This window comes from Malurus melanocephalus, unplaced genomic scaffold (genome assembly GCF_030028575.1).
Source record: "Malurus melanocephalus ecotype Western Australia unplaced genomic scaffold, MMel_1.1 scaffold_435, whole genome shotgun sequence".
In the NCBI taxonomy this organism is placed as follows: Eukaryota; Metazoa; Chordata; class Aves; order Passeriformes; family Maluridae; genus Malurus; species Malurus melanocephalus.
In genome coordinates, this window is record NW_026623667.1 from 155,128 (window position 1) to 205,735 (window position 50,608).

At 43.5% G+C, this 50,608-nt stretch overlaps 1 protein-coding gene across 1 annotated transcript; it reads left to right on the top strand.

Moving 5' to 3' along the window:
* The first annotated feature begins 6,516 nt into the window (after positions 1-6,516).
* Positions 6,517-41,833, top strand: GPR107 (G protein-coupled receptor 107). Its single transcript, XM_057380064.1, has 18 exons — positions 6,517-6,660; positions 11,307-11,432; positions 12,202-12,252; positions 12,486-12,574; positions 13,230-13,378; positions 15,081-15,115; positions 15,320-15,376; positions 16,172-16,282; positions 17,620-17,753; positions 18,451-18,526; positions 19,506-19,579; positions 20,150-20,267; positions 21,178-21,308; positions 23,076-23,119; positions 29,290-29,339; positions 30,075-30,158; positions 30,960-31,084; positions 37,180-41,833. Exons 1-18 carry the CDS (start codon positions 6,562-6,564, stop codon positions 37,274-37,276), a joined length of 1,650 nt encoding a protein of 549 aa, XP_057236047.1. The 5' UTR covers positions 6,517-6,561; the 3' UTR covers positions 37,277-41,833.
* The last annotated feature ends 8,775 nt before the right edge of the window (positions 41,834-50,608 follow it).

The following is a 50,608-nucleotide window of genomic DNA, read 5'->3' on the forward strand; positions in this document are numbered from 1 at the left end:
GGGGGTCAGTGGGGTACGGGGATCAGTGGGGAGCAAGGATTAACAGGAGTGGCAGTCAGTGGGGAACGAGGACAGTGGCAGAGAGGGGTTCGCTGCGGAGTCACTGGAGAGCAGGGATCAGTGAGGAACAGGCGTCAATGGGAGCGGGGATCGATGAGGAACGCGGGTCACTGGGGAATGAGCATCAGTGGAGRAGCAGGGATCAATGGCAAGTGGGGGTCACTGAGGGAGCAGGCTTTCCCTGTCCACAGGGCAGCCCTGTCACAGAATCATCAGCACTGGCACAGGATGCTCCATTGCTGGAAASATTCAAGGCCMGGTTGGACAGGGCTCTGAGCTCTGGTCTGGTTAAAGATGTCCCTTCTCATTTCAGGCAGTTGGATTGGACAAGGTGGCCTTTAAAGGTCCTTTCCAACCCCAACTAGTCTATAATTCTGTCCTTTCTAAAACTCACACAAGCCTTGYTGCTCTTTGCTGGACAYAYTCCAGGTCTTCAATGTCCTTTTTGAAGTGAGGGGCCCAAAATGGAATGTAGTACTCAGGCTGCCTCACCTCTTCTGARTACAGGGGTGGTGATCCCAGCCCCACCCGCCCTCAGGTGCCCTTCCCAGCCTCTTACCACCCTGCCCCCGAGTAGGGTGAGGCTGTTTTTGAAGCAAATGTTCCTGGTTTGGTCATTTATAAACGAGGTGAGGGCCCTAGAGAAGAAGGGAATCCACACCCTTAGAACCCTTGAAGCTGTGTCATGTGTGGTTCAGGATGGACATCAGGAGGMATTTCTACACAGAAATGATGATTAARTATTGTCATGGGATGCCCAGGGAGATGGTGGAGTCACCGTMCCTGARGTRTTCAAGAAAAACTGGATGTGGCTCTCAATGCCACRGTGYGGCTGACAGGGTRGGGATTGGTCACAGGTTGSACTCGATAACCTCAGAGGTCTTTTCCAACTGAATTAATTCTGTGAACTCACTGCAAGGGCTGACTTGTAACTCAGCTAAGCAGTATATACACCCCCCACCCCYAAAATAACCCAAATCCAAGAATATTAAATCCACCATCTGTCACCAAAACGCTCAACAAGCAAGCAGGAAAATAACCAAATTATCTGCCTTTGCATAAATGTGGGTTGTTGTAGCAATTACACAGGCCTTGCAGAAAATGGCTTATTTCCTTGCCAGAAAAATATTTATTTTGTGATCTTCTTCCTCTATGTCATTTATTTGAGCTGTGTCACTTAATCYCATTTCACATTTCTGCTTTTCAGCTACTACAATGTAAAAAGAGCTTTAGGCTGATATATTTATTACTGGATCTATTCATGAGAGATTTACGTGGGGGGAATGAAAAAGGGAGGCATATTAATTTACCTGAGGTGAAAGGCTTCTGCTCATGAAGGGTGGGGATGCTTTTGATGTGAGAWGATAAAAATTGACCAGCTGCTACAACAAGCATTATCTCCTCTGGATTAATGCACTTCTTCCACTGATGCTTGGCTGTTACCCTACATGAGRAAGAAAAACACATTAGCAATTCCAACATTTYGAACAACAATGAAGACAAATGTTATGTTAATAACAGAATTGCATTTATTTTTATCCAAGTTCCATTGATTTGAACATGAGAGGAGAGTGCTGTTCCTCACACAGCTGTCTTTGAAGGGAGAACACAACAGGCAATGCTTTTGTTCATCATTAAAAGTTATTACTTTAAAGGCCTGACTTCATAACATCCAAGAGACACCCTGTTCAGCTCATTTTAGAATAGTTCTTCCTTCTACTGCCAACATATTTGAATATCCAAGCCTGCCCTGCTGCCTGGAGCACAACCACAATCTARCAAGAGTCTGTACTTCCACAGGCTCCCAGACCCACCATCCTTAGCCCTACATCCAGCCAGGACACATTGCAAAACCAGACATGGTTGCATCATGATTTTTTGAGAGCTTAAGCTATAAATACTCGTAGAAAAAGAATGTACAGAAACAGAAAGCAGCACTGGTATCATCTGAGCTAAGTTTGTGTGGAATTTCCTTTTGCACAAAGAGCTGGGAGGGGAACAGGGCAAACCTGTTACACCAGCATGGGCAGGGAAACCTGTCCACACCGAGAGATAGAAATGCTCCACCAGTTCCAGAAAGATAAAGGCCAGAAATACAAGTTTTATATTATGATGGTACATTAGAATAAACCATGTCAAGAACTATTTTCAATTATCAAAATTTKTGTGGACARAGGTTCAAGACAAAAACTAAATAAAATTAATTCTTAATGTTTCTAGACAAGGACTTTTCCCTATTTTTTTCTATATTGTGTAGCCTTAGACTCTCCAAGGCAGAGACTGCCACTTAGATTATTACTTTCAGCTGTGCACTGCCCAAAACAACAGGGCCTGCAGCTTGGCTGGTGCCTAATTACTAATGTAATTAACAACGACAGGAGCATTAGGAGCCCTTTATGCCGAAGTAGATGCTGGAATCTCAGTAGGTTCCAGTCACAAATAATAACTCAGAGTTACTCTTAGAAGTTATATTRTCTAGCACTTCTTCATTCAGTTTGCACAATAAATGTCTGAGCAACACAGAAGCTGGGTAGGAATTTTCCCTCAGCCATGCTGAGAACAAGACCATGCAGATCTGTTATCCAGATATGGGCCTATTCCTGTAAATTCTCTGTTTATCTCTCCTGTTGTTGTGATTCAGAACACTCCCAGATTCAGCTCCAAAASCCAAGTAGAAGCAATTCCATTTTTAGAAAGCCAGGACTTTGTTTAGGAAACCCCAATCCCCTTTGAAAACAACCAGATTCACTGCTAAATGATTGAGAAACCATATAAAGTAGATAAAATAAATCCCTAAACTAGAGTTCAATCTAAACCTTTTTTTCTCTGTTTGTTTACTTATGCAAAGCAAGAAAAATCACAACTTTTAGAGCATGGAAAAGCATTTCCAGCTTCCASGATATAGCAGGAAGAGGATGTACCTTTCCCCCCAGAGTTATCACMCTTACAGCTGCTTCCCTTTGATTTTATAATTCTACCCAAATTGTCACTGTCCGAGATAAGGAACATTGCTCTTGCTTGTAACCTCCCATACACTGGGACTGAAAGAGCACCAGGAAAGGAAGAGGACACACCTTTCCTAGAGGCCATCATCATCACAGCTGTTTCCTATCTGCTGTTACAACACTRCACACATCACTCACACACACAACAGGGGACCTTGGTGTTCTTTAATGTCCCATCAGCGCCCAGAGGGGCCAGATCAAGACCTGATAAACCCCAAAGGCCTTGGCCAACCTCACGTGGGGCATTCTGCTCACACCCTGTGCCCATGGACCCAGGAATTCAGTCTAAGATCTGGCCTAAAAGCCCCCTTGCTTTGCCCTGTGTTTTAAAGGGTCCTGGTTCCAGCTCAGGCTGTGCCTGGCTGTAGATCCTATTGATACAGATCCTAGATCACATCTGGCCTTTTCTTCGACCTGTCCAGCCATCATTAGACCATGGCTGACTCTGGTTGCTGTCAGCCAGACTGCAGATGGAYTTCTCAACTCAGCCTTGCCCATGTYAYTGCTGRGAACTTACCAGATCACCTCGATTTTGGCTGCTCTCAGCTCTGGGCCTGCTCTTCTCTCTTTCCCCAGGGACTGTGGGACTGGATCCTGAGTGGCTTGAGGTCTGTGTTATCTTGCTCATCCCCTCACTCCGTGCCTGTAGCCTGGCTCACAAAATACRTTAATAAAATGGCCACCTTGTTTACTTGTGCTGAGCTGTACCTGCAGGCTCTTCCTCCATCAGRATTTTCTGACACTGCTGATACCTTCCATCCAACTTCAATAGTTGTCCATAATACACTTAAAAAAACCCAACCAAACCAGTGAAGAGTTCTAATTACATGTTTTGTTACAAGAAGGAACAAAAAAAATAGATATCTAGGCTAAGAATAACTGGATRTATTGGGAACAGCAGACTTACAGCAAAGTGATCTTGTGTGGAACTCCAATGAAACAAATAAATTTCTCAATGAAAGTTATTATTACAGCTTATTAATGATGGGCAGAGACTGGTTGGTATCTTAATAGAGATAAAAATTTAGGTACAGACATCTTTTAACATACAAATTCTTAAGAAAATGCACAGACAAAGAAAGTAAACACGTCACAAATTCTGGTTTATGTTCATTTTGTATAGGTAATTGGGGAACTTACCATTACTACAATATCCTAATAGTTGGTGAGGAAACATTAAAAAATAAAAAGATCTTCAGAAAATTTCTATTCTGTGGCATAAAAAAAAAAAATCCCTGATTGCTAGGAAACATCCTCAGACAGACGATGATTCTTTTTCAGAACAGAGTTCCCCAAGGCAGCATCCTCAGACTAAAAAAGGCTCAGCAGCTGAACCAAATCCCAGAATTACTGGGGAATTCCTCGTGTTCTTTGACCACTCAAGCAGTCAAATTTTGCCTGATAATTTTTAGAGGAGCAAGGCACAACAGCCCATGCTGCAGCTGAGGTTGCAAGCAGCTGTTTCTCAAAAGTCAAAACTCCCCAGGTTTCCCAGGTGATACATGCACAGGGATTAAAATCATTATAATATTTTTAAAAACCCAAAACCAACAAATCCTAAGAAAATACCTAACCGGAGTTTTTTAGGATAAATCATGCGATGTTTGTGGTCCRTAGGTTTTTTTATAACCTGTCTTGTAGCTCCGTGTGGTGCAAGGGCTGATGTTGCCAGGACATCTAGTGGCACCCACACGTACTGCCCAGAGAAAAAACATTGCTAGAAAAACAGATTTTTTTTTTTTTTTCATGCTTCCAGATATTTCCTGGTATCTTTCCAGGTTTCTTTGGCTGTTGCTGAGATTTTTCTGTTTGTTTTATTACCTAAGAATATACAAGGGGGAAATGAAATTGTGAGAAAAAATGTACAGGAACATCTGAATCATCTCTCTAAATAAAGATGGGATATTGCTACATAATCTTGATAAAAAAGGTCAAGGCCATTGATTTTTCTYTGCCTTTTCACCCTCACTTGCCTGTTCCTGTCCAGTTGATCATCTCTCTTTAGAAAATTTGCTCAGAATTTACAGAATTTGCTCAGCTGTTTCTCCATACACTGAAAGGGAAAATCAGAATGTCTGAGTTTTGGGAGCTTAAAGCACAGGGCTCTTCACTGAAAAATTATATTTACATTGATGGCTTCYCATTGAATAATCTTTCAATATTTTTTTTTTTTTGTTTAGCAACGTATCAACCAAAAATCCATTTTAATTGCCCCTATTCACGTCCACTTTGTTTCTTTGTTTCTTACTCTCATTTTGAGCAACAAGTCATGGAAAACAGGCCCAATCTTCTTTTTGTTTTACTTGTAAAGGGGTCTACAGCTACAAGTTTTAATATTTCAATAGCTGCAAAACCATTCCTGTAAAAATGCAGAAATCCTTTTGTTTGTTACATGTTTTTCTGGTGGCATTTAAAATCAATACTTTAACCCTGGCTTTAAATAGAAAACAATTTTCCTGTTGTTTGGACTACCTGATGTTCAGACGTCTGCTGTTGCCATAGCTCCCAGGAAGAAGCTGGAACTTACTGGTAGATCCACGTCTGAGCTGGAAACAGCCACTTCAGCCCTCCTGGTAAACAACCATCCCACATCTCCCTGCGGACGGTGCTGCAGGGCTGAGGTAGGAAGAGATTCAGTCTTTTTTGGGGTTTTTTTTTGGTGTCACCCCACAGAGGCTGGTCTGGGGGAGGCTCAGGGGGTTCTTTTTGGCCAATTTTYCTTTTTGAGACCCACGGCTATGGGGGGACCCACTACCCAGGGGGGACCCCACAGCTGAGGGGGGTCCCAGGGATGAGGAGGGACCCAGCAAAGGGCCTGGTTATTGCCATGACCCTAAATRAGGGGCTGATCCAACCCGGGGGGCTTCGAGGGGAGCAGCCTGTGGGCAAGGCAGCCCAGCAGAGCCCAGAAAGGGCTCAGGGGGAGGGAGAAAAGCAGGGAAGCATCTTCTCTGTGGGGAAAGGCTGAAAGGGCTGAGGATGTTYAGCCTGGRGAAGGTTSTGTGGAGACGTCACAGCACCTTCCAGRWTCTGAAGGGGCTMCAGMAGCTGGAGAGGGAYTTTTCGGCGGGAAYTGTGGTGACAGAACAAAGAGGAGCGGGTTTAAATTGAAAAAGGGAAAATTGAGGCTGGATACGAGGAGAAAATTGGGCGGTTGGTGAGGCTGTGTCAGAGGTTGATCAGAGAAGCTGCGGCTGCTCCCCGGGAAGCCTTCAAAGCCGGGTTGGACGGGGTTGGACGGGGTTGGGGCAGCCCGGTGCAGCGGGAGGCGTCCCTGCCCGGGCAGGGGGTGGCACTGGCGGCGCTCGGAGGTGGCACWGGMGGCGCTCGGAGGTGGCACTGGCGGCGCTCAGAGCTCCCCCCATCCCCAACCCCTCCATGACTCCCTGACAGGAGCCGGCCCCGCCCACCGCGGTCACGTGACGCAGCCCCCGCCCGACACGTGACTCGCCTGACCCGGAAGTGGCGCGCGGGGGACGCTGACGCTGGAACAAAGATGGCGGCCCGCGGCGCTGRGGCCGTGCTGGGGCTGCTGCTGCTGTTGCTGCTCCGCGCGGGCCCGGCCCGCGCCCGCGTCCATCACCTCACCCTCAAAGTAAGGTCTGCGCCGCCCCCGGCCCCGCTGGCTCGGCCCCCGGGTGCCCTGAGGGGGGCGGTGAGGCCGGCCCGGCCCTGCGCACCTCCCGCGGGCCGGGATTGGTCTCCCCACGTYTCTATCTTCGTTCTGCTGTCTGCTCCGACCCTTCTTTCTCTCCGCTTCTTTCTGAGCTCTCCCCCCTGCGCCCCAGCCCGCCCGGGCCCCGCCGTGTTCTGCTTTTGCCGTTATTCTCCCGCTGTCTCTGACGGCATCCTCATAGCCCCCGCTTTTTGTGGCCGCCTGTTTCTTAGCCGCGGGTAAAGCGTGTGAAGGGGCCTTATAATTGCGGTGGTTTGAAGGTGCAACTGCTTCACATTCCGTTAAAAGCGATGTGATGAGAGAGRGCTGAACGTGAGCTAGGGGAGAGGTCTTTGAAAGAGGTTTGCAGTTGAGTTTCCTTTTAGCTGTGTTCTGCAGTGGCGATCTTGTCCTGGTCACTGAAGGATGTTTGGCTGCCTTTCTGCCCTTTCAGCTGCTTTCCACTAACCATTTAGTAGAGGCTGAGGAAACTGATGCTGACAGCTTTCTGTTTTGGTTTGATAGACTGCTGGGTGCACTTTGAAGGAGTGATGTGTCATCCTGTGACTATATTTGAGAAAAACGAGTTYTTCAGTGTTGTTGGCAGGATGCTGTGGTGGTCAGGGTGTAGATGTGCTGCTGCTTGTTGTGTTCTGGATGAGCTTGTTGTGTTCTGCACAGTTGCTGTAGTACAGAGGAACTGTAAAGGCTTCTGTGTAGTTCATGGAAAGCTCTGTGAATCTTTAAAATTGAAATTTTCTGGTTGCCAACAATATGCATTWTTCTGCCATTAAAAACATTGGAAGAGATAATAAAGTTGTCAGTAACTGGGCACAGTGTAGCAGTTCCAGGAATGCCCAGAACTTTATCCTTTAAGACTTTGGGATACTGTGAGTGCTGGGGGATGTTTTTGTCTTATATATAGGAAATTTTCCAGACTGTGTAGCTGTTTAAAGTGCAACCACATAAATGTTATTGTACTTCAGAGAAAGTAAATGTTTCCCTGAAGCAACAAATTAGGAGGCTTGTACTGGTTACGTTATTGTTTTGAGGAATCTGTGACAGTAGTTGAAGGTTGAAAGATTTCTCTGGGGTTGGTACTTTACCCGTATGTAGAAAATTTTTGAACTTGCCCCAAGCAAATGTTCTCAGCAGCAAACATTATGGATTTTAGTCTCTATTAGGGATCCATTACTGAATCCTGTTTGCTGTTTTTTCCCATCAGAGCAGGGTTTGGGTTTGGTTTGGCAGGTGTTTTGTGCGAGTTGCAGCACTGACCTCCCAAGGGCTGTGAGAAGTAGCAGGGAGTTAATTCCTTTGCCCACCTCCTTTGTAAACATGAGCKTTATTGTTGGAGCAATTTCTCCTTTCCTCCTTCATGCCCTGCTTTACAGCCTTTGTGTAAACATCAGGCTCCAACAACTGAGCCCTTTCACAATGAAATCTCCTTTCTGGGGTTCTTGCCATTGGTTCCTGCTTTGCTTGTAAGTGTGCCTTGACACTGAGCCAGGCTAAGGGCCACAGTTCTGTAGGAGCGTTTGAAATGCAATTTCCTCAAACAAGGTGTTATTGCTTAATTCAGAATAGCTTCATTCTTCTTGTAATTACCGTGCTAAGGTGAAGCCTTTCTTTGTTGTCAGAAAAACAAGCCACAGTCTGAGCACTTTCCTGTTCTCAAAAGAGCGTTTCATCTTTATAAAAGTGTAAAAAATAGTTGGGGCATTTTTAAGTTAGAGAGATGATTTGCTTTAATCTTGCTGTAAGATTGACCCTGTCAGAGATTCTTGTCATTTAGTAGCAATCATTATCAGCTTCATTAGTTTAATGAGATATGTAAAAAAACGCACCCCCTACAAAAAAACCCTGCAAAAATTGAAAGCTATACAAGAGGAACAGAAACAATTTTCAGAGGATTCCAGAAATAGCTGTAGTTGAAATGTTTCTCTTGACCAACAATAAGGCMTTTGTTAGATACGGAGTTATGCAGAAGATGCKGGTTTTCCRTGGTTGTTTGTAAATACTTGTGGTRGGTTTCAGGCTTCMATAGCTTAGGTTGAAAACACCTTTCACAATAATTCACTTAGTCTCACACAAATTATAAGCTTTGCTGTTCGGCTCACAAATAATAAGATTCTTTTCAGACAAGGATAAGCACTCTCGAGTGGAACTTCTATTGCACTGACAATAGAATCCAATTAGATTTAGGGTAAAATGTTAGGGAATTTTTTTTGCCCCTTCTGAGCCACAGGGTCATGGATTCCACTTCCCTGTAACCTTATTCGAATATTGCAGGATCATTTTTTATCCTAAAGGAGTGGAAAAACTGGGGAAGATTTTTATGGAAACAAACTTGAGAATTTTGGATATTGGTTTGACTGTAATCTGTTAGTGATGAGTCCCCAGACCATCTCCTCTCAGCAGGGCAGGCTTAATTTTRAATGCATCCTATGTAAATTAAATTAACATGTATGTTAACAACTTGGATGCTGAAGTATTTACTTGTATGGGTTCACACCTTCGTTGTAAATTTAAATATTTRTGAATATAGAATATGAAGATGAATAAGTAGCTGAGTGATTATAAATAAAAGCTGGGTTCTTTCAACCCCTTAAACCTCAGACAACTATTAGKAAGCCAATGCCTTTAAGCTGTCAATATGTGGAGCAGTAGATGCTCTTGCTGTTGCTTGGTGGCAACTGGTGACAATGTGTGTGGGATCATGTGAAGCTGAAGGATTTGTGAACTAAATCTGTAAACTCTTAAGCACTCAAAGCTGAGATAAMACCAGGGAGGAAAGTGGTGTGTGTTGTATATTAATTATCTGCTGGTGGTGGGGAGCATATCAGTAAATTAGCAGAGTAAATCACTTAAATTGACCTGAAAGCTCTTGCAAGTGCTTTGGATTAAGCAGCTGCCTCTGGTCACRTTTGCAAGGTACAAAACCCCCTGTGGCTGGATGATGCTGTGTCCTCCTCAGATTCACCCAAATTCTTCTCTGTCCAGTGGGGTTAAATACGCCTGCTGTACCCGTAAAGAGCCAGGATTAATTTTCTGTTTTGAGTGGGAAATTACATGGAATGCAGTGTTAGAGGAACCAGATGGGCTCTTGTTYCAAGCATGTTCCATGACCTAGAACCCTAAAACAGTGGAGCTATAMTGCTCTGTTGAACAAAATATCTGCTGGGAGCCCTGTGTAACTCAACTTTTTTTCCTCTTCTGAGCATTAAGGGAACCATCTGGTTATTTGCCAGGTTAACTTAATTCTATTAGGGTGATCTTATTACAGCTAGATTACAGGTTAGCTGTGTCAGGATTAGTGTCCTGCTATTACAGTGARTGATATTTATGAGTCAGGAACATTTTGTGCGGAGATGTCAAAATCAATACTGGGGTAGAGGTAGAGAAAGAACTTTTTGTACTTATACAATTCTTAGCTCAGTCTTCCAGCACTGTCCCCAGAACAGTTTGCTTTTAGCATCTGACTTCTCTTTTTAGAGAATTCTGCAATCTGATTATCGTTTCCTAGAAGAAACAGGAGGAAGAAACATTCTTTTTTAAATTGTTTTTTAGTGGCAACTTGTTAAATGTTTTAAATCCCATTTCAAAATTGATTTTTCATTTCTGTTGTCTTGTTTCTGGTTTTCTTCYAATTAATGACCCAGTAGGTTTGAGGGACCAACTGCAGATGTTGGATACGACCTTTTGTCATCTGATGTGGCAGCTGTGTGTGACGTCAGCTACTTTTCATGTGAGGTTCTTCATGGCCTCCTTATTTAACAAAGAAATTAAATCTCAGTGCACTTCAACCTTTATCAGCTGAGCAAGGCATGGGAAGAAATCAATTGCTACATTTTCCTTGCCAGACTGAGAGGAAGGAAATTATTGTGCGGCTAAACTGCGAGTAGTGGAGGGGATTAGAATTTTCCTGCTAGAGAAGCTAATCCAAGTAATTCTGTTTTCAGCGTTTATTCTATTCTTATTTTTTATTTATTTTATGCTAAAAGTAATTTGGAGGTATGGGACTAGACACAAASCTTTATTTTCACACATAGTTTTCCAGGCTATTAGTGTTTGCCTGTCCAAACATTGACCCTGCCTAGCACAGATGATCTGAGGGGATGACAATGCATTTGCTAAGCACTTGGCCAAATCCCAGCTCTTGGTTAGGTAAGATCTCCAAAGTCACCCRGTTCTCTTCATTCTGTGGCAATGACAGTAGCCAGCAGTCAAAAAATAGCTATCTTGATGTGTCTGCAGYCACTTTGTGGGGTTTTACTAATGTTGTTAAATTAATGATGCTAGATGTTTAAATTCTTGSAGAATTTTGCATGTGTATTTCCCATAGCACAACCAGACAGTTAGCACTGACATGTCTGTTTAAAGTTCTTGCTGTTCCCGTTATTGGAAAAGTTGGTCCATTCCACTGAAATACTTGGTTACATCTGAAGATATCCTAAAGAAATTTGCTGCTTKTATAATTAGATATTTTGCATGAATATTCAAGTGTCACTCACTCACCCTGCTTCCCCTTTGCTGCAGCAGATGACTCTGCATGTGATTTGTAAACTTGCTTTCCTTTCTAACAGGATGATGTGAGGCAGAAAGTGCACCTGAATACCTTTGGCTTCTTYAAGGATGGTTTCATGAGAGTCAATGTCAGCAACCTTTCCCTGAAGCCAACAGTGGACCCTGATGTCATGGACAGTTTATCAGTGAGTTCTTCCTGTAAAGCCTCCTGTGAAATTGCCCTTGCACTGGTGGTCTCCACTTGTCTGAGGTGTCAGATCTGAACTCCTGGTGCTGTGGGCTTTGCTCCCCACCATGACTCAATTATGAGGATCTGTGTATTGAGATTTATTCCTGAGCACTCTGCATTCTGCTTTAAGGATGAACCTTTAACTCACTGGATTCTCTGCTCATCTCAATGCACACATCTATAACTACGTTGAATATCAATTTCCTAAGCAGTCCTTTGATGTGAGGTTTTTTCACATTGTATCCTGTTGCATTGCAATTGAGCTTGTAATCATTATGTCAGTAGATTTCCAGACCAGTGACAATCTTATTTTTAAGAGAACTCTAACATTACATGTCATATTGGAGTTTTAATACAGTGACTGAAATACCGGATTAACAAACAGACCCGAGTTCTTACTCTGCTCCACAGTTTGACCTCTTTATTGCTATGAAAGTATTAAATGTTTTTGTCAAGCAAAAACATCTGGAATAATACTGAAATATACTAAAAGGTTCAGGGACAGAAGGTATTCCAGATTTATTTTCGGTTTGAGTCAAGATTTCTTGGAGGATGAGGCAGCAAGTTTGTTATATTTGAATATATTTTTTTGTCTAATTAGATGATGAGAAAAATACCTGGATTCTGCCTTAAATGTAKGTTAATTTATTTAGAAAGCAGCATCTTTGTGTCTTTCAGTAGTGGTTTGGCTTCAATTTGACAGATTCTTCTCTGTTGTCTCATAGGTGGGATTCAGCTTGGATCGAACAAGGAACGATGGTTTCTCCACCTACCTGGTAAGAGAAGTGAACTTGCTTTTCTAAGCTGGAATGTCTCACAGTTTACCTGACTCTGGGAATGCTTGGGGGGAAAAAACGGTGGGGAGGACTTTAAATATGGGGAGGATGTGAAGGATGATTTGGATTTCCAACTTGCTGGATTAAGAATGGTAACCTCTACCTGAAGGGGAGCAGGTCCCATTTCTTATAAACCAGAGGGCACATCAGAGGTGTTTTGCTCATGTTGCCAGGATGAAGAAGTGGATTACTGTATCTTGAGAAAGACACCAGAGCCAGATGTYTCTGTTGTAATCTTACTTCTGGACATCCGAGCTGAAGTGTGAGTAAAGAGTGCACATGGCATTTTGAAATTGCTTCTTTAGTTGAAAATAATTTTAACAGTTGGGTTTTTTTAAGTGTTTGGAAAGCTGCTGTGTATGTAGGTTTTTTTGGGGGTTATTTTTTTAAGGGGAGTTGAACGTAAAAGGAAAACATCTGCAGTATAAAATTGTCCAGGAATTCTTCCTGCCTATTGGAGGGGTAAAGAGACAGCAGGCAAAAGCAACCTGCCTTGATTGTGCTCAAGGCACAAGCTTGAAGTCTTGGGTCCCTTGCAACTCTTGCACTCAAGAGGCCATTTTATTGTTTGTCTTGAATTATCTATTCTGTGGATGTACCTCTGAGGCTGCATCGCTTTCTTTTGCAAGAGTACATGTGTGGTAACTTAATTTCTAGTGAGACTSTGCTTACCAAAGCTGAAGAAACTTGATTTTCTTCATCTGCTCTTGTTTTTGACGTAGAGGTAGGATGTGACTTTTCCCACAGTGATCAGTTCTGCTGTGAGTCATGATCTGGTTCTTGCCTGTTCTTTGTGGTACAAAAAAACAAGTCAAGACAAGYTAATTTTCCACTATTGGGTATATGGCTGTGACAAATAGCCTCTTTAAAAATACTGTTTTACTTTCATTTTGTAATAAAACGTCTTTGTTTTTTAGTGTGAAAGTACGGTTCTCTTCAGAAGCTGCTTCGTTGTTACCTAAAATTTTATTTGTATCTGAGGAAAATGGTACTGCCTTAAATACCAAGCTGCTMAAACCTGAACAGAGCAATGAGTCTGGTACAAATCCTGAAAAAGRTGGCAAAGGTAAGCCAGCTAAACTTGACCAGTGTGTGCTCTCCGTGATGATTCATCATTGTTGTGCATCCAGCACTGAGTTGTGGTCATGTTCTGGGGTCCTGTTGGRCTAGAACTCAGTGCACATCTTGTGGAAACCTGTGCACAGAGCTGCTTTTGGGGCTGGAGTCTCCTGCTAAGTGATTCGTATTCACCAGTCCTATTGATCCACCAGAGAGACAACAGAGASTGTTGGAGACTTTCAGTGCTTCCGAAGAGGAGTTAACAACTTGGTTGTCTTTTGTCTGGCAAAAAGAAGGCTAAAGGGGGAATTTTATGGCCACCAACAGCTAGTTGTAGGAGAGTTAGGAGAACAATGATTTCAAGCCATTTTTAGTAACACTGAATGCTTTTTTTCCCTTTATTAAGTTGTGGGTGTCTCAGATGGGATGTTAGGATGGAAAATAAGTAAAGGTATCTTTCCTAAGTARGTATTCCCACATTGTAGCAGATCTTTTGTGCAATCCAGCTTCATCTTTTGGGATTTTTTATGCTTGGCTCAATAAAACCAGGACCAATATGATATCGTTGACACCAGTTGGTATTTGAGTCAGAAGTTGGGTTAAATATCTCCACAAGTCTTTTCCAGCCAATGTTTATGAGTCTGTGTATCTAAAGAGTTGAACTCAAGTCTATCACTTAGAAACTATGGAAAGGGAGCAGAAACAATAGCAGTAATCTTTCTAGGAGGCACAAACCTTTGTCTGGCTTCCAGACCAGCAGACGAAACAGTTTTATAATCTCAKCTCTAATGGGATTAGCTCATGTTATCCCTTCCTGGCAGAGTTTAGACTTCAGATCAGACTGCTGAGCAGTCTGATCTGGAGTAGTCTGAGTCTGTCTTGGCCTGTCATGTTCACAARCTTTGATACCATTCAAAATCTTGCACAGCTGTTCTAACAAGTCAAGAACCAAGGATGGGTGGCACTGGAGATAATGGATCTGATAGCTGTAGTTTTGCTTTCTTCATGTAAAAAGTGTAGCATGAGCATGGACAGTGCATTGAGTGTGGGAGCCAAGAGCAAAGCTCAATTTTTGAGCTTTTGCTGCCTRGTAGAATGGGATGGCCTTACATTTGAAAAGCTTCTTAGAGGAGTAGGGTCAAACTGTGAACCTGACATGCTGCTCTACTGAAGGCTCCTGTCACCTCAAGTGCATAGGAGATCCTGACTTGTCAGGTCRCCTATGCTTTTGTGTTTTGTTTGTTTGTATTTTTACTGGGAACTTAGTGGAATGGTGTGAAGTTATTCCTTCCCCACATTTTTCAGGCCATGTATTAATGTTCAGATTAAGATTTGTCAGTGAGATTAACAGTACTCAGTCATAACATAAAAGATCAGAGCTATAGCTTGCATCTGGTTTAGGTCACCTATCTCCTGCACCACTCTCATCAGAGGGGTTGGAAAGATTTCTGGGGTAAGGCTTTTGCAGGAGATGTAAGAGTAGAGAATCATATCTTGGCATTTGAGGATGCATTCAGAATGAATGCTGGCTGTGGGAAGAGTCCTGTGAGAGTAAGAAGAGGCTGGGAAAGAATCTCTGTTAATGATTAGCTGGGAAACTGCCACGCAGACAAGTGTAGGAAGATGTGASTAAGGTATTGACAACGTGGTGGTTTTTGAGGATGTCTAAGTGCAAACACTAAATGTGCCATTCATGCTTTTATCTCTAGATAAGAAGTCCAAACGAAGTACAACRTCCTCCCAGGTAAGAAACTATCTGGAGTTCTCTTTCAGAAAGAACCTGGGGGGATATTCCAGTCCAATCATAGTCAAAAAGTGGAGAGTATTTGCTGTTGCTCTCAGCCTCCACTGTAAATATACAGAATGCTATTTGATTGTCTGGTTTATGTAGCCAAATGTTTTAGTTACCTGCTTAAGAAAATCTAAAGGTCTCTTTTCCTTTTCCCAGAGCATGATAGAGCAAGAACATCCTGTTCGCAATGACAGAGGAACCTTTTCATTTCAGGTAGGGTGCCTGTCAGTGTCTAAACACAGTTCCTTCACTGTCCTACTTTGGAAAAGTGCAAGTCTGATATAGATGTCTCTCTGATGATAAAAGTTTGCCTGAAAATTTACTGAGCTAAGCATCAGTGGTGGAAATCTTTCTTTATAAGTTGTGGGAGCTGCTTTTAAATTGGCTTTGGTRTGATGCTGTTCTAAATATCATAATCTATTAGCCTCAGCATATTGAAGTTTACTGTGATGCCAGTAGTGCAGATTTCTGATAACAAATAGCTGTGACCTGACTGATGACTCAAGGGGAAGATCCTCTGTATGAAACAGATTAATGCTTTGTTTGAGCACCCTCKTTCATTTGTGATGGTTGATTACTATAAAACAAACACATTTTAAATTCTGTTATCTGACACAAATCTCACTTCCAGAGCTATCACAATTTGCATAGTTGGGAGAGGAACAGAACAGCTGCAGGGCAAATATCATAAAACTTTTGTGCTTCACCATGTTCAATATGTGATACTTCTGGTTATCTTTTCTCTGTGGTGAACCAAGTTAAGCACTGATACTTAACAGGCTTGGATTACCAGAGTGCATAATCCTAGATAGGTGCAATGATTCTGCATCTGGAATTCTGTTGAAACTTCCAGATGTGCTGGGTGTCCTCAGAACAGTCTGTTTGCTGAAGGGARCCAACTGACCTCAAATGACTGACTTCCTTCATGCTTCAGTGGAGATGACTTCCTACCAGGGCAACCCTCTTGTGAATGAGAAGAATGCTGACTTTTCTATTCCTTATTTTCAGTTCTATTTTAACATCAGCTCAGATAAACAAGAAGGTCTCTACAGCCTGTATTTCCATAAGTGTGTTGGCAAGAAAGGGCCGGCCAACGATCAGCTGCTGTTTAGCCTTGATGTGAGTATGGCTTCTAAAGGATAATTAACTCATTCACTTAGATTGGAACATCCAGCTTCCAGCTCGTAACCAAGCACACACTGCACACGAGTGCACATATGGGGTGGGAAGTGATTCAGAGTTGTGTGYCAGTCTCTGCAGTGGCATTTCTGAAAGAAGCGACTACTGCAAAAATAATTAAAATACTGCTTTTGCAGAAATGCCTGAAAAGCTGAAGGCTGAGTGTGGGCTGGGTTCAGTCCATACAGTTGTGACCTGATGCTGTAATGAGATGGGAGCTACAACAGCTACTTGTGTTTTGYTGCAATCAAAAGTCACTTTTCTCTTTACATGATTGCAGATATTATGGTTGCTGCTGCAATCTAAATTGTTAGTATTTGTGAATTCAGTGTTTTTGCTTTTTCTCAACTAATTAAAGATGTGTTTTTATGGTGTTAGATACACATCCTAAAGGCAATATGTTCTAGCAAATGTTTAATCTCTTTTGATGTATAGGGGTTTGGTTTTATATTTTTTGGTCATTATTTCCCTTTTCTTGCTTTCCTGTGCTCATGCTGGTGTATAATGAGCTGGTCTGGTATGAATCCTCTCACTGACTGAGGTACCCCAGCCAGATCAGCCCCTGAASTACTTTTTACACATTTGTCTTAATCCTGCTGCAAGGAAACATGGAGGTGATAAAATTTAGCAGCCCCAACTTGACTCAGACAAAGCTACTTTAAATCTGCTTCTGAAGTTGTGTGTTGAGAAGGCCTGCTTTCCCAAATTGCTATTTGTCCCACTTKGACCCACTGAAGAAATTGGAAAGAAGAAAAAAACTGGGTGATTGATCTGCTGRAATGTATTTAGAGATGCAGGACTGCTTCAGTACTGCAAACCAGACCTGATGCATTCTTTTAATGAAGTCTTAGCACTTCTGACTAAGCCACTTAAGGGTATAAATAGGATGCTAAATAATGCTTCTGTTTTCTCAGTCACAGGATAATAGGCTGGCAGCCTGTTGTAGATATTTTTATGAATAAAAGGTGGGCAAACTGTGAATTTTGTAGAGGGAACAACTATTCTTTGGGAAAATTGCTTTGCCTTTCTGAATTGCGTTGCATAACTGAAGCATTGTTTTTCAAGGGGATTATTGTTGTGAGAGTAATTTTGCAAAATGTTTTTAGATTCTTGAGGATCAAGAGTTGGGTTTGGTTTTTTGCCTTRAGTCTCACAAGTCATCACTTCAGAAAAGCTCATTTTAAATGAGTGAATGATTGTGAAATGTAGTTGTTAACTCAGTGCTTTAACAAAATGATTTTTTTCAACTGTACACATAACACACCTTTAATATTCAGATAGATATTACGGAAAAGAATCCTGAAAGCTACCTCTCAGCAGGTGAGATCCCACTGCCAAAACTTTACATTTCCATGGCTCTCTTCTTTTTCCTGTCTGGGACTGTATGGATCCACATACTTCGTAAACGCAGGTAAGTTCAGTGTCTGTCACAAGTAGGGGCCTACCTTGTTTGATTTTTATTTTTCATTCCAGTTCACAGTTAGATTTAATCACTTAAAACTCCAAATCTGCCTCAATATTGTGTGCTTAATATATACAGTTTATATTTGAAAACTGAGTCAGTATTGTTGTTACAGACTTTTTAAAGTTATCAAATCTTATGTTGAAAGTTCTTCAGGTAATTTACATATAAGGCTAGATTGTGGCAAAAAATAGACAAGAAATTCCTGAATTTGGTGTCAAAAGGAGATGACTCAAAATAAATAACAGGAAAAAATTGATCCTTTTTCATATGGAAATGGCAACTTAAGTCAGTAGAGAGCCATAAATATMTTTATTGTGGTTTGAATTATGTTTAGTTAATTTTCTAACAGTTATATATATAAATATGTGTATACGTATATATATGCAGGATATTCTTATTAATCAGTAATTTTAATTACCCCAAGCAGTAAAAATCAGGGGTTTAGAGCATGAAGTTGAAATACTGCTCAGGATATTGCAGAAACTTGGACTGCAGCATTAAGGGGAAACTTTTTGCACTAATGGTCAGCTCAGCCCAGGAGCGACTGCCTGGCACTTAAAGGTTTTAAAGGAAGACCTTTGGAAAATGAAATTTTTACTGCTGGCTTTTAATTAATGCTCTTCCTTCTTTTCTTTCTTTCCAGAAATGAYGTCTTTAAGATCCACTGGCTCATGGCAGCCCTTCCTTTCACCAAATCATTGTCTTTGGTCTTCCATGCGGTGCGTACAGCATCTCTGCCTGAAATTGTTCAGCTAGGAAGTAAAAACATGGAATCCAGGGCACGCTTTTAGGAAAATCTGCTTTGGAGAGGGGAGAATGGGAGGGAGAAYTGTTCTTAATACTGAAGCCTTAGAACTGAAGTGCAGCTCTTTGGTGAAAGTGTTTGTTTTCATCTGCAAATTCTGACTTTAAATACGGTTGAGATTGTGGCTTGAAGTGTTGAAGCAGGAAGGGTTGGGGGTTGAATGAGTTCCATAGATTTTAATGTTTTGGCTATCTGAGGCTGGCCTGAAAGCTTGAGCTGTGCTACTGCTTCAGCTCCATGGCTTGCAGTAAATATTAATAAATGAGAATCTTGATGAATGTTTGTAAAATTCAAGGGCAAGGAAGTATTATGGTATATGGCAACAGACCTCACTTATCAACTCTGAGACTTTCCATAGATAATGTCTCTGTTGAATTGTATTGACTTTGCCTTTCTGCTGGAAATACCTCATGAACAAAGGTAATGGCAAGCATTTAATCCTTCAGTGTTTGTGCCAGCCATGATCACCTTCATGTTCATGGTATTACACCTGCTACAAATATWTTTGGAGTCTAATTAAGTGAATCTGGCTTCCAGTGAAAATAAAACTGGCAAGCCTCTAGTCACCTATTGCAACTGAACTTGAAAAATGAATGATTAAATAGCTTCCAAATGCAGGTTCACTATAGTTAAGCAGGGGAGTTGTGTGGGAAGGATGTAGATTGTGCAAGATACATCCACTAGCACTTGGGAAATGGAGCAAATGGAAATGTTCTCATTGTTGCTAAACAAAAGTAGAACGTGCTGGGAGGAAGTGATCTCTAAMTGTGACAGAGCTGGGTTTGTATACACTGACTGGAAAATGAAGCTGGAAGTGGATGTGGAACAGACACTGTTTTAGAGGGTGGGGTGTCAAAGAGCAGCTTGTAAAGTGCTGTATTTTCTGCTTCCAGATCGACTATCACTACATCTCTTCTCAGGGATTCCCCATTGAGGGCTGGGCTGTTGTTTATTACATCACTCACCTGTAAGTRTGTCAGAAGATAGATGTGATAGATTCAAATTACCACTGGGGCTGCCTCCCTCCTGAGCAAAGTGGGAAATTGTTGTGTTTGCATTCAGACCACAGTGCCAAAGACTCAGCAATCAGCCGTGTGTGAAGGGGAAAGCTCCACTTGCAGAGGGCAGCTGCAGAGAATTGGCACTTCTGTGGGTGGAGGAGTAAAAGGATAACAAATGCTTTGCTTTTCTTTGTTCACACTAATGTTCAAGTATCTAATTTGCTCTTGGTGTGAATGGTAAGTGGGTACAGCTGCCAGTATTTGCTGCTGTTCACAATGGTGAATGGGTAACTCCCCCAGGAAAAGATTGCATATATTGTGAAGGAAGCCTGATACTGCTCTGTGGTACACAGTTGTAGCAAGTACATCTGCCTCACTATTGTGGGATGGATAAGTGCTTGCCAAATTATGGATAGCAAAGGCATTTGTTTGGATTTGTGGCCTTACTGGCTGTGGGAGAAACCTGAGCAGAAGAGGAAGYGTGATAAAATAAAATAAAATAAAGTCTCTGACTGTGATGTCTGTTTCTCTTGCAGACTGAAGGGTGCACTTCTGTTCATCACTATCGCCCTCATTGGCACAGGCTGGGCTTTCATTAAACACATCCTGTCAGATAAAGACAAAAAAATTTTCATGATTGTCATCCCACTTCAGGTGAGGACTGAGCTGTGCTGATACTTCCTGTCTTGTGGGAGAGCTGTTTGGGCAAGCTGGAAAAGGCTGTGAAAACTTCCCATGTAGTGAAATTGTTCTTGCTTGTAGGAGCTTACTGGTTGTTTCCTAGTCCAGAAGTTTCTGTAATTCTCTCAATTTTTCTCCATATTGAGCTTGAGATAACAGTGGTCATGTAATTTTAGCAAATGAAAACTGGCTATAAGGAGTGGGGCAAAACTTGGGCTGGAAAACCRTGCTAAACTAGTAAACAGAGGAATTTGATTAAAGTTGTCATTTCTGAAATGCCTGCAGAATGGCTTAATGAAATTTAAAAAAGAAAACCAAAGCTTTTAGGCTTGTTGGGTCTGAGGAAAATATTCCCAGTGGTTCAAAGTGATCAGTGCTGATCTCCTGCTCCAGGAACTGAAGTGCACAGGAGAATAGCACTTTAGTTTGTTGTTGTATGTAGAATAGATCTTCTGTCTTTGCAGATGAAATCCCTTACCAGAACTGTAAATAATGAGTRTTTGACACTCTTACAGATCTGAGTTACAAAAGGTGGTCCATGACTACCTGAATTACTGGCTTTATTTAGAATTACATATTCAAACTATTGGCTGTATGTGCCACATAATCCTGTTCCTGTGTTTCAATAAGTAGATTTTGCTCCTTTTATCTCTACTGATACCGTAGGTTCAGCACAGTGTATAACAAAATAACTACTTTCTGAATGTCAGCAGGAATAAGTTCCCATCAGTTTTATTTTTGTGRATTTTGTGAAGATGCTGCTGAACGTGTGACTTATGGATGTAGAGCTKCAGAAAAAATTATTGATGTTGCTGAATTGGCAGCCCATCTGTAGTGTCTTCTTGGGCAGTTTCTAAACCATGAACCATGTCTTGGTGTGTAGGTACTGGCAAACGTGGCCTACATTATCATAGAGTCAACAGAGGAGGGGACAACTGAGTATGGACTGTGGAAAGAAATCCTTTTCCTGGTGGATTTGCTGTGTTGTGGAGCCATCCTGTTCCCAGTGGTATGGTGAGTTGCTGGATGTGAAAAATGTGTGAACTAACAGGCACTGGCAGCTCAGCAGAGCTGCAGATCTGCCAGAACAAGAGAAGTCAGTGGTCCTGTGGAGTCAAGCATTCTGTTAACTTTTATAAACCTCATCAGCCTTAACACTTCAGTCTASTGCTGTGGAAGACACTTGTTTTGGGCGTGTTGGAGTGGGGATAAGGTAAGATGGGTGGCAGTTTATGTGGCCAACACTGTGCAGACTGTAGGTGCTCTTGAAACTTGAAATGTTGCAGAAGTGTTGACTCTCTAAATTGAAAAATGGCATTTGGCCTCACTGACTGAGATTAGATACTTGACTGCTAAATTTCAAAACTGTGTTGTCTAAGATCTGCTGCCTTCAAGCAGAGTAGCTGTATGTTTATTTGACTGTTTATAAGAAATAATCCCACAGGGAGCATTTCCCCGCCCTTCCTTCCACTCTACTTGGCAAGGAATAATGTTGGTTATATAAAACTCGACCAAAACACGGATAATTCAGATAAACACCATTGTTGCTGCTTGCCAGTTAGCCAGAACATTTATCTTCTAAATACATTTTGTCTTAATTGGATAAACAGCTGGGTTTAAAGGAGGATGTCAAGGAGCTTCTGGCTCCTTGGTTAGTAAACACAGAATATTCTTCTTTTTCTCCAGTATCTCCATTATTTTTTTCTGAAGTGCAGATTATATAAGTGTCTGGTAACATGTCATCACTCTGGAGTGTAACTCTTGAGTGTTTCAGAGAAAGGTGTCGCTCAGTAGATGGAAATAAGCTTCAGCTTGACTTGTGAAGGTGGGTTTCAACTGTCCTTTCCTTCCCTACACAGTCCTGGTGGCCTTCTGCCAAGGCTGGGAAATGTCTTCCAAGAAATTTGTGCTACCCACTTGTCCTTCCCCTTGCTCCAGTCAAAATGCTGCAGCTCTAAGGTTKAGTGCATTTGGGAATGGGAAATAAAACCTTAAGGATATTAACTTCAATTGCAGAGAAACTCAATTTCCTATTAAGGTGACTTCTGCAGTCACAGTTCTTGCTACCTGATGCTGGAATCTTTTGTCCAACCTAGTGAGTTTGCTGGTGCAAAGCTTGCTTTCCATAAAGGAATTGTATCTGAAAAACAAATGTGAGCTGTCCTGTGACTGTTTATGGTGTGCAACCAGTGTTCCTGCATTGCCATGGTGCCAACACAAACTGGCAGTGAAGCCCCTGACATAAAATCCTGCCCYTTTTTCCTCTGGATAGTGTCACTGCAGCTGGTGGGATGACTCATGTGAGCAAGGTGACTAAGACTTGGCCCCTGAATTTACATTCCTGCAGGGTAGTTTCTGTTACATAAGTTGCCTATGTAGACATGTAAGCTGTAATCAACTATTTAAATGAAAAGAGCTTAAAAGAGCAGTAAGATGCCAAATGCTTGGCAGTTCTTTGAAGAGTAGCTCAGCTTAATTGTACAAGTGGAAAGCATTATGCTGGAAAATGCCCCAGTTTTTCACTCAGCTCCCTCCCTCCCACAAGGCTTTCTGTAGGCTGAAGTAGGTTTTAGCAATCTGCTTTCTTAATCCCAAGGAAATAGAGATACTTGAGCTGACTGCTGAACTGGGGGCAGGGGGGTGAAGTGTGAACAATGCTAAGAACAGTTAATTATGAGCATACCCCAGCCATAAAGAACTAACAAAACTTTTCAGTGATCTAGAGGACTACAGTGAAAAGGTAGTGTAAAACCTATCATTAATCTATTCTTTATTTTTCAGGTCAATAAGACATTTGCAGGAGGCTTCAGCAACAGATGGGAAAGGCAAGTAATCCATATTCTTTTTCCTCTTTTATGCTACATATTATGTYAGAACTTCAAACACGTGATGCTGATTTAAAAACCAAACTAAAACTATAAATCTACATTGTATTAGTATCACTGGTCTGCTTTTCCTCAGTGGGCTCATGGGAATAACTTTTGGAAATTACCTTTTTCTTGTATTGCATTGAGTATCAGAACTGGAATATGTAACCCATTCTCTACTACTTGCAGRGCAGCTTGGTGCTCAAGCTAGACATGATATCTAGAGCAAATCATCTGGACAAATTTGCCATTTTTTCCTCACTTGGGTGTTCAGAAACAGAGGTAGAAATTAACTCCACATAATTAAGATGCAAACCCTTCAGATCTGTGCGGCCCCAAGTGATCCCCCTGTACCTACTTCAGTTCTTATCACAAGATGGTGCTGTGGAGTTTGATAAACCTCAGAAATCCTGCAAAGGAGGAAAGCGAGGTGGCCAACAGCAGGGATGTTCAGTATAAAGGCACAACCCATCCCCTGTCCCTCATACCGGATGAAATCCAGATCTGAGTAAAACCAAGCTGTTCTCAAGGATGCACTGTGATGTTTAAAAAATGTRGAAGTAAAAAAATTGTAATTTGAGAGGAACTGGCTGTGTCTTTGCAGCTTGTAAAATAGTGCTATGCCCAGTAGCCCTTAAGGTCTGGTTTTGTGTTCTCCATGGGTAATGATGCTCTTTATGGTGAATGTTGCTTGTGAATCACCTACTGCTGTTACCAGCTTTACCTAYTGGTGTTGCCATCTGGTTGTGCAGGTCCTGCAAGTTCAGTGATTGTGTGTATTCAGGGGGACTTAGCAACTGTGTTATGCTACACTGATAATAAAAGAATAGCTAAGGAAAAGATTTTCAGGGAAAACATTGCACAGGCTGAGAGCAGATTGTGGCCAGGAGAGCTGCAGTGCTGGGACTCACTTGTGAAACACAATCTGCTTGGGCTATTTAGAGGCTGTTGATAGGAGCCCACGGGGAGCAAGTGAATGGCAGAGTGATGCCAGAAGCAGAATGTTACCCAGTGCTGTCATGCTGCTAGGGTGTCTRGTTGAGAAAACCAAAAGTGATTTGGTTGCACTGTAAAAGGGTGAAATCATTCATTTTAGGCTTATCAATGAATACTGTTTACTAGAACCACATGCTCTTTAAGCTTCCCTTGGAGGCCCTGTTGTGCAGAGGTGCTGCTTGATGTCTCAGCTTCTCATGAGAAGAAAAATTAGAACCAGTGCTAACTGTTAAATCATTAGCATTCTTTTTTTCCTGCAGTTAAAGGTAGTTTTCTCCTGAACTAGTAAAAGTTACTGGATCCTCTCATCATGCAGTTTAACTGTCCTGTGGTTAGAGCTGACTGGATCATGTCCAGACACTCCTACTTGGGCTGCCTCTGGCCTGCTGGGATTTATTGTCAGGTCAAAGGCTGCTTTCYCAGAGCTTATTAACTTATAGGGTGTATTGTGCAATTACATACTACATGTTCAATAGCTCTTTTTCCTGGCTCTGAGTCTCACCAGCAAGGAGGTCAGCAGAAGAAAGACCTAAGGAAAATTATTTTTGTCTTCTTGCATCTATTGGGACTAACAACTCCAGGACTTTATGGYTCAGTATCCTGGTGGTGTTTCCTGACTCTTTGTCTTGTTCTCTTCCAGCTGCTTCTCCACCTGTTTATTAGGTGGCAGTCCCCTGGGTCAAATGCAACCATGGCTGGAGTGTGACTGGACTAGGAATGAAGCAGATTTGGATTTACCAGACCTTTATTCTGGGCTTGTCATGGGGCCTTAGTTTTAGCAATGTACAATTAATAAAAAAGCTTGTTATAAGTGGCAGTGACTTGGAGTCACTAGCTAATAGTTGTTTAAACTAGATTAGAATATTTTAAAGTAAAAACAAAGGGGTAAAGCTAGAGAAAGGGGTCTAAAGTCATCCAGGGAGACCTTACATACCCAGCTGCTATGGATTGCCAGTTAGGAGTAAGCATGGCACAGTGCTGCAGCTGAGCTTGAGCTGCCTGGCTGTTTGCATTTTTCCCTTGAAGGTGATTTTTAAAGCAGTATATCTGACCTACACAGGCTTCTTATCTTGCACAGCAGTGGGCGTAAACATCCCATTTTTAGAATCTTTTTTCCTCCCCTTTTAAAATCGCCACCTTCAGACTTAAACAAGTGCTTAGCTGCACCTCTTTGATCTGTCACTRTATCTTCCTTCAGGTGGGAGCCTTTGCTCCCTGTCCATTTCTAGATCTGCATTGCAAATGTCTTACAGATTTAAGGAAATGAGCCTTGCAAACTGACCTAGAATTGTTCAGCCTGCAAAGCTGCTCAACTGCCACCACCTTGTTTACAGGCATCTTGAGAAAAGAGAGGGAGTATATAAATTATTTATACATCATTTTTGTTTGAAACTCCCAAGTTTTTGGTCACTGGACCTCTCATAACACACACTTGTGATCACATGCTCTGTTGTTTAGGGGAGGAATGGGGCTGGAAAGCATTGCTGCAGTTTGTTCTGCTGGTACCTGTGTGTGTGTGATGAGAGATGTGACGTGGCACAGTCAGATCATGGTTTGCTGTTTTCTTGGAGCACTGCAGCATGTTGCAGTTGGCAGCAGAATTAGGGGAAATACATAGGGAGCATCCTATTGCTCCCAGGCATCACTCCCTGTGTTCTGTGCAGTGGACAAATGATGATTAATGCTTTCATGCTTGCCCCCATGTCAGGAAAARCCATTTGCAGCATTCAGTGTCTTCCTGCTGTCGTGCCATGAAAATGCTGTGAACAGAGAGCCTGGTCCTGTGTGATGCAGAGCAGCTGAGCTTGGCTGGGCTCAGCACCACTTGCAGGTGCCCCAGAAAGCTGTCCAGGGTTGATGTGGCACCTCTGTGTTGGAGATACTGTGCTTTGGACTTTCATCTGACCCTGGTGGAGAGCTKCTGTGCCAAATGGCTGATGTGGTTCAGGGCATTCAAGATTAACTAGTCTGTGCCACCTTCTCATGCGTGACACTGAGCATTGCTGTATCTGTCTGACCTCTTCTTTCTAGTACAGGAATGCTTTTAAGCAGAGAGCTCTAGAGATTGTAGAGCCACACTTCTCAGAGCTGCTTTCTGAGGGCTGGATCTGCATGTGGTGCATGGTTGGGGAGAGCAGAAAGCTTCCATTTACGGTTTGATAATGGCACAGATCACATCTCAAATGCACCAGTGTGAGTAGGGCAAGCAAAGCATTGCAGAAATATTCTCAGCTGTACCTTGAGCACGTTCACTGGCTGCATTATGGTTTGTCTTTATGGATTGTATTGTCTGGGCTCGAGCTGCCTGTGCCCTCAGCTGCAATCCTGTGATTGTTATTGCGTACATATACTGAAAAGGTCAGATTTATTCATCAAAAGGCTATTGTGTGGTGTGTAAGTGGATGGGCCAGCTTCTTTTTCCATCTTATAGGCAGCCTTGACATTGGAAATTAGCATGGGGGCAATCTCAAAAAGAGACTGCTTACAAAATACTGGAGTGTTTTGATCGATGCTGATCAGGCTATTGCAGGCACAAGCTGTTAAAGTAAACGGTGATAGGGAAAACTGAGGGAAGCAAGGTATAGATGTCACAAATCTTTCTTGGAGKATGGCTTTTATCTTTTTAATTACTGTCTGAAAGAGATGGAACATAGGCATGAATTAATTTCTAAAACCTTTGGTGGAAAGTCTCTTTTTAAATTTCTTTTTCCTTCTCTGCAGTTAAGTACTGTCCTTTGCAGAATGGTTATCATACTCGAAATATAAATTTAGCCAACCTTTACTGCATGCTGTGATTGCTGCTGTGTTATCACAGCTTTACAGGTTGGGGTTGCAAGTGATTCAAGTTGTAAGTGACAGCTGCTGGCTGAGCCTCGCTCTTTGTAAATGCTGCTGTCACTGTCTGGGCYGCCAGGCTGAGGTGAACAAAAATCTTTGAGTGTCCAGGATAGCAAGACTCAAATATTACTGCTTGGAGCACATTCAGCCTGTGAAGAAGCAATTCGCAGGCTGCTGATGCCAAGCAATGATGATTTTAGATTTTTCTCCAGAACAGCATGTCCTGTAACTTTGAGTTGTTTAAAAAAAWACTGGCAGAAATTTGTAGACATGCATTAATGCTGACTTACGTATCTGATAGTGGAGAGAACTATTGCTGCAATTGAGGAGAGCAAGTCAGCTTCCACAGGTGACTCCTTAGCCTTTCTCCTTGGTGGTGGTTGTCTTTTTTTCCTCTCCTTGCCCTTCTTTCCTATGCTCAGACATCCTGAATATGTGGATATACCAATTTATRACTCTTTGCTATTGATTATCACGATGAGTAGGTGAGATGTTGAGCTGTCCTCCATCAGCTGGGAGAGGTGGAATTATGACAGTTCATTTGGCAGCCAGAGCTTTCTCTTTGCTGTCCTTTCATCCTGTRCAGTGCATGAATCCACCAGCACTGACTCCCCAGCTCTCTGGTGTTGACTGTAAAGCCCTGATAGACTGGCAGTTTGAAGCACAGCTGTTGAGTTGGTGTTCCTTCAGCTACAAAGCCTGGTAATTCTCCTGGCCTGTCAGTCCACCAACTGGTAGCAATTCTTGAAGTTGGATGWGTTGAGTTCAAAATAGATCCTTCTGTGTGCAAACCAGTGTGTGGGAAATCACAAGATCTTCATGGTCACAATGCAGCTCTCCCTTAAATAGGACAATATTGTTCCCTGTTGCACAATTCCATGCAGTTATACATATTTACATGCTTTAGTCTGTTGCTAATTGTATTAGGAAAAGCTTTGAACATGAGGTCATCAGTCAGTTCMTGCCTTGTATTGGTCAGGTGCTTCTCTTAGAGTGTGTGTGTTGCAGGAGGGTTTGTATCTGCCTCAAGGTGTCTGTAGCTTTCAGTAGTTTCCCTGGAGCACTAAAGGTAAACTGGAAAGAGACTCTTGATCTCAAGATTATAAAAGTAGTTTTACAATAAAATGCTGTGTGTCTTCACTGTAGTTTCTGTWGTGATAACCTAAAGGAATTTATTTGCAGTGCTGCATTTGACCTTTCCTTTGCATAAGAAAAGCTGCTTTGTTTTTGTCAGAGGAGGTGAARCATTTCTTTGGAAGCATTAGCCTTCCTCTCTCTCATCTGAAATACTGTATTTTGCTCTYTTGTGAACCTGCAAGACCTTACATGCAAATATATGCAGCCTTTTATAAATCATTGCAGTGGGTGAGTTCCGTGAGGGGGTGCAGGTGAACTTAAGCTCRATGTATTGCACTTCCACATCTGATAAATCCATTATGAGCACTTGGAGGGAACACCAGTACATATGTGGCAGTATTTTTTAGCTGGCAGCTCGTGTTCATTGGCTCTGAACTGCGTCTCTGTATGCTGTCAACATMTCTTGGACTGTTCGCCTCTCGTGTTGTCACAAAAGCATCAGTGGCCTGTGTTTGTAATCCTGCTGCACGTCTAAAAGCTGCCTCTCAGACCAGAGCTGACAGCTGCTCCATCTGTTGTTGACCTCAGCTCGCTGCCATGAATGCTGTGAGCTGCTCCAGCTGATGTGATCTGTGCAATACTCACAGGTTCGCCTGGGGCCTCGTCTTGCACAGCCCGCGACTCAAACACGTGTTGGGGAAGTGCCTGGGATGATTTCCCATTTCATTGTGAATTGTGGCTGAGCCATGAATGACTGAAGACCCCACTTAGATACCAAAGTGCTTGTGCTGCTGTTCAGCAAGATGGAGTGGTTCCCAGAGCTGTGATTACCTGGAAGTTGCTCAGCTCAATTGAAGTCATGGAGCAGGTCAGGGAAGGCTCTAGAAAAGACAGGAATTTTTTTAGGAAGCAGTATCAGGTGGTGTGGCTGTTCTGGCAGSACTGAGGTGACAGTGTGTAGTTGGCTGTATACAGGTAGAGGAAGGTTCTGCATTGKAGAGTGTAAAAACAATCTCAGTTCCCTTTTAAAGAGTGAATTCCCCCCAGCCTGGGAGTTATCCTGTGTGTGAACRTGCCAGGTTGTCCTCAGGACAAATCCTTCTAGCCTGGGTTTACCTGAGCCCTGGTTTTGATCACTTGCCTACCCTTCAGGAAGGCATCAAAAGAACTGTCCCATGTTAACAATTTTCTGATGGACTTTTGTGTTCTCTTGATAGCTGCCATTAACCTAGCAAAGCTGAAGCTCTTCAGACATTACTATGTCATGGTAAGTAAAACACCTGCACACATGCATGTGGAGCACTTGGAAGGTGTTCCAAGCTTTTGATGGAATACTTGTGGGAAGCTGCTACAACTGGTTGATGTGGTAGAGGCTCTTAGCACTCCTGTGCTTTGGCATCTTGGTCAACTGGCTTACAATCCTAAATGCAAATTCCTTTTTTTTCTCCTACTGGTTGTATCCTTCTGTCTCTTTTAAATTCCAGCTATTTGTAATACTTCCTGATTTCCTCTGGAGACAGCTTGAGCTGCCAGTTGAGTTGATGGGCTCGAATAATGTACTGTAAACTTGCTAAAAATTAAACTTGGGACCAAATGGTGCCTGGAGATGCATGTGTGCAGTTTCTGATTAAGTCAGTGGGAGCCAGGAGTACGTTTCCCAGGAGAACACAGGCTTCTTAATGATTTCCAACGGCCTCATTTCAGCCTCTTCTAAGTGGCAAGAGTAATAAATTACAATTGTGATTCTTGAAATTCTATGAAATCGTAATRCTTAAAGCATTTCCTGCTGTAACTTGAGTATGTTTCCAATAGCTTGAGTTATTTGGATGTTCAACAATCAGKAGAGCCCTCAGCCTGTATCTTCCATGTTTATTTGAGGAACATAATAAGGCCAGTCTGACTTAATGAGTTGTTTAGGAATTGCTTGAGCTATTTCTCTGTGGTACAAAGGTTCTGTGAGGACCATGCTTTTGTTCTCATGCTTTCTCCTTTTCCTTCCCAGATTGTGTGTTACATTTACTTCACACGGATCATTGCAATTCTCATAAAGATTGCTGTTCCATTCCAGTGGAAATGGCTGTACCAGGTATTCACCAGCAAAGGAAAATATATCCATTCCTTGATGGTTGTCCTCTATTATTCTTMAAATATAACTGCACAACAAAATTCCATAAATTGTTCCTCATGTTATAGTAGAACATCTCAAACCACAGTGCTGCACCCTGTCTCTTCTTGATTTTTGTCACTGATGTGCTTAAGGTGAAGGAATATATTCTTTGTTTTATGTTTGTCCAGCAAGGCTGCTGGATTATACATGAGATGTCTGAAAGTAATTGCATTATTGATTTTTAGTCTTTCAATTTAAAAATGTCTGAAGGAAATTAATCAAGAACATRCAAAGGAGAAAAAAATTAGTCAGGTTTGCTCTATGTAATTGAAGCYCCAGGGAGCCAGAGAAATAGGCTTTTGCTCTTCCATCTACAGGCTTTTTTTTGCCTATGGTCTTCTAAATACTTGGTTTCYTAACATATAATGCACATGACTGTTCAAGGAGTCCTTGGAATAYATTAATGGTTGAAATTACCAAGAATGTAGGAATGATTTCCCTCCACCTCATTTAAAAGCCAAGTCTTGCCATAGTTCTTTGAAAGCTCTGGAGTGATGGATAGAACTGTAACAGTATTTAAAGTGACAGAGAAAACTGAAGGAACRAAGTATTTGACAGCCTTTAGCCTGGGATTAATGACAACAGGACAGGAATTATTTTATTTCTGATGTGGCACAGGCCTCTTGGCCATTAACCCTTGAACCTTATGAATGAGGAGAAATGTTTTGTGACCACGGAGCATTGCAGGACTGAACTTCAATCTCGTGTTTTCACTTGCAGCTGCTGGATGAAATGGCCACTCTTGTGTTCTTTGTCCTTACTGGGTACAAGTTCCGTCCAGCATCAGACAACCCCTACYTACAGCTCTCTCAAGATGATGAGGATGACTTGGAGATGGAAGCTGTGTAAGAACCTCTCTCCCCTTTTATTTACCTCTTCACTTGATTGGAGAAAAGTAGTATTTAAAATCCATTTACTTTAATCTYCCTAAATCCTTCTTTGAAAAAGATGAGGGTCTGCCCACGTTGAAAGATGAGGTGTCTGTTTTGGTGTGTGTAAAAGGATTTGTGGTGTGCATAGGAGTCTCTGACCTGGGTATTGCAGTAGTGTAGAATTAGCTCTACTAATGTAAAGCTTTTCATGGGGCAAAAAGATGCCYATGAAAATATCAAGAAAGCTTCTAAGTTTAATTTAGTTCATGGAATGTGGATGAGCTTTACAGATCATCATAAATGCTTCATATTTAAACAAAACCCAAACCAACAACAAAAATGACACACCAATCTGCAGAACATAAATAATAATAATAATAATAATAAATAAATGAACAGGGTATAAGGTCTCTTCTGCCTTGGTATTCAGCATATAGCTTTGCAAAAATTTATCTTAAGCAACACTGGGCCAAGGAGATGGATTTTCATCCGTACTCTTTCCTGGTTTATTTCTTGCTGCTAAACCATGAGGCACCACAAATGCTTCAGGACCTGAACTAGTCTGGAAAAATGACATAGCAGGGCTCAGTCTAAGTCCTGTCATTTTCTTTGCAGTGGTTTTGTGAGGACTTAAAAAATGAGTGGCATTTTTGAGCGTGTAATTAAAAATGCCTTAAGAAATTCAGTCTGCCAGGAGTGTTGGATRCAGCTTTAGGTGCCCCAGAGTCTGCTGCCTTAATAGGAACAGAGCTAACCTWATCCTTTGGTAGTTATATATTTGATGCATAATTGCAATTCATGTACATGCTCAGAAGCTTGTTCCTRAGAGTTTTTTCCAGTTTGGCAAATCTCCTTTACCTGGGTGAAACAAATCAACACTCTGGCTTTTAATAAAGAGGCAAAAAAAGTCCAAATGTGTTTGCTGTCATAGTTGGCTCAGAAAGAAATGAATCTTSTTGGAAATTTGCTGCAAGGAGGTTTGAATCATAGAATCCAGACTGAAATGTCATGTAAGGAGTTTAACTTYTCTGAAATGTGGCTGGTAACAAAGATCTTTTTAAATGCTTAGCTATTTTTGCTTGGGGTCTAGAAAATCTGTCATTTTTGCAAGCAGAATCCAACTAGTGGGTAGTGACCTTAAAATCACTGTCATTTACATGTGTTTGAATGGTTTATGTAAGAAACTGGTCTCAGTTTGGAAGCTGTTTGGTAAGAAAGCATTCACATCAGGAAGTCACTGTCTGAACTGGCAGGATTTGTGATTGTACCAAAACAAGCTTTTTCCCTTTTTGCCTGTTAGAGTGAATTTCAACTTTGCATTACGTACTTAATGAATTTTTGCTTGTGGGGGTTTTGTTAAGACTAATAATAGGACACCTTTCAAATACAGTGATTTCAGTCAATTGAGAAGTTGCTAAATTTAGGAGAATCTGCCAGAAATGAGCTGGAGAAAGTTTAATGAACTAATTCAGTGATTTACATCTCACCCTAGTGAGATAGGCATTGCTAAAAACTCTAGAATCAGAATTCCTTGTGAGCCTTTTCCTAGTAAGGCATTTTGCTCTTTGCCTTGGGAGTTTCCATTGTTGTGTCTTGTGGGTTGTTCCCCTTAGCCTTGCTTGGATTTTTCTGATCTGATTCACCAGAAGTTTTATTCCATTTGGGCACTTGGCAGGGTATAATCTGTGTCTGGTTCTCCCTTCCCCARCTCCATCAGGAAGGTTAAGTTTGTAGCTATTTGAAAAACAGAGTTTATACACATTCTGTGACAGGTGAAGCACTGCAGTGGAAGTGCATTAAATTTCTCATTGATTTGGTCTTGCTGGGCCTATTTTTATGTTTATAAATATTAAATGTTGTTTCTGTTGAGGGGGAAAAAAATCTGAATTTATTTGAGCAGGTGACTGCGTGCCTGATAGCCCTGACTAACCATTGCATGAGTGTTTTGTCTTTCATGTGATAAATACCCATTTGTCTTCACAGGCCATGGCAGAAACTAAAAACCTGCAAACTTCTTCATGTTTTGCTATGTCTTATTGCCAAGTTTTATGATTGTTTTCCTCTCCCGGGGGTTTTTGTTTAAAATCAGGTTCTGTAAAACAGAAGCTTCAGTTTTTTTAGACTCAACATTTCTATGAGCCAGCAGAGGGGAAAGCTGTGAGGTTATCAAACTTCTTTTCTAGGCTTGCTTGTCTTCCATTTAAAAAAAATAGGCCATTTTAAATGCAGCTGTCTAGCTTGTGTTTGTTTTCATGCATTGCAAACAATACAAAGTTTCATCTGGCAGTAAATGTAAATATTGTTAAGGACACTGGAAATCAGCAAAGTTTCAAGAAAAATCTGCAAATTAGGTGTCTGTGACAGAAGCAACATAAGGCACAAATCCTCTCTGTAAATTCTTGTAACTCTCAAAAATAAAATACAAATCAAGAGCAGCAAAGGTAACTCTGGCTTGGAGAAAGAATCCACAGACATTGCAGGAATCTSTTCAGTTATTCCAGACTCCACAGAAGTTGTCCTGGCAGGGAGGAGAGTGTGACTAAAGCTGAGCTAAGGACCTGTCTGTCCTTTTTCAAGCAGGTTCAATAGCCATTCATCATCAGCAAAGTGGCTTTCTGTGTATTCTGTGCTGGGCAGCCTCTTGAGTTCTGTCAGTTCGTGGGCTCGTTGCTGACAGTTTGTTAGATTAAGGCTCCCTGCTTGAAAAGGTGCAGCCACACTTGGCAGAAAGAGCTGTCAGGCTTCCAGTCCTAATGCCATTTCTGGGGCATGAACACAAAAATATAAACAGTACAGTGGATGAGGTGGAGGTGAGGAAGGGTAAAGGAAAATTTTTGGTGTTGGGGTTTTTAAAAAATTTCAGTAAGCTGGCTTTAGATGCTGGATATTCAAGTGCTCTTTTACAGGTCTTGGTTGARAATGATGTTCATGCATCATGTGAGGTTAAGATATTTCCACTGGAGGAGAAATTGCAGGATAAGAAACCATTAATGGCTTTGTCCTCAAGTGGGTAAATCTGTCTTACTCAGTGTGGGGACACTTTGCTTCTCCTTAACACCCAAAACAGCCTCAACACAGGGAACTGTTGTGGTAACACTGTTCTTTGCTTATGCCTTGAGATCTGGAGTTTCTCACTGTGTCATGAGACAGCTTATTCTGTGCTAAGGTTTGACGTCCTGCTTGGTTGCTTTTCTCTGCTTTCTCTCAGGTTGTGCTTCATGGCAGGCTGRTTCATGGTGCTCTTCATTAGCAGTGATTTTCTTCACCTAACACATTTTTCCCTTGCAGAGATCAGCTTTTTTGCTCCATGGCTGATGAGTTTTCACTCCATTTTGCAATAGCTTGTAAGGGCTGGCTGCTGCCAMTATTGCAGTGTTTCTTGTTGGACTRTAAAACAAATAARTAGGAGAAAAGAYAGCTGAGATATCYMCMRCTSTSSASAGYKGKRGRTGCTTCTGAATGTTTAGCCATTCCTTGATACCTTGGATACAAAGCAGGAGGAAAATAAACCCCATGAAATATCTGCAGCACGTACCACTGTGTGATGGAGTGTTTGGGGAACTCCTTCTYTGCCTCATTTGTGATGGATATCCCTCTGGCAGGCACAGAAATGCTCTCTGGAGAGGGARTTTAGTGAGAAGGATTTGTTGCATTTTAACTGCTGCTGATTTGTGGGCTGGAAATGCAGTTCAGCTGACTGCAGGTGAGGAACATTTCCCTGCCGTATTGCAGGTCAGAGCTGAAGTGCTGAGACTGTTCTGAGGGCAATAATGAGGAGTTCAGTGTGCTKGGTCTTAGTGCTGCTACTGTCATTTTATTGGGCACTAAAATGTGGTGGCTGGACTGATTTTGAGAGGGAGAGGAATTGCCTGCTGTGCCTGAGCGATCTGAGAAAAGGAGGGACTTGAGAGCTGCTTCATGCACTTGTCACGAGACAGAACAGTCCTTCAACTCTTCAGATGGGCTTTAACTTTCACTGTGGGAGAATCCACACAGAAATCTCTTGCAGATATTTGCTGTTACTGAGGGGGAACACAGTTAATGGCCTCTCTGCTAGCAAAGGGCATGGCTCRATCTGCCTGCACTTTCTGTGTTAGCTGAATGAACATGGGGAGRAGATCATTCCATCTATTTCTCCATTTCTCATTGCTTCTGTCACCACCTTGGTGTGCAGTGGCTCCATGGTGGCATCAGTGCAGTGCTGGAATCTAGGCTGTGTGCCAGGGGGGATATTCCCAGCTGTGACTCAAGTGTTGGGGCTACTTTGGTGCCATGTGTGTGTCTGCTGCTGCTTTCTGTTGTATGCTCCTTGCTGGTTTGTATWTCATGGCAATCTTCAGCTCCTCCCTGAGGAACAGGTACTTAGCTCCTCATTCTGTAATTATGAAGTTGATTATTTCTGAAGAGTAAACTTGGTAGCTGTCTTGCTGCATCCTCCTGTACTTTTCAGACTATTACTTCAATTTGCCAGAATCTTTCTGCATTCTAGTCCTGTCCTCCAATATGTAGCTCTTAGTGTCTTGTGCAGATTTAATAAGCAAGTTCTCTATTCCATTACCCAGGCAATTACTGAAAATACCGAGTAGAAGTGAACCCAGGACAGGCCTCTCTGGAACCACACTCAATGTTCTTACATTTTTGACAGGAAACCATTAAGTACATCTCAATGCACACTTTTCCAATTAGTTATTTTTGTCTAGCTTATGTTTCCTCAGAATTTTTCCTATATGACRGGGGAAACCTTTGTCAACAGGAAGAACTTAAGAGATCTACATGTCTCTGTACTGATTAGTTTGATCTCTTCTAGGAAATGTTTGTTGTTTACTAATTCCATCTTTTYMCTTTAAGCAACCTGCTTACTTTTCTCTGTACTTTTTGTTTTAGTAGGGAATTAAGTTATTTTATCTGTACTTTTGTGACCCTTTTCTATTAAGCACAAGCTCATTTAGGCCCACTCTAAAGTATCTGAACCACTGATGATCTCAGTATGGCCACTGCAGGAATATCACTGAACACAGCAGGCTGAGTAAATAATTTTTACAGTACATGAACAGAAGCTGGGATCTAAGGTGGAACTAAGGGAAGAAGAGTGTTATCTGAAAATGACTTCTCCTCTTGGGGTGATGCTGTGGAGGTGTTGTTAGCAGCTCTGATCAAATAAAGCACTCTGACATGGTAAACAGCAGGTGAAAGCACTCCCAGACCAACAGGGGCAGCTTTGAACAGGACAGGTCTGTGTGTGCTTCCAGGCATCCCTTGGGAATGCATTGAGCTATTGGCACTCCTACCTTCAGCATCCAGAATAACCTTTGTAGCATGTTTGTGGGGGGAACAATACCTGCATGGAATGAGAATCACACTGTGCAAAAGAATAARGGAAATGTGTTGTGCATCCAAATTGCCTGTTTAGTATAGCAGCAGAGGAAAGCTGCTGAGCTGAAGAGCTGTTGGAAAGCCAAGGCAGTTCTAAGAGGAATGGTGCTGCTCTGCCTGGATAAACAGTTCAGTCTGCCTAATGTGTGAAGGGTGTTGTGAGGCTTGGATGATATAAAAAGGATAACTTCTCACTTCTCTTTAGTAGCTCATTTTGCTATTAAGAGGAGCTGGTGTGCATGAAGCTAGTAAGGTTCATTTAGGGTGCTGTCCACTATGTGTATGTTTGTGTRATACATTTACCTGTTAAAATGCAGAAGAGTCAGAAATAATGGTGATCAGCTGTAYWGCAAAATGGGTTTCTTAAGCAAACTGCTCAAATTTAACAAATAAACACCTGGTTTAGCTATTTAACCATCCCTGTTATCTTTTTTGAAATCTGAGCCAATATTCCTTGCTGCTTTAGTTTAATGATAGATGCAAAGGGCCTTGAGGTGCTCAGGAACAGTGGCTCCCAGCACCCATCTGTGCTGTGTCCAAGGTGATACAAGAGACCAGTCRTGAAAACTGCTCAGTGTGGGTAAAGAGATGTGAAAGTGTTGTTTGATAGKCACAGGAAGATGGGTGTGAGCTGCTGCTGAAGTGGATTTTACTGTTCAAGGTCGGATGTCTGATGCTTCTCCCTTCTCTTCCAGGGTGACGACTTCTGGAGTAATGGAGGGCATGAAGAAGGTCAAGAAAGTGGTGAATGGTTCAGCAGAGCCTCAGGGCGAATGGGAAAGCACAGCATGATGGACTGGATTAAGGCAGCACTTTCAGAGAAACTTTTTTAATTTATTAATATTACTCTCAGTGGAAAGGAGGGAGCAACTTGCACTCTCCACCACTGAAACTGCAGAGTGGGGTGTGTCTAGGGGGAGCAAAGCAGTGCAGAAATATAACTACTCCTTTGATCATAAGAAAATGGGATCTCCTGGTACCTGCAAGGAGTGTGAAGCTTTCCTAGGGATTTTGGGTAGCTTATTTTTTTTTYCCCCCTTTCTGGATCGGTTCTTTATTCTGAATTGTTGCGTTCTTCAGAATGTGTAATACTGATGTGAAGAGGGATCTTCAGTGTGTATGTAAAGAATATATTTTATATAATGCTCATACATATATACACACACACTTGCTATGTAACATGTATGCTGGGACTTGCAAAGCCTGTCAGAAGGTGGGAAAAGAAGATAAAGACATGTAAGTATTTTCTTTCTTTTTATAAACACTCCTTTTGGCTTGGACAAAACATTGTGAAACAAATGGATAGGAATAACTGCAATTATTTGAGAGACTGAACGGGTATTGGATCAGATGACTTCTGCCACTGCTGATAGCAGTGGGAAWGGTGATAAGTATCTTCTTGTCTTATCCCTGCAGGTGTCCACCTGAATGTGTCAGGTTTTCAGGTGTGTTGCTATACAGGAAAYGAGTGACTGTTCTCCATTAAAGCACTAAGCCCATGGTGCAAAAAGCATCTATGTACCTTCTCTGCTGTTCATGGAGTTGCTCTTGACTCACCCCCACCTGAAAAGAAGTACAGAAGATGTGTAAGACTGATGCTTGCTTTTTAGGGGGCTGCCTAAATGTTTACTTTCAAGCTGTGACCCAGAGCACTATATTTACTTGATAAAATATTTTCAAGGTATTTCAAAAGCCACTCCTTTCTGGCACAGTATAAATAGTACCAGACACTCCAGTGGAAATCTGTCTMGCCATTTTACTGCAGCATAAATCTCTGGTTCACAGTTACCCTGAGTTACTGGGCCTCTCTGGATGTCTACTTGTACCTCTCTGACTGTGTAGGATTAATGAAACTGCTGTTTGAGATGAGCTGAACTGGTCAAAGTGCTATTGCCACCAAGAACAGGCAACTGTAGCTCCTGGTCCTAAATGATTTTTTTTTTTTTTCAGGAGACAAGAAGATTATGATGAGAATCTTGATGCAGGGGAATATGGAATCCTTGACTGTTAGCTGCAGACTCGCAGACACATTCTAAAATGCCACGTGTGTTTTCTCTGTAGTTCCTGGGATTGTCAGTAGGGCAGTTGGTGTTCAGAGCTGTAGCAGTGAGAACGGATGTTAATTTGGGGGAGGATGGAAGTGGCTCACTGGTGAAATGAGGATTAGCTTTAACAAAAGTAAATCAAGTGTAAGTCACTGACCCACTGAAGCCTTAATATTCATGCAGAGACATTGGCATGTGGTGCTGTTGAGCCAAGTGCTTCTGCYAGGGTGTCAGGGAAGGGCATCATCAAAGCTCTGGATGTGCCAGCATCGCTTACAGACTCATTCAGGAGCTGGTTTTTTTGGAGAGACTACATCTCTGGGGCACAGCTGATGGGAGGACTATTAGCCACCAGGTTATTTCGTTCTTCAAGCTGAGAAGGAGGATTTCCTCTMGAATATTGGACCACTTCCTCACTCCTGAGCAGGGACTGTGGAGTTCTTGGTGAGCTGTCTGTACCAAGACTCACTGTTTGAGGAGCAGCATCACTTTCCCCTTTCCYCCAGTGCCACTTCTTTTCCCAGGTGTTGCTTCCATGCACCATGGGAATGGTAGRAACAAATCTACCTGCTTTGATACCTGGAACTGCTTTCTCATCAGATAAAGCACAGGAAAAGCATTTGTCTCTGGCTACAGAGTGCTCTTYTGTTTTCCTCCTCAGCTGTAATTTCACAGTAATCACAGCAATGATAGTTTGACTTTGCTGCAGCTGCCTTGCAGTGAGACAGTTTTAGTGGGAAGRGATCCTGTACCACAGGAAAGGCTGCTTGGTGACCTGTGGACCTTTTCTGAGAAGAAATCTTCCACTTATTTATCTGAGGTATCAGAAATTGGACCATGAGCAAACGCAGGCAGTCCCAGCTCATCATACACTTAAATGCAATACCTGAGAAACTCATCCTCTTYCTCTGCAGTCCCTTTGGAAGTGTCACTGCATCCGAAGGGCTGCTCAAACAGGCTGTAAAGCTTGTGCAGAGAAGCCCACTGAAGACTTGAAGTGTGTTGGCACTAAGGTATGTAAGGGATGAGGATGTGCCGTCAGGAACAAAGTGCATCTGGGCTATTCTAGAACCCATTAATTCCTTTTGTGAATGAGATGTGAAATTGTCATGGGTGTGGCATTTCACCCAAAACCGTGAGTGCTGAGCTGGTTCCAARCAGCTGCCTGTTCCATACCTCAGCGTCAGTGGAGCTGACAATTTGGCAACTGCTGTTACCTTAGCCTCAGGTTTCTCTCTTTTTTTTTAATACACACTTTTTTTTTGTTAAACTTGCATATGGTGTGGGTTTATCTGCCAAGTCCCTGGCTCACCAGTCAAAGGCCAAAAAATGGGTCATTTCTTTTTGTCCTGGCACAAAAAGCCACAGCAGTGTTCTGGAAGTATTTTTTTACAAGACATTTTTCCAAGTTCAGCCCTGAGCCTCAGCAGTTAGCTCTACAAACAGCTTCAGCTGGTGCTTTACACAGGATGCCAAGCAGCAGGAGATGGTCAGGCCTGAACATTAGGAAGGAAAATTAAGTCATGTACAAGTCAAAACCCAAAAGATCTTAGTGCATTCATTTCCAAAGTGAATTTTCTCTGGTGCAATTTTTTGGAGCAGGACAAAAAGTGTCTATGATGGACATGATGGATGGGACAGCAGCTGGGATGCTGGAGGGTGGAGAGGATGGCTGCAGTGGTGCTTCTGTCCATCACAGTGAGTGCTGCACTGCARGGCATCAGAGACAGGGCTGCTCCCTAACCCACAGCTGCATGACTGGCATTGCACAGCTCCAGGGCTGGTGGAGTGCAGCAGCTTGGAGCTTCCCAGGCAGGATAATCAGTGCTTGCCTTTCACGTGCTGACAGCTCCTTATCTGGTAGGAAGCTCTGCCTGTCACAGGGAGGGAGGGGAGAGGAGCTGATGGGGATTACAGATCATTTAGGATCTGCAGCCTTGCTTTCCTGTTTCTGCCTGAGCTGAAGCAATCCCGACAGTCCCCAGCAGCAGAGTGACAGGAGTCCTGGAACAGCAGGTCTGGTGCAATGGGAATAAAGGCTTTGAATGCTTTCCCATATGTTACTGCAGTGGAGCAGTCAGTCCCCTCTGCAGACAAAAATTAGATTGGTTCAGTCTTCGCTTGCAATGCAGGTTATGCCCCAATAAATCCCTGTGATGCTGACATGCACATGCCCCTGCTGCACTCCTCCTTCCTGCTGTAGCTCTCAGCAGGCTCTTTTCCATAGGAAGCCTCCTTGCAGTGCAACTGCCAGACTCTTGCATTCTTCAGGCTGGAAAATGTTTTCCTTGATGGTTCATCAAGAGACATACTAARAGAAAGCAAGACATAATGGGGTCATCTGGAACAGTGCTGCTGCCTGCTCGGAGTKGAGCAGCTTGAGTTGAAGAATCCACATGCTGTCCTGTTAAGATGCTCTTTCATGTTGTCGTCTAACTCGGTGTGTCGTGATCTGTGCAGTGCATTGTTGGTGTTTCCCTCCAGCTGAGTGCCCCRTTCCTGGATTTCCATGCTGGCATAGCATACCCTGGGAGAGCATGTTGTAAAAATTTGCTGCATTGCAGCATTTTGTCTTGGAGCTTGTAGTGTGGAAGATGTGTTTTTTTTCTAAGCTAAGTGGACTCTCTCTAGCATGAGTGTGCATCCACCATCTATCCTTGAGCAGTGTAACATTCCTTCTGGCCATGRAAGGGCATGTCCTGATCACTCCAGTGTGCACATCTGGTGAAGTCCCRTGGAAGATTTTTAGTGTTAAGTCTTTTTTTTTCCTTACTGTGTGTTCCTCTTAGGGAAAAGCAGTCGAGCCACTGACAATCAAAATKATGAGAAGGGAGGGGATTTTGCTGTTTATTTGAACACTGCCCAGTTTCAAGCAGATATTGGGTATTGTAGGCTCTGTTGAGCTCTGAGAACTGGAGTTCCTTATCTGTTAAGGAGAGGGAAGGAAATCCTTCTTCCTTCAGCCTGCCTGGTTTGTCTCCTTCAATTTGACCTGTCATGCAGRCTGCTGTCACTTTAAAGCAGATTTTTTATAGATCTGTGTTATGATCTCTGCTTCACTCATAGAGCATGTCCCCRTTTTTCACCTGTGTACAAAGAGTGAGGAGCTGTGGTCTGCAGGAGTGGGAGGTACAGTGAGGTTTGAACATAGTGGGACTCACTCTGAAATTGTGACCTTGTTTGTAGCATCAGTAGCCTCAATGTTTCATGAAAGCTGRAGTGGTGCTGCCCAGAGGCACTTGACCAATGTTTCTGTGTGTTCTGTGGCGTTAATTTGCTGTAAGATATTGTTCTAAATTGAATTAATTTGKKKKKKTTTTTTTTTTAGCTGCTGGATACAACACTGTTTTGGGCCAATTAATCAYATTTCCCTAGCAATATTGGGAAGCTGTGCATTTTCTCCCTTGTAGTTTCTTGCCTGGATGAAGCAATGATCCAGCAAGAACTGCACATGACCTTTGCCCCCAAGTGGCTGGAACAGGATTTAGGAAAATACTGATACTCACTTAGGTATTGAGTGATGGTACCGGACAAAAGTGGCTGAGAAAAGAGTCACTCCTTGTAGGTTGACTGGCTCAAGAACCCATTTATRTTTTGACTGCAGCAATCCTCTAGAAAGGACAATTCTTAATAAATATTTCCCTGTGGGATTTTACTCAGTGTTCTGCTCTCTATGTACTCAAGTAGAGCCCGACCTCCTCATCATCAGAAGCACTTCATCCTGTAGCCAGTGGAGCTGGTACCTGCTCTGTCAAAACAGAGTGTAGGTCTAAATAGCTTCCCTTGTCCTTTAGGAACTATTAATAATTAATTCTAGATCCTCTTGTGTCATTAAGCAGCTTTAGGGCACCTTGTACAATGTAGCTTTGAATTCATTTAGTAAACGACCTCCAGAAGAGCTAAAAAATTCTTTCCTATGTACAGCAAGGTCCAGTTCCAGGGGTTTTGATGACCTGTAAATATCCTATTCCTCAGTTCCTGTTCAGATGTAAAAAATGGATTTTTTTTTCAGTATTTTTTTAAACTTTATTAAAAGAACAGCAAACAGTATTTGAAGAGAAGCAAGATAGAGACAAGTCAGGACAGTCTGTGTAACTTGGTTTCCCTGCTGTGATGCAAATGTGTAAAATAAAGATTGACCAGAAAGAAGTTTTTAATGCATCTCATTTTCTCCTCCTGAACTGCCAGCAGCCCAGCTGACCCWTTGATCCAAAAGTCTGCATTTCCCTGTGCTCAACTTCAGTTTCCAGCTATCACCATCTGCATCATGGATACAGGGCCACATCACAACACTTCTTTTGAAGAGAAAACCTTCCCTGTCAKTGACCCACAGTTGGGCTCACTGAGGTGCCTTTCCTTGAGCTCCAGGTACTGGAGGTGTGCTTGGATGTGCCCAGCTGCCCTTTTAGGTTTGTAAGCTGAACTTAGGCAGCAGTTTGTGGACTGAGTCTTAAAGAAACATGTTTCTCACAGCCCTGTGCTCTCTGTGTGCTCTGGTGTCAGTTTGCCAGGCAAGGGCAGATGAGGAGCTGATGTTCTGAACCTTGGTGTCCAGATACAAATTAGAGGAAAAACKTATTTGTGAAGTAATATCTTGTGTGGATCTGGCCAYRYCATCTCAGAGGGGCAAGTCCTTKACCTGTTTCAGGTTAAACTGATGGYGATTTGGGACTTCTGTAGTGCTCTTCCTGAGATGTTGGGATCTAACCTTGCATTTCAGTTCTGCAAACTGGTTAGGTTGGCAGGGATGAGGAGGGCACAGCACTCCTGTCARGTGTTCTTCCTGATAATCCCTCATCCCTCAAAAGCATATGTCCTGCAGCACGAAATTCGAGTCTTCAAGATGTTTCTTACAGTTCAGCCTGTGGTTCTCATCCTACCACCGAGGGGTAATACCAGAAATAGCCCGTGTTCTCTACCCTGCACCTCCCAGGCAGCCAGTTCTGTGTTGCCTCAAGCCTCTGGGTGGGTGGTGTTTTACCAGAGAGCTAAAATATAAAAAGTGCTTGGAGTTTGGGTTTCCTAACACCCCACGGTAGGCTGGCACAAACCCTGTGGTTTAGGTGGCCACTAGTTGTTGCACTGGGGTGGCCTAAATCTCTTTTATGCAGTTTTTTCCAAACTGAGCATCCTCTGCTTATTCTGTATTTGGCTTTAAAACATTCTACTTAGCCTTCCCTGACAGCAGCTCTGAGACTCATCCCTGGAGTTGCCTGCACTGAGCCAAAACATTCCTCAGCCATAAGGAAAGRTGAAATGTTAGGGGTGGATTGGGTAAGGTGAGATGAATTGTGGGAACACTCGCTTGAGAAGGAGACCAAAAGAAGTTATCCGTGGAAGAATTGATTTCTGATCATCTTCTCCAAGGAGACACAGAAGAACTCCCAGTGTCTGAGGTCTGCTGCAAGCAGAGGTCATCTGGCACAATCACACAGGGAGCAGAAGAAACAAAACCAGAGCTAACAAAACTTTCCTCAGTGTTCTGCCTTTGGATGCAATTTTGTAGGTGTTTTCCTGTCCAGGGGAGGTAAATTGTTCTGCCTGCACTAAGGTTTTTCTTCCAGAGTCTGAAATTCCCAGCTGTCTGATCATTTGCAGCTCCTCATTGCAGTCCTGGCTGCCTGCTGTCAGTGCTTTTGCTTGAGCAAGGTTATCTTCATGACTGCAAAGAGCTGCCTTCTCCTTAAATCCTGCTTCTGCCTTCCTTTTCCTTCTGACTGACAGGCTTTAATGAGGGGAGAGTGTTATAGTGCCCTGTATAGTGAGCGGTCAATAAAAACCAAATTGCTTTGTACAGCAGAGGTAATAACACAGCTTGTATTGGCACAGCTGATGCTGATATGGGGGCCCTTGGTTAGGAGACAAGGGCTTTCTTCTGTCTTAAATAGTAAAAAAATGTGTGTCATCCATTCCTTTTCTTCCCTCTCACCCATGAAAATGGTGTAATTGGGGGTGACARTGCTTTGTTGTGGCTCTTCTCCCCTGTGGGATATTTTCTGTGGGGTGGCACAATTGAGACACAATACATGAGATGGCTCTTTGTGAAAAAAATGAACAGGCATGTGAGGTGAGGTTGTTACAGGGCTGGCAGGTGGAACAGGTGAGGATCAAAATGGAAGGGATGGCTTGAAATTCCTTTTACTGCTCCTTCTTAGGATGATTGTGCTGCGCTTGACAAGAGCATCCTCGATGAAAGGAGCAGTTAAAACATGGGTCAACTGTGAGTGTAGTAATAAGTTTTGGGGGTTTTTAGTCCTTAAGGATATTGCTCTGGGGTGCAGATCTTCTGTATGGCCTCAGTCCTGAGTCATTGATAAGGTGGCACAATATCCCCCAGTATCCCATATCCCTGGGAATGCACCCCCTGCTTACTGCAGATGTGGCAGAGTCATTGTCAGTGYTCCAGCTGTCTCTTCCCTGAACTGCTGGGAATCTTTGTTCTGCAGGAGCTCTGTGAAACTGGAAGGAATCCTCCACCCAGCACAGCTGTGAAGGTATTGATCTGCCTCCCCCTGGAGAAGCCAAACTTGTTCATTTTGGGACGGATCTCATATCACAGGGCAGTAGCCAAACTGGAGGGGCTACAAAGAACAGCTGCAGTGACTGAGACGAAGGAATTGGGCAATGGCAGAAGATTACAAGAATTAAAGCTGTAAGCCTGACTAAGTGAYGATTAAAGAAAGCTGAGAAGATGCAGCTCAGTACAAAATGGCTGCATGGGGGGAACCCACAGGAACGGRTTTGGAATTCATTTGTGAAAACTGGGCTGTGCAAAGGTGAGATGCAACAAAAGCACAGGAAAGCAAGACGTCAGGAGAAACCTTTTGCCAATGAGTTTGGCTGCAAACAATCTCCCTGGAGAAATGGAGGCAGTTCTGTGTTGTTTTAGATAATCAGCACTAGGCTGGACAAATCATTGCTAAATACACTGCAGGGAAGGACCCCTCGTGGGCTGTGAGCTGGATGAAATGCCTGCCTCGGCCGTTTTCCATTTGCTTATCTCCGTGGGAAGTATATTGCGTGCATAATTCCTGGTTTGGGGGGTCATTTTAGTTTCACTGTTAAACCTTGCAGATGCTCTCCATAGGAGGAACACGTTGGAGTGAAGCTGGTTGGTGTGTGCCCTAATCTGTATTCTGAGTCAGTCAGGGTTTTAACTGTTGCTGCAAAATCTGAGYGGAAATATCTGCTGGGATTTACCAAGCACACAATGCCCGAGTGTTGCCATGAATCAGAGCAGCCTTATGGGAGGCAACAATTCAAACTCTTATTAAACAGGCACAGAATTTGAAGAATATGTATATCAGGTGGATTTTGTATGTTTGAATGTTTTCGGGGATTGTGGTTTGGTTTGGTTTTGGTTTTAACGATTGCAGGGTAGGATTTGGGTGGACAGGCATCACTGGTGAGAGAAGTCTGACTGTAAGGTTTGCTTATAAAGCTTGCTCATGGGACTTATGTCTTGTTTTAAAACCAGAGCAGGTCAGCAGCACCAGCCCCAGCAGCTGCTCCGGCCTCCACGTGTCCACAGCAGACAGAGCCCAGGGGCTGACGGGGCAATGCAGGACTCGTGGGTGACCAAGAGGCTGATTTCTGTCTGGTTTGTGCTGTGGAACCCACCACCACACCCSTTCCCTCTGCACGCTCAGAGCTCAGCACGGAACGGACACCGCGCTGCCTTCGGAGCAAACATCTGGGCAGGATCACAGAAGAGCTGGAAGCCACATGACCTCCCTTTATTTTCAAGGTTCTTACAAATATGTATATTTTTCAAAAGCTTTGTTCTGCTCCAAACCTCAATCTTTCAGATTTAAGGACACTTCTCTCACAGATGTGGGGTTTTTTATTTAAAAACGCTCAAGTCACCTGCACAGTGTGGAGAACAATGTGGAGAGCAGCTTCTCCAGCCCCTTTTCCAGTCCTGAGGGTGCTGGTGGATGCTGCCAGGAATMTTTGCTGCAAAATGCTGCTGCAGCCTCTGTGACTGTGATCTTATCTCACCCAGACAAAGTGCACAGCACTCCTTGGTTGTCCTTATGAGGAGCTTTTTATTTTCAGTCTGTCTGGAATCAAGCCTTGGCTGAAGGCTCAAGGTGGCTGGGCTGAGCTCTGCAGGACGAAGGCAAGGAGCAGAACAAGGGTGGTTTCCCAATTGCCAGCCGGGATTTGTGATGTGCCATGAACGAAGATCCACAAAACCTCCTCCTGCCTGGCTTTGTCTCAACCCAACCCTGCCTGCAAAGTGCAGGCAACGGGAGAACAGCTGATGAGTTCACCACAGCCACCCTTCCCGGGTTCCTGCATTAGCATAACAATTACAGCCCCAGAGGCTGTAAAGAGAATGCAGGCTTTAAAAAATAAACTAGAATTTAACAGAGAAATTAATAGCGTAGCAAATTGTAACGCTCAGCGCATCGGCTGCGTGTCAGTCTCGAGCGACAGCTGTACGTGCAGCCTTGGCACAACTGTGATTTCCAGACCTTCCGCTGCATTTGGCCATCATTTCAATATCTGCACTTCCATTTCCTGGGGAAAGAGCCTGCAGGGCACCATTCCCGCTGCCACTTACCCAAAAACCTGGTTGTGTTTTGTGTTTGTTGCGTTTCTCTGAAGCGATGCGGTGTATTGGCATTAAAATGCTGTGCAATAGAAATTAATTCATAGCAGTGATAGCCAGCAGAGCTGCTAGAGTCTGAGTCTTGGAGTGTCTTGAGTTGTAAATCTTGAAYTTTGAGGGCTTTCTTATTTAGTCACACATAGCTCAGCCATCAAAGTAGCTGGTAAATGCCAGTGCTGGGTGCTTGCTGTGACCTGCAGGGATACCAGGGGCGAGCAAGAGCAGCTCACTCGCATCTTGTCAAGCTTAAAACAGCTCCAGGAACACCCTGGTTGGTGAGCTGGAAGCTGTGGCGTCCCGTGGAAAGCTGCTCGCAGCCTGGAGCTCATCCTCATGTAAAACGGCTGTAATCTGAGATGCGGGTGATGCCTGGGACGCCGAGGGTGTCCCCAGGACGAGCAGATGCATTCCTGCGCTTGTGGCTGCTGCACCAGGATGTTGAACTCACTCTGATGGCATTTTGTTCAAATCCTCTGGAAAAGCAGCTATTTTGGTGGCTCTCTGTGCCAGCGGTGGCCATGGCTTGTCTGGGGGAGCAGCCAGCACTGATGCCAACAATTCCTTTGGCTCTTTTTCTGACTGAGTCAGATCACTCAAGCATTAACCTTAAAATAGCAACTATTTTTGTAGCTGATATAATTAATCTTCTCTGTGTGTATGTTCCTTCCCCATTCCAGGCTGATGCTTCACCACTCCCCTGCTGACCCACTCCTGCTTTGGCACAAGAAAGCTCTGAGCAAAACTTGGCTTTTCCACAGAAAAAAAGCACAAACGACAGGCTGTGTGTGCTCCGCTCCGTGAGTTCACTGCCAGACTGGTGTCTCCAGTCGCAGATTCCTCGCTCATGTGGTCTGTTGGTTTTGGAGCATCTTCTCGATCTGCTTTTTGGGTGGGTGGATGTGGAAGGGGGATGTTCACAAGCTGACAGGACCGGGGGTGACACTGGCCACAAAGACAACCGTGATGGATGGGTGGGTGGGTGGATGTGTGGGTTTGGTGATGCAGGAGGAAGAAGCGCTCTGGAGAARCCTGAAGCCTGAGCGGACCCTGTGTGGCGCCTCGTCCAACCCTGGGAAGGGGAGGAGCGAGGGAGGGGATGGGATGGACTAACAGGGTCCATCCCCTGCCTCTCTTCTCCCTTCCCAGGGACAGCTTCTGTGTCAAAGCACAGCCGAGAGTGGAAGTGTGCTGCACTGGGTACTACCCCGTCCTCAATTTTCCTCCTCACAAACAGCTCCAGCCATGCCCAGGGTGGGATTCGGAGGGTGCAGTGCTTGAGCTGTGTGACACGCTGATTTTTTAGGTCTGAGCACATCAATGAGGAGGATGAAGGGGGAAAGAAAAGACCATTTGTGATGAAGCACAGAGTGAGCACACGAGATTGGGGCCGACTGTACCTCGCTGCTTGCATGCAGTGCTTTTCCCACGAGGCAGCTGCAATCCTGGCAATTAAATCAGGAAGGATGCGTTGGGGAAAACCCCCGTGATGGCGTCTGAGGATGCTGATTAAATGTGCACAGCCTGGCRAGCCCACGTGGAACAAAAGGCTGCGTGGCTCAGCCTGACAGACTCRCTGTGTCCTGGGGAAAAGGAACTCTGGGGTTTTATTAAAATCTTTCAAGTAGATACCCGAGGAAGGAAAATCTTTCTGCAGACACACACTCGGCTGTGCAGCCCACAGAGCTCCCAGCTTTTACAGTCAGAACGTGAAGCATCAGATCCACCCCAACCTCCAGCACTGRCGTGGCAGGAGAGGTAACAGCTTCCCTTTGAGCAGGAACCCGTTCTGACCACAGCAGCAACAGCAAATATCGCCCAGGGAATGATCATTTCCATGGCTGCACTGTGGGGATCAGACAGCRGAAGCCCTGCGAGCGGCACACGTTGCTTAATCAAAAAGCCAGCCAGGGTCAGGGCTGGCTCTGAGCTTGTCCTGCAGTCGCTGGTGAAGGGGAGAGTGAGCACTGCCTGAGGTCTGTCTTGGAAGAGAGAGCCAGGGGGATTTATGAAGCAAAACTACTCTCAAGGACTGGCCTGCTTTGGATTTTCCTCTGAGCAAACAACCCAGCTCCTTCCCGGGCACACTGACCACATTTTGTGATTGTTTTGTGCCCCAGTCGCTGTTCAGATTCCAATCCTGTCGGCCCCAGGAGTCTTTCCAGGCTGGGGCTGTGTTTCTTTGCCTCCAGAAATGTCACTTTATCCTAGAAAATGTCACTAGTGTTGTTATTTAAACAGTAATAGGGTTAAAGCTAATAATTGGGAAGTGAAAGTGACTGGCTTGCATAGTTTCCGATTACTTTTCTCCTCTCGTCTGTGTGATYTGAGCTCTCTCCTCAGCGTTCTGCGTAGTGGAGGCAGGGGAGAGTTTTAAATAGAATTAAATCCTTTCAACATCASTTTTTGCAGCAGCAGAGCCTGTGCTAGAATGCCTGTGCCGTGCAGGGAAGGTTTGGGACCTCGCTGGACCTCCAGCCGGGCACGGACAGGTCATTCTCTGCACACAACAGGACACTCCTGCTGCRATGTGGTTACAGCTCAGGGACCACAGATGGAGGGAAATACTGAAAAAAAAAATCGTTTTGCTGATGGAAGTAAAGAAAGGACTGCACAGGACATTTTTGCAGCACATTTGGGGACCAGACTGGAATCTGCTGAGGCCTSTGTTGCAGTGGCAGGCAGGCTTTTGTCCCTAAAAGCCATGCAAATGTTGGAAGGATGACTGGGAGGGATGCTGGAGGGGAGACACAGCCTCACAGAGCTCTCAGTGCCACATGCTGCCACTCCCCTGTCACTCAGTGCCATCCCTCCAGCTCATCCCCCGGGCTGTGCCGCTGCTGGGACATGGAGATGGTGTTTTTATCCTCTTCTGCCTTAATGAGCTCGTTCGTATGAACCTGGGTAATGGAGGACGAGGCATTTTAGAAACATCCACTTGGGGAATGTATCCCTGGAGAAGTGAGTGTCAGGCAACGTTTGGCTGGTTACAAACAATAAAGGTGCAAAGAGCAGCGCTGTGTCAGCTGTGCTCCTCGGTGTCCCCTGCAAACAGCCCGTGTGTGCTGTGCTGGGCTCTCCACAGCCTCCAGAKGGGTTTGGCCTATCCAGGCACAGATTTTCCCCTTCCTCGGCTGCTCCCACAGGAGCCCAGGCATGCCCCGACAGCTCCAGCAGGGCCTTCATTGCAACACAGGCGGGAAGGAAACTGTATTTATCGTGTCCATCGGTACAGCCCCTGACTGCACACAGACATGGAGCTGTGCAGGCACAGAGCCCTGCAGGGGTTTGAGGTGGGGAAAAGCCGCTGCTTTGAACACTTGTATGGTTTCCTAGGTGCACCACAAACCTGTTGGAGGTTGAATCTGTGGGGTTTTTGAAGTGAYTGAAATTGGTCTCCCTCTGTACACATTGCACAGTGTGAGTGAAGCTTGCAGGAGCCCTCGTGTGAGAATCACTGAAGGG